We start from the raw sequence: 72,089 nt of genomic DNA on the forward strand, positions 1-72,089 counted from the left end.
CATGGGCCTCCATCATATACAGTCAATATTTACTGTGTATTCTTTGTGGTCATGCCTATAATAATCACTGGGATTAAAAAAATAATAATTACCTTGAAAGGAGGTAACTCTGCCTAGTAAGGTGACAAAAATGTAAATGAATAGTTGAATTAATGATTTCTTTAAAAAAGTATGTCCTGGGCGTATTATAAGATATTTCGTTCCTTTATGATGCATTAATTAATGGCTAAAATAAACTGAAGAGTCAACTGTGCAGAGGTAGCATTTATAGGAAAATGAAGTAGAAGTTTTCAGTAGAGCATTTTTTCATGACCTCAACCAAATTGTTTAGGAATATAACCTAAACATTTCTTCTAGACTGTTTCCACTAAGTTTGGGATCTTGAGCTTTTATAAATTTTTTCATATTATATAATGTAGTATATAATTTTTGTCTTCATATGATCACTTTTATTGGAAAGAATATTTGCCAGTTTCACTTTATTTTTGAGAAAGATACAATACAGATATTGAAAATTATGTTATAAATTGATAAAATAAATTACAAAATATGAGAGTTTCCTGTATGACAGGCATTGAGCTAACAGCTCCTAATGATTTATCTTAATTTAATCCTCAATTTTCAGAAAGAAACTTAAGGTTCAGAGATTGAATCAAAAAACAGTAGGGGTACAAGTCCAAACATTTATAATTCAGTAGCTTTCTTTATCATGATAGTGTACTGGTATGAATTTTGAGAATTTGCCTTCTCCATCTTTCCCAGTGTGAAAGGTGCATATATTAAAGTTTTCCTCACTTGGCACCTTCTTTATTCCTTTGATCATTAAATTTGCTTTTTGTTTCATCTTTGGAAGCAGAATAATATTTGCAATATTCCATGAATTTTGTAGAGTCACTTTATAATATTAGGATATCATTTTATCCTTTTATTTCAAATATGATAAGCATGTTTATTTCCCATAAAATAATTTATTTTGCTATAGGAATTAAAATTCTACAGGACTTTAAAAATTTTCTTGGTCAGTTTTTGTGCTAGTCGCTCTAGTACATTAAAACATGGAAATTGTCTAGGGATGTGTTGATATACTGACGGGTCAGAATATTCTAGATGGTTGTTAAGTATGATCTTCCATATGTGCTTTGTTTCTCAGTAATAGTGGTGGTAGTAGTACTAGTAGTAGTAGTACTAGTAGTAGTAGTAAATATTTCATAAAAACGGGATGTGTATGAATGCAGCCCTTATTTCATAAATTTAAGCATATTATTGCCTAGCTTTGAGTAGGAGACATAATAACTTCTAAACAAATGTTTATAATGCTTTTATCCTGAGGGATAAATTGAAACTACTTAGGTAGGATTAGAATAATATTGATGCTTGCATGAGAAATAAAGACGTAGGAACTCATGGCTAATTTTCATTGGCATTATTTACCACATGTGAAAATAAAATAGATTTGGCATGAGAAAATAAATATCTGTCAGTGTCCTAGTGTTTTTAGTATATTTGGATAGCTTACCATGATGAAAATTTACAAAACTGTCTTGCTCAGAAGGAAATGCCCTCCAATTTCTGGCACAGTTGGCCAGCCTGAGACGAATTAGATTATATTGGGAATCAAACTGAGAAATAAATAGAGTGAGACATGCTGCAAAAGGTAGTAATAAAGATGTAGAAGTAAAGATACATACTTTGAAAAGGTGACTTTGAATTATTCGGGTATAACTATACATAAAGAAACAAACATTTCTTTTCATCATATTATTAGCAAGCTATGTGATTTTCAGGTAAAATATATAGGTGTGTGTATATATATAAATAAATATATATGAACAAAAATATATGTATGTTTTATATGTATATACACACACACAAGCAAAAAGAGAGGAGGAGGAAATAGAGCTATATAGGTATAAAATTACTATATCTTACTGGAATTCGTATATATTATATGTAGATTTTGTAAATTAAGATGAATTCAGTAAGCCCTAGAGCATCACAAAATAGAATGGAAAAACAGCAAAAAATTAAAATGTAATGTTAGAAAAAATTCAGTTCTTACCAAAAAAAGCAACAAAGGAATAAAAGAGGCACAAAAGTCATGAGACAAATAGAGAACAAAATGTGAAATCAGGCAACCTACTTGCAACTATGTCAGTAATAACATTAAAAGTGAATGGATTAAACACCCAAACAAAAGACAGAGATTGTCAGACTGAGTGAAAACTAAAATCTAACTTTATGATCTTTATAGGAAACACAGTTTAGAGTCAAAGATACAAATAATTTGAAAGTAAGAGGATGGAAAATGTATCATGCATCAGAAAGTTATAACATTTATAAACACATGTGCACCTTAAAACAGGGTCCTAAAATACATGAAGCAAAAAAAAAGGCATGATTAAGGGGAAAAATGTAAAGTTCAACAATAATTTTTGGAGACAAATACCCTATTTTCAATAATGGATAGAACAACTAGGAAGATCAACAAGTAAACAGAAGGCTTGAGCAGCATCATACAAAAATAGACCTAACAGACATCTATAGGACACTCCACCCAACAACAGCATTATACACATTTTAAGGCCATTTAAAAAAGCCTCAATAAATTTAAAAAGATTTAAATCATACAAAGTGTGTTCTCTGATTATAATGGACTGAAATTGACAAAAAATGGAGAAATTCACAAATATGTGGAAATTAAATGAGACACTACTAATTAACCAATGGGGTTAGAAAATAAATCACAGAAGAAATAAATCATAAAAGAAATTTTAAAAAATACTCAAAAATTAGTAAAAATGAAGGCACATAATACCAAATCTATGAAGTATAGTAGAAGCAGTGCTCACAGGGAAATTTAGAGTTGTAAAGCTGTAAAGCTGTACATTTAAAAAAAAGAAAGATTTCAAATCAATAACCTAAACTTCTACCTTAAGATACTGGAAAAAAAGAGGAACAATTAATCTAAAGCAAGTAGAATGAAAGAAATAACAAGTATTAGAATGGAAGTTATTGAAACGAAGATAAAAACAATAGAGAAAATCAATAGAATGAAAAGATGGTTCTTAGAGAAACTTACTGACACAATTGATAAACCTTTAGCTAGATTGACCAAGAGAAGGGAGAGAGAGCAAGAGAGAAAATTCACATCACTAGAATCAAATGAAAGAGAAGTTATTACTACCAACTTTACAGAAACAAAAATAACTATAAAAGAATATTATGAATAGTTATATGCAAACAGATAAGTAAGACAGAATGAACAAATTCCTAAAAAGACAAATTACTGAAACACACACACATAGCTCTAGGCATATTATAGTCAAATATCTGAAAATAAGAGACAATGAGAAAATGTTGAAGGCTGGAAAGAACATTAGATACAGAGCGGCAATTATAAGTATATATATCCAACCTTTAATTAGAAATCATGCAAGTTAGAAGACATTTGAGTAACATCATTAAAGTGCTGAAATAAAAAATGTCCATATAGAAGTCTTTAGCCAACATAGATGTTCTTTAAGAGTGCATATATATTCTCAAACAAATCTGAGAAACTTATTGAAAGCAGTCATACATTACAAGAAATGCTCAGAAAATGAATGAGAGTAAGGATGGAATGTGACTGGCAGAGTGCTAATTTAATAACGTCTTTGAGAAGCTGACATATCAGAAGAGCCTTGCCTGGATAAGGTTAAGGAAGAGCTATGCAATGAAAGTGTTCAAGTAAAGAAGATAAACACCATTGAATGTCCTGAGTATGGGAAGTCTTCATGTTTTTTTTTAAGAAGAGCAATTGGCCATTATAAAATTTTAAAATAATCATAACAGATTGAGCATACCTGTTTAACTTTCTTCTGTCCTAAAATGTCAATAAACTTGATTTATTTTATTTTTTTTTTAATTATTTTTTGGGTGCATTGGGTCTTTGTTGCTGTACGCAGGCCTTCTCTAGTTGCAGCGAGCAGGGGCTACTCTTCATTGTGGTGTGCGGGCTTCTCTGGTTGCAGAGCATGGGCTCTAGGCGTGTGAGCTTCAGTAGTTGCAGCACATGGACTCAGTAGTTGCGGCTCGTGGTCTCAGTAGTTGTGGCACGCGGGCTCTAGGGCGCCCTGGCTTCAGTAGTTGTGGCACATGGGCTTAGTTACTCCGTGGCATGTTGGAACTTCCCAGACCAGGGCTCAAACCCGTTTCCCCTGCATTGGCAGGTGGATTCTTAACCACTGTACCACCAGGGAAGTCCTAGAATGTCAATAAACTTTAAAAAGACATTAAAATACTTATTAAAGGCATAAACCAAAATAAAAAGAGAATGTAAGAGGACGTTGCTAACAAAATTTTAGAAGTTGAAAAGCGTGGGAGTCAAGTAGTAACTGAATTAACAGATTGTTGAAACCTGAAACTTTCTCAGCCATGAGAAGTCAGAGAGTGGGCCAATACATGAAAGAAAATAAAACTAAAAATCTCTTTTAAAGTGGGATACATATGAGATAGTACTTAAAAGTGTAGGTTAAACATTTATATGTGAAATAGAGATAACCATAATTCTTTTCCTTACTAAGCCTAGTGAGATAATACTACTCCTGTCTCCAGAATATAAAACTGATGGTAGCTCCCTGAAAGGGTGAATCTGAGTCATCATGAATTGTGTAGAACAGAAAGAGGAAAGGTCAGACGTTTAAGGAAGATCTTGGACATGAAAGACAGTTAAAGGAAATGAATAACAAAACCTAATTCAGAAGGGTCATAGATAATGAAAAGAGAGGAAATCATAAATAAATATATAAGAATTGTTATATCTTCAAAACGATAAGTGAGTATATTATGTTTATGAAACAATAAAGGAATCTATGTACAAAGGTTCATAAACAAAAGAATGATTCTGATTAACACTGTGACAGTAACAATTGAGAAAGATTAAAATGTTAGAAGATAAGTTTGAGTAAATCTCTCAGAAAAATAACAAAATGATCAGTAAATTATAAATCCAGTGTCTGAATGAAAGTTTCAGAAATAAAGATGGAAAAAGGGATTGAAATTATGATAAATATAATACAGAAAGAATTCTGTAAGTGACTCATTTGTATCCTTTTTATATAAACTCATTTATTGAAATTCCCAGTAATCAGAATGGCATCAAGCATCTTAACATCAACTCTGTATGTTAAAAATTTATAAGGCAGCATTTTTTTGTTCAAACTATAATTCTCTGCCAGCCAAAATAATAATCAAGTATTAAGATAAAGATTTTATTAGAAATGCAAGATGTCAAAAATTTCTGTCTCAATTGCCCGTTCACAGAATGTTACTGAAATATAATCTCACTGAAATAATTATATCAACAAAAGGAAATACAGATGAACCAAGCAAGAAATAGGGGATAAAGAATAGAGAAGAATTAAAAGAATTCACAGGATGATGTTGAAGGGAAATTCCAGGATTACAGCTGTGCAGCAGGTCTAGAGGGCAAAATGGTGTTACATTGGTATTAACAAATACTGAATAGCTAGAAATAAATCTAATGAAATACATGCAAACCTCCTTGTAGAAAACTATAATATATTATTAAAAGAAATTGGAGACTATATTTTAAAAAGTCTTTTTTTAACCCTCTTGAATTTATGCAGTAATTTAATCTGAAGACTATTGTGATTAATTCATAAACATACATAATTTTAGATAAATACATCTTTTGGCCATTAGATGCAGAATCTATATTTATAGATTGTAAAACTGAATGTGATGGAAATACATAAATTTACTCCTTCCTCCAAAATATATATATATATTCCATGAGCACTCACTCAAAGTCCCAACAGGCTTTTTTGTTTATTTTTTATTTATGGAATTTGAAAATTTGACTGTAAAATTTGCATAGTCATATGAAAGGCCCAAAATGGATGAGATTCTCTGAAAAAAGAAAAATTAGAGAAATTGTTCAACTGCATATTAAAAATTATTAAAATGCTGCACACAAAATAATCAATATATCTCAACAGCATAGCTCTGAGCAAAGGAAGCCAGACCCCAAAATATATATTTTGCATGATTTCACTTATATAACGTTCTAAAATACATCTAAAACTGTAGTTTTTAGAGATGCATAATTTGGTGGTAAAATATTTAGAAAATAAGGAATGTATTACTGTAACAGCCAGATAGTACTTACCCTGGAGAAGGAGAAAAGGATTAGTAACAGAAATGGATCACATAGGCCATTGTCTCAGTGTTCTCTTGCATCCTAAGTGTTGGTCACACAAGTGATTGTTTGTGATTGTCATTGTTTTGTGTAATTTTCTGTATATATGTTATATTTTACAATTAAAGAAAAAATTCAGAGACTAAAAAGCTTTCTACAAAAATAATTGTAGAATAACACACTGTAATATTCAATTGTGAATAATAGTTAACTATTATAAAAATGTAGACACCCAAATACTGTTTTAGTCTAAACAATGGCATAGTATTTTGGATTTGATATAATAATTAGATGTTCATTAGGAGATATCAAACAGACATGGATATACAGGAGAAAGTTCATGGTTGGAGGTATATATTTGTGAGTTATTAGTGTGAAGATGTTATTTAAAGTCATGGAACTGAATGAATATGATAGGAGATAATATTGTTAGAGAATCCCAAAGGTTGTGACCTAATGGTACTCTCACCTCACATGTAAAAGTGAAAGAACAGATGTCAAAAGAAAATGAGAGGGATCAGACAATGAGGTGAGAACAACACCCCCTAGTGAATGGCATGCCAGGTGAGAGAGGTGTTTTAAGAACGGGGGTGTGATATAGTAAGTCAAATCAGAGACAGTACCAACTAGATTTGACATGATGGAAATCATTGGAGTATGCAGAAGAGTGACAGGTGATGGAGATTTTAGGGAGCTCATAGAGATACAGGAGATGCCACCGATTTTGAGGGTATACAGATTGATACAAGGATAGCAATTTGGGTGATGATGATTGGCCCGGGATCTTTGAAATTCTGTGAACTGAGGCAAACCAGAATATGAGGAATGATTTAATTGATGCTGAGAGTGTTTTAGGGAAAAGTGAGTAATCAGTTCTGATTATAGTTTTCAAGATTTATATTTGATAGGTGTTCAATACTGAGGCTGATGAAAGGAGGAGGGGAAAATGGCATGCTGGAAGGATATTTCCTATTAGCAGAGGGCACTGTTGTTCCTAGGTGAGGGGCATTGACTGGCTGTCACCCAGAGAAAGTCACAGGCTAGCATTACTTTGTGAAACTTTATTAACACCTAGAAAGAAAACCCTAACACCTGGAATGTGATCGTTTTTATTCAGTTGCCTAGAACAGCGGTCCCTAACATTTCTGGCACCAGGAACCAGGTTCGTGGAAGACAATTTTTCCATGGACCGGGGGAAGGGAAGTAGGATTTCGGGATGATTCAAGAGCATTACATTTATTGTACCTTTATTTCTATTATTATTACATTGTAATATATAATGAAATGATTATACAAGTCACCATAATGCAGAATCAGTGGGAGCCCTGAGCTTGTTTTCCTGCAACTATCCCATCTGGGGGTGATGGGAGACAGTGACACCCAAAATGTGTTGCTTATGTCCAGTCTACTCTGTAAGATGCAGCTTAATTGTCACTTGCCACTCACTGATAAGGTTTTGATATGAGTCTGCAAGCAATTGATTTATTGTGGTCTCTGTGCAGTCAGACTTATCTGCTAATGATAATCCGTATTTGCAGCCGCTCCCCAGGGCTGGCATTGCCGCCTCAGCTCCACCTCAGGTCATCAGGCATTAGATTCTCATAAGAAGCACGCAACCTAGATCCCTTGAATGTGCAGTTCACAGTAGGGTTTGCGCTCCTGTGAGAATCTGATGCCACCGCTGATCTGACGGGAGGTGGAGCTCAGGTGGTAATGCGAGCGTTGGGGAGCAGCTGTCAATACAGATGCAGTTTCGTTCGCTTGCTCGCCCGCCAGTCACCTCCTGCTGTGCCAGTTCCTGACAGGCCATGGACCGGTAGCGGTTTGCGGTCCGGGGGTCAGGGACCCCTGGCCTAGAGTAAAATGACCACTTTGATTTTTACTATAAAATGGTGCCTATAACTATCACATAGAATAGAGTATTCACAGTAGCCATTCTGGGGGAGATAACTCAAGAAATGCATGCCTGGTCACCTGGAGATCAGAGCAAAGGCAGATGAATTAAGTGTTTGTGACAACAGAGTAAGCATATTGCGCATGAGGGGAAATGATCACGCCAAAGACTCTAGAATGTCAAAGTCTGAGGGTAAAATCTTTCTCCTCTGCACAGGGTTCCCATGGTCCTGCCCGAATTGACCTTTTCAGTCTCATTTTTGATAATTTTATAGCTGATTACTCCCATTCTGATTGAAACATTCTTTAAACGTGTGATATATTCAAAACAGGGTTCAGTCAACTCAGCAGGTTTTGAAATCATTCTCTCACTTTACCATGAAATTGCAAATTTTTCTTGCAATTAATTCATTGTGTGTTAATTTACTGTTGATATCTCATAAGACAATTTTTTTCTTGTGATATCGTGCACTTGAATGACTCTTCACTGTTGCTCTATATGCTAACAGTACGGTACAAGCCTAGATCTCATTTATTTTGATATCCACAGCACATAGCATGGACCTGATGAAGATATTCATACAGTGACTTTGGAGTATTTATTAAAGCGGGTACTAGAGGGTATTTAACACTATTTCTCTCCTTGATCTTCAGCACATGATATGTGTCACATTGTTCCTTGGTACTTAGTGCAGGATTTAGAGACTCCCCAACTGGCCTGAATTTGAAACTCAAGGAGTATTTTTAGAATATTTTATAGTACATAAGTGTGTCTACTAATACCTTATTCATGTATTCAAATCAACGAGCACATCAAGGTCTATATCTGTACACATGTCTGTATTTATATAACTGTAATTTATTTTTCATCCTAAATACCTCACATTCTTCAGAATTCCTAAACAATGACAGAATATATTCCTAGTAATAAACAATTTCCTTTTTCCTTTTTTCCCAAATCTAGGCTTGGGATATTCAGTGGGAAGCCTTTTTTTCCCCAAGGTTTAACCTTATAATCGGCTGTTACTTCAATTCTCTGTGCTGCAAAGTTTATACAGTAGCATATTTAATTTAAACATTTTCCTGGATGGGCCCACCTTCTCTACTTTTAAATAAGATAGTTATCACCTATCTTTTTTTTAACTGAAGTATAGTTGATTTATAATATTGTGTTAGTTTTAGGTGTACAGCAAAGTGATTCAGTTATGTATTGATGTATATATATATTTTCAGATTATTTTCCATTATAGATTATTACAAGATACTGAATATAGTTCCCCCTGCTATACAGTAAGTCTTTGTTGCTTATCTATTTTATATATAGTAGTGTGTGTATGTTAATCCCAACCTCCTAATTTATCCCTCCCCCCTACCTTTCCCCTTTGTCTGTCCAAGTGTTTTTACTCAAATGGCATTACTTCATTCTTTTTTATGGCTGAGTAATGTTCCATCTTCTTTATCCATTCTTCTGTCAATGGACATTTAGGTTGCTTCCATGACTTGGCTATTGTCAATAGTGCTGTTATGAACATTTAAGTGCATGTATCTCTTTGAATTAGAGTTTTCATCTTTTCCCGATGTATGCTCAGAAGTGGGATTGCTGGGTCATATGATAGCTCTATATTTAGTTCTTTTAAGGAACCTCCATACTGTTCTCCATAGTGGCTGCACCATTTACGTTCCCACCAACAGTGTAGGGGGGTTCCCTTTTCTCCACACCCTCTTCAGCATTTATTATCTGTACACTTTTTGATAATGGCCATTCTGACCAGTGTGAGGTGGTACCTCATTGTAGTTTGGGTTTGCATTTCTCTAATAATTAGTGATTTTTTTTGATACTGAGCTGTATGAGCTGTTTGTATATTTTGGAAATTAATCCCTTGTCAGTTGAATCATTTGCAAATATTTTCTCCCATATAGTAAATATTGCTCCCATATTATAAATACTGCTGCTATGAACATCGGGGTGCATGTGTCTTTTCAAATTAGAGTTTTCATCTTTTGCAGATATATGCCCACCTCTGGCAAACCCGACCTAAGATTGAACTCCTTTTAAGATAGGTGATAACTGGTTTAGCAAAAAAACAACCTACAAAAAACCAAAAGCAAACAAACAAAAACACCAGATAACTGGTTATCTCCTATCTTAAGGGAATTCTATCTTATGTCAGGTTTGACAGAGGCAGATATGGGACAAGGATTGATGTGCAAGTGAGTTATTAAGAAGGTATCTATAGTACCAATGAATTGATAAAGAGTTGGGAGAAAAAGACAGGGGAGGGAGGGATAGTGGCCAAGCATGCATGTGACTTTAGGCAGAGTCCCACAGTTGATAGCCCGTGCCTCATCCCTCAAGGAAACTCAGATATGTAAGGATGCCTAAGAGCTGTTCCTTCCAGATCATGGCTGAGGTCTTTCTTGGTCTTGTACTTGTCTTTCACCTGTTAAGGACCTCCCGGAGTGGGGGTGGGCAAGGGAGAGTCCTAGGCACTCCTGCTCTCCAAGCATGAGCACGGTGGATCCATTAACCCTAAAACAGTCTTCAAAAGTGGTTTCAGATTGAGGAATTTGGAAGCAAAACACATGGAAAATGGGGAAAGTTCACAAAGGAACAAGACATGAGATCTGAGCAAAACTGGGCAGAGTGCCTGGAGTGTCCACTGAAACTTCCCTTGAACTTACTGCATCAGAGATCATTTTCTGATTCTACACATATTTATTGACTGTTTGCTATGTGTCTGGCATTAGACTGAATGCCGAGAACACGAGATAGTTAAGGACAAGTTCCTGTCACTGAACAATTTATAACTTGGTGGGGACAGGGAAGGAGAAGAATGTGTGCAGAATCACAATCAATGCTGTAACAGGTCATTTTTCAGGAGTTCTAGAAGCACAAATAAGGGGTACTAGTTGACCATGGGGTAGGGTCTTAGGGAAGACTTCTCTGAAGAAGTACCTCTTGTTCTGGATCTTGAAGTATGAACAGGATTATTCTAGTAGTTACATTCTTTTTCTCATTCTTTTACTGTCAAAATTTTTCCACACTCTAACAATTTAAAGTTCTGCTATGTGGTTTCCTGGAGCACAACTCTCCTAAAACCTACCACTCATAGGTTAATTGATAAACGACCCAATGATCTTTGCTCAGCTGTTTTTTTAAACATCAGTTTCTCTGTAGCATTTTATATATATATTTTTAACACTCCAGTCATCACAAAACTCTCTAGTTTTGCTGGTTCTGCCCTGCCCTGGCTTTCTTTGTGCCCACCTAATCTGCCTTTTGCCCAGATTGTTTGTTCTCTTTTATTTACTTCTTGTGTGTCATTTACTAAGGTTTAATCTCCTGCCCTCTGCTCTGCTTGCTGGTGTTTGGTTTTCCCCAGTGAGCAGTCTTTCCTTGTGCTTCAGGAGTCTTCACAATGATCAGGTCTAATTTTTTTTTAAGCTTAACTCTGTTCTTTCTCTGAAATCTTAGTTTAGTTCTACACACTACACTTTAAAGAAAGACACAGTCAAAGGACTAAAAGCACATCAAATGATGTTTAACCTAGAGAAGAGAAAGTTCAATGAGACATGAAAAGTGCCTGCAATTATAGAGGGGCATTTTGTGAAAGAAGGATTAAATTTATTTTTTGTTTCCACAGGGAACAGCTAGCACCATAGCCTAGCATTTTAAGGAGACACTTTTTTGAATCAGTATAAGAAGGACATTTATAAAAATTAGATTTGCAAAAGTACATTGAATTGATAGCAAAATAGGGAATTTTCCTGTCATTAAAGGATGTCAAACACGAGTTGAATGACAGTTTGTTAGGAGTGATGTTGAAAGGGATTGAAGCCTCAGGTGAGGATAGAGCCTGATAGGTGTTAAAGTCCGTTGCAACTTGGAGGTAATATCGTGCTATGATCCCCTTGGGTTTTCCATTGTTCTTTCAAGCCAAGCATATCTCAAATATAATTCATCACGTTCCTTTCTAAGCTGGCTTTCCGGACGACTTCCCATCTGCCAGTCGAACTGTCTTCCCACAGATCATCATACACGCTTGACACTTCAGCACCATCACTGGCTCATTTTTCTCTTTTGTTTCTCATTTCTAGCCAGTCTTCCAGTCCAGTCAGTTTTCCCTTGGTAAAATTTCTTCGATTCATCCTTTATTCTTCCCGCGGTAACTGTTGTGATCGAGCACCTTACCTAGAACTCTGGCAAGGATACAATTAATTTTATCTTACAGCATTTTTGGCTCCAGAGTCTCTGTCTCCACAATCTACTGTGTAGAACATCCCTCATGAACTTTAAAAACTTCATTTTCTGTAATAAATGAGGGATATAAATAACCACTATGCAAATAAAAGTAAACTCCTTTAAACTGATTTTAGACCATACCGAGTATCATTTCATCAACTTCCCCTTTAACCGATGTTCCATTATGTTAAGAGCATAAACCTGCCATTAAACAATGTTTGATTATTCCCTAAGATGAGCTGGCCTTTCTATTAAGAATTGCAAGAACACTTTATCTTGAATACATCTTTCTAATTCTTTCATCTCTGCTTTAGTTTCAATCCTTTTTGTACTTTATCTCTTTGTAAAAACAAATTTCGTTTCTATTTTTTCCCAGAAAGTAGCTCTCACTTCTGAATACTCTATATGTATACTTCATTTGGCACTTAATATATTAAATAACTTGATTTATATGCTTAATATATGCTAAAAAAACTAACCTCTTGAGAGCAATACTCTTGTACTAAGCACAGTGCCCAGTATTTCAAAACCATTTGTTTGAATATATATGTTACAGTTACAGATTTAGCATACTGTTTACATGGTTTTTAATTAATTTTAAGTGAATCAGGCACCAGCTTCTCCTTTATCATATCAGGTACAGCTGAGGCAATCAGGGAATATTGTTCACTGAAATATTCTGACTTGCAATTATTAGTGCTTTGTGGCTCCACATTTATATTAAAAATCCACACATAAATTAAATGAAAAAGTCATAATAGCTGACTTTGTCCCCTATTTTCATATTTGGCATAATATATTTGGTTATCTTTCGACACTATGAATAATAACATCAAAAATCCTACTGATGCAAGAGGAAAAGACGTTTACTTTCTGTTTTATTTTGTTTTATTTTGATAGTAGTAGGCTCCCTATCCTGATGGATCTTAAGCACATTCTGTAGCTGAAGGTCTTTGGGATGACCCTTACATAACTGGTGTGGGAAGCACACAGGTTGGTGTCATCACAGAGACCCACCAGCTAGGTCTCACTTGGCTCTTGCAAAGCACCACTAGCAATGCTCTGGAAGCACAGATCTCTTTTGAAGTCCTGGGCAATTTCCCCCATCACATGCTGGAAGGGATGCTTCCATCTGGTATTAAGGAGGTGTCACAGCACTAGGCTGTAAGAGATGCCTTCACTGCTTAGCAGAGGGTCACCTTTGCAAGCAGCTTTTGTATCTAGGCCCTTCCTGGTTACTTCAGCCTGTTGTCAATGACATATTTCTTCAGTTTTTTGCTTATTCCTTTCTCTTTCAGTTGCACATCAGCTAGTGAGGTACCTCAGACTCTGGGAGTCAAGAACAGTACAAAGGGTGAAGTAAATTGGGGACGTGGTGCTGCATGCAGATAAGCACCCTCCTCCCATCTGGCCTCCTGGGCTTCAGCTGCCCAGAGTAAACCTGACCAAAAATAATTACTTGACAGCAGCAGAATCAATACTCCCAATACTTATCTAACTGTTCTTCCTACCCAATTTTTAAATTTTTAATTAAGTGAATATTCTTTAAAAGATCAACACTTGGAAATGAAAAATTTCAAGAAATACTGTTTTTATGTAGACATGCTAAATTGTTCAGAGCTTCAGATTCTCCACCTTTAAATAGGCTTGATACGGGGCCATGTTTGTTACATTCTGTGGCCATAAATGTGCATTAAATTGAAGAGAAAATTTAGTACATGCTCAAGCAGATTGGTAATTTTCTTCTTTTTTTTTTTGCTTTTTTAAAATGTTTATAGAAGTTATCAGTTTAATCCTTGATTTTTGAAATAATTTTAAATCCAAGAAAATTATTTTCTTAAAAATAGGTTATTGCTCACATAGATCTATAGAAAAAGGATCTTGTTTATTGCAGTTGGATTGTAATAGTAAAGCTGAATTAATAGTGTGTTCTTCAGCTCTCGAGACTATCCTGTGAATAATTCATAGTATCCAATATACCTCCTTTTAATTTGGTATCACCAGGACATTTACTTTATGGACTGAATATGAAAGCAGCTTCTTCTTATCTGAGGATGAATTAACTATGAATGGGAAATGATCTTTTAAGTTAACTTTATGCTTTATTTTTTTCCTTTATCATTCATAAGGTAAGGAAATGACAAAGGATTATTTTATCCTTTTGGTCATCATTTTCTTTTTTCAAAAAAATAGAAATATATATTCTATGGATGATTGCTATATTGTGGAATGTAAGGACTCTATATCCGAACTAACCTTTACTTGTCTTTGGTCTTATCTTCTGTTAGTAATTTTACCCTCAAGAAAAACCTATGTCTGCAATCCAGGATATTTTTATTTCTTCATTTTCACCGTGGCTCTTAAATGCCCATGGTGTCCAAAGGGTTCCCCAAGAATGTGTAGTTAAAAAGCTACATTTCTTTTCTTCACAGATATTCTTTTAGCAAGTGTGAAGATAAGGAGCCTTAGGGGTTTTTTTCCTCCCTCTAAAAAAATACTCAAAGTTCTTCATTTGATTGTATAATTGTGAAGATGATTAACTTCACAGCAACAGCAGAACTTTAATCCCAGCACATGAATAGTACACTTTGATCTTATTTATGACTATAATACTCCACCCATTCATTTAAATATCATAGGAAAATCAGTCGACTCATGGGACCATATGAGTTTCCTTCTTGGCCTGATTATAATAGGTATGGTATGAATTTAATGAGTTTAAAATATTAAACATATTTTCTTTAAGTAAAGATTTATTCTTTTGTTCTCATGATACAAGTAGATTTTATAGTATTTTCTTCTGAAATATTTTTATCCATTAACTTTTTCATTAGGACTTTATCTTAGTATCTTTATAAATTATGAAAATCCGAAGAAAATATGTTTGTCATCAAACACAAATAATATTAAAATCAGTGTTCGCTGACAAACTACTTTTTATCCAACAGTTTAAATTCCAATACTTCCTATGGGCAAACTAAAAGGATCATTATGAGGTCAATATATTATTATTATTATTTTTTTTTAAACATCTTTATTGGAGTATAATTGCTTTACAATGGTAATATATTATTTTTTAAAGAAAAAAGAAAAGGTTACACTGGACAGTAGTTCTTGGGGATCTGGGACCAGTAAATGTTAGAAGAGGCCTACTTGAAAAAAATTTTCTTATGGAAATAAAAATTTTGGTATCTTCTGTCACTAATTTTAAAAAAGGATATAGCAAAATATTTTTCCAGAATTCTGTTCTTTTAATAGTTGAAGTAAGAGGCAATGTTGATATCTATTGGTTTAACCTAGGAAGAGTAAACAGAATTAAGTACTATCATCAAATGTAACACACAAGAAAAAATGACATTGAGGCAAATACCCCAAGAATAACTGGTGCAGAGAAAGGAGTAGGCATGTAGGAATCAATTGAAATTTGGAACCTGACTCCTGTTTGTCTGTAAGAATTTAGTGTCCTTGCTGAGACTCAATTTCACCACATGAAAATTGGTGATAATCATTAAGGATATCCGTGTGTGTGTGTGTGTGTGTGTGTGTGTGTGTGTGTGTGTGTGTTATATATGTGTATGTATGTAGCAGTGATCTTTTCCAGTATGCTATAAGGTGTTTCTCCCAAATCATAACCCATCTGCAAGATTTTTTAATAGACTAATTTTTAGAGCAATTTTGAAGTCACAGCAAAATCAAGTGGAAAGTGCAGAGTTCCCATGTACCCTTGTCCCATACTTGCACAATCTCCCCTACTATCAACATCTCATCCATTGAAGCATGTGACTGTGTCCAATATGCATTTAAGAACTTGTGAACTTTTATCTGTGGATCCTGAATTGGTAGGCTCTTTGGTTGAAACAAAGAATAAGATATAATCTTCTACAGCAGTGACACTTCTGGCTTATACTATGCATTGGTGACTTCTGTTTTAAAGAGCCTGTTGGTAACATTTAAATCAAATTAAAAACCAAAATCTTCTGTATTGCATTCGAGAAGATTTTACATACGAGGTATGTTGTCAGGCAATAAAATGTGTTTTGATTTCTTTAGCGTGGTGAAAATACAAAACTCTTGTTTCTGTAGCTGTTTTATTTCTGTTTTACTTCTGACTTATTGAGGCCATATTTGGTTGTCTAGTCACCTGGCTGTGGAATAGCTTATCACCTCTCGCCACCAGTAGGGGCTTTCTGCATGCTTCCAGGCATAAATAACACATGCAGGGCAACAAAGATGTTCCACAAAATAAAAATAACAACAGTAAAGAAAGATGGGCATGAAACCAAATGGATATTAAATCAAGTACCTGAAGTTCTTATTTATAAACAGAGCTCAGTATGTATTATTAGATTTGTTTTATAAAAACCATTTAAGCATTATAACACTTGGTTATTTAAATTTTCTTTTTCTTTTTGAGGGAGGGTACTTTGAAAAACTCAAACTGGTGTTTTCAAGCAGGAGAAAGAGTGTCTGATAAAATGTTCATCCTTAAGCTAATTGAAAATTAAGTCATAAGTCACTGTGAATTTACTCACAATGGATTTGTGAATTCTGAAATTAATTAAGGACCCCTATGTGTAGCACTGCTCTTGATACTAAAGGTGAGGTGTCTTATTAGTTCATCATTTAACAAATATGTTTTTACTATTTATTTTTTTAATGAAAGCTTCTTTATTTGTTGATTTATTTATTTTGGCTGTGTTGGGTCTTCGTTTCTGTGCGAGGGCTTTCTCTAGTTGCGGCGAGCGGGGGCCACTCTTCATCGCGGTGCGCGGGCCTCTCACTGTCGCGGCCTCTCTTGTTGCGGAGCACAGGCTCCAGATGCGCAGGCTCAGTAGTTGTGGCTCATGGGCCTAGTTGCTCCGCGGCATGTGGGATCTTCCCGGACCAGGGCTCGAACCCGCGTCCCTTGCATTGGCAGGCACATTCTCAACCACTGCGCCACCAGGGAAGCCCTTTAATATTTAATATATATGCCAGACACTGTGCTATGCACATGGTATTCATAGTGGACTTTAAAAACAAATTCTGTTCTAATGGAGCTTACGTTCCAGGGGCTGAAGGGAAACAGCAACTAAACATATAAACACATCAACAAGATAATTTCAGAGAGAGAGAGATGAATGCAATGAGGAGAATATAACAGAATGCTGAGATTGAGGGGGACAGGGAATGAGTTGGGGCTTGTTTATGTGGAGTGAATTGCAGAGAGTGGCCATCAGGGAAGATCCTGGGATGAGAGAGCTCCAGGCAAACAGAACAACTATAACAAAACCCTCAGGTGAGAACAAAACCGCACCGTTTGCGGAGCAGCAGAATGGCCTGCGTGCCTGGACAGCAGAGCAGGGAGGGCTGTTGTGGTAGGACGCGCCCTCTGAGAGATTGTCAGGGTCCAGGTTAAGGGCTATGGACTTCATGCCAAATACAGTGAGAAGACAGGGTTGACGTTTCACTTAGGCGAGAGGAAACATCTGATTTATGTTTTTAAATGGCCACCCTGGCTTCTGCAGATTTAATGGATTGTAAGGGAGAAGTCTGAAGAATAGACGCAGATGCTGAGCAGGAGACAACTGCAGCAATCCTTGGAGGGATCGCTGGGCCTTGGTCCTTCAAGGTGCCTTGGACCCTGGGTCACGGCAGTAGAAACGCAGAGGAGTGGGCATAATACACTTTGAAAATAGACGTGACAGAACTTGGTGATGATTTGGATTTGAGAAAGAATACAGAAAAATCAGGAAGCGCTTCCAGGATTTGGAAACTGAGAGAATACAGTTTCCATTTGGTGAGTTGGCAGTGGCCGTGGGAAGAGCAGATTTGGGTTTGGCAATCTAAAGTTCTGATGTGGACACGATAAATCGCATCTCTGTGGAGATTTCTAGTTGGAGGTTGGAGAAATGCATCTGGATTTCAATGAACAGGATATCATATTACAGTTTAGCTCAGGATTAAGAAGGCATTTTGTGAATTTATTTTTATAAATCTTTCTTTTTTAAAGTTTAACGTTGTTTCCCTCGTTTGGTATCAAAATATTATAGTCTTTGAAATAAAATGAGTTAAGGCAAAGTCTTCTACAACAGGTAAGTCATTAGAGCTTATCCATGTGTCGTAAATTCATTGTTAATGTATTATTAGAGCAAGGCAGACAAGAACACATTTACTGATGAAACACAAGACATTTTCTTAAGGAAAATAAAGAGTTGAAAGGAAATAAAATATTTGTAAGGGCAAGAAATTCTTTTGATACTGTTTGAATGGATCTTTTTTGAGCTGCCAAAGGGATTATTAAATAGCACCTCCAGTTTACAAGGAAGGTAAAATGTAGGTCCCACACATTGTCCAAAAAACTTTTACATTTGGGTGTTAGTGACTCATTGCTACTCTCTTGGCCAAACCTGTATTAAGAGAGATGTTTTCTCTCAAATGCAATTACTTTCTTAGAATCTTGTCAATTTTTAGGCTTTGAAGAACTCAGTTTATAATGTATGGATTTAGATTAGAAAGCCTGGGAAGGAAATAAAATTATATTTGTCACAGATTGTTTCTCTGAAAGAAAGCCCCCCCAAAAACCAAACAAATAAACAATTAAAAAAAATCAAAAAACATAGATTTGCAGCTTCTTTGAATATAAATTGTCTCCAGTTTAGAAAGTATAATCCTTAAGGGCAGTGACCCAATTCCATCAAAGACTACCCAAGTGTTACTATCAAACAAGTCAGGATGCTCAAATGTTATTTTGGTTTTCATTTTCAGGTCATAGAAAATTACCAATCCTCTGGAAACAGTAAGTCTTATCTTTATGACTTGCTTAATGTGCATTGGGCTTTCTTCCCACCCAGTGGAAATGTGCTTTGCTAGGCTTCTAAAAGAAGCCAGGTACAGAAAAACCAACCAAGGTTTGCCACCCTCAACTTGAGCCTGTAGGGAGGTGTCATAGATTTTCAGGTTATTGGAAATCAATGCTAATTGGAATTCTTTTCAAAGCAGCAAAAATATTACCTGGAGCAGCCTTGCAGACATATCTAGATTTAAGTTTAACAGTCCCACCACTGAACTAAATATTGTCTGGAGAGAGAGACGTTTGATCATGCTTATATTTCAAAGGAAGATTCCTACTCCTTGAATTTGTATCATATTTCTAAGAGTCTGTGAACCTAGAGAACTAATCATTCCTGGTTGATGGGACACAGAAAGCAATACGATTTGCTTTGCAGTAACATTCAGTTGATGTTTTCTGAATCAGTGATGCTCAAATAACAATGCCTATTCAAAAGATTACATGTGCATATTTGAAAGCAAAGTGGACCTGATTTCTACCATCACAAATGGTAGAAATCCTCAAAGTCTTTCCTGAAAATGCATATACTCCTGCACACATGCAGGCATGCACAGGCACTCAGGAACTGAAGCTTGCCTGGCAAATCATTCAGTTCCAAATTCATTAGTCCCCCCAAAAGCTGAATTCATTCTGAAGTCCAGGAATGTTAGAAGAAAGCAAAACCAAAAACTGCCTGCCCAACTTTAAAACGGGGTTTTGAAAATTAAGGATACATCAGTCAGTGGCTCATACCTTTAACCTTTCACTTCTGGAATAACTTTCTGGTACTGGGGATCACTGTGCCTGTTTCTAGCACAATGTATCATTTCTAAACATGTAAATTCCTTGGCTTCCAAGAAAGGAATCCTGGAGGAAATGAATCCTGATTAAATCTAAAGGCATTCTAGAGTTGTGTAATTACTATGAATTGTAAAATTATAGCTGTTTATGTTCCATTCTTTCCAAGTAAGAGAGTTAAAGTGTGTACTAATTCTTAGGCTTGTTCAGGTACTGCTGGGGTGATATATTTATGTTCCAGAATTACACTAAAAGCCATAAATGGCCAGGGAAATCACCAGAATGACTTCAAATATAACTTAATTGTGAACATGCTTATAGGAGAAACTAATGTGAGCAAATATATTTTTTATTACCATCCTAAGGTACGCTACAAAGGATTTTCTTAAAGTCTTATTTTATACACAGTGCTTACTTTTAAAAATTTAAGTCAATATTAGCCTATAAAATTTTAGAATGTTAATATGAAACTTTCTCGATATAGATATTGTGCTTCCTGACGGTGGTTCCTTAAAGGTTATGGAGGTGATGAGCACTGCATTGACCTCACTGCTTATGGTTAGAGGTTTTTACAGCCTCTAGCTCTGAGATGACAATATGGGTTATAGGTTCCTGTCCGTTAAGTATATCTATCCAAGAATATAAAAGAAACCTGTTTCTCATTTGTGTAATCATTTCCCATGTCTGGAACCATGTGCCATGTGGCGGACTGAAAGCTGGAACTTCTGGCTCCAACATTTTGGTCTGAGGACAATTAATGTGACTCTACCACTAATCTATCAACTACAAAGTTAAAGAAATTGTGAAATTGTGAAAAAGATTGTGAAAATCCTTTTAGTGTCGCTCCTGCTTCATCTGGCAAAGGCATGAACTTTCTGTAGCTCTTTGTACTCTAACTTCATGGGCTGCTAGGTGTCTGAATTAACAAGATGAAAAACCTTTGCTCTTAAGATCACTTCATTCCCCTTTCTGGGTTCTTATATTCATTCACAAATATTTAATAAGCCAGTTTTGTGTCATATTCTGAAGCTTTCATGGTTATCAAAAGCAGGCAGTATGACTGATTTCATGGAGCTTACCGTCCAGTGGAGAAATCAAATATTAATCAGTTGATCACTGAAATAAAGTTGAAAAGGCACTAGAGAGGACAGTACTATGAAAGCATATAATAGAACAAGCAGAAATCATCCAAGGCCAGGAAAAGCTTCCCTGAGAAAGTGATGGTTTAAACTGTGATGTGAGAGTAGGTAGGAATTAATATATTCAATGAAAATATAATAACAAAAGGAAAACATCATGTCTTGTGTGATGCTGATTTGTTTTCTTTTAAAAATTATTTGTATTAGAATAGTTTTAGATTCATAGGAAAGTTGTAAAGATAGTGCAGAGTTCTCAGATGCTCCACACCCCATTTCCTCTATTGTTAAGATATTACATCAGTGTGGTTCATTCCTCACAATTAATAAGCCTATATTGATACATTACTATAAACTAAATCCCATACTTTATTTGGATTTCATTAACATTCCCATAATGGTGATTCCTTGCCCAGATCCCTTCCAGGATATCAAATTGAATTTGGTCCCCATGTCTTCTTAGGCTGCTCTGGGCGCTGACAGTTAATCAGACTTTCCTTGTTTTTGATGACTTTGACAATTTTGAGGAGTACTGCTCAGGTGTTTTGTAGAAGGTCATTCTACTGGGGTTTATCTAAGGTTTGTATCATGTTTAGACGGGGGTTATGGGTTTTGGGGAGGAAGACCACAGAGGTGAAATGCCATCGTATCCTCATCACATCATATCAAGGGGCCGTGCTATCGACAATCCACGCGAATGTTCACTGATGATGTTCACCTTGATCACCTGGCAAAGGTAGGGTTTGCAAAGTGTCTCCACTGTAAATTTACTTTTCCTTTTTCATACTCCACTCTTAAGAAGCAGGTTACCAAGTACAACTTACACTCACAGGATTTGGAGATAAACTCCATTTCCTTGACCAGGGAGTAGCTACTTAAATTTTTTGGAACTCTTCTGTGTGGTAGATTTGTTTTAACAAATTTTAAAATTTGTTAAATTTTAAATGGCTCACAATTTAACCATAAAAACATTGACTGTGCCTCTATCTGTGCAGTGTGGTTTAAGGGGATTTTAAATACAGTATATTTGTCTGTACTTTTCTGTATTTCCAAAATTTGTACAATGAATGTGGTTTTATTATAAACAAATGTTATTTGAAATAAAAAAGAAACCGAGATGTGAAATAGTCTAGCATATTTAAATTTGGAATCTACACATATACAATTAGATTTTTCATTAAATTTTTGTATTTTGAAATATATGAAGAGTGTGTATAAATTACATTTACAGCTTAAAGAAATGAAATTTATAATAAACATCAGTGTACCCATCATCCAGGTTAAGATATAACAATATCTGAGAAGCTCCACATGCCCCTTTTGTGATTGTAGTTCTCTTTATTATAAATGGATTGTCATCCTGATATTTGTGTCCCTCAGCCCTTTGTTTTGTTTTATAGTTTTAACAAATATTTATGTATGCTTAGACAGTTTTCATAACAATATAAATGGAAAAGTACTTGTGTCTTTTGCACAATATTATATTTGAAAGATTCCACCATAGTGTTGTATATAATTGTAGTTCATTTTCACTGCTGTATAGTGTTCCAATATATGAATTTATCAATAGTATATTTATTGTCTCTAATATTGATGGCCATTTGAATGATTTTATGTTTATGAATATCATGAACAATGCTGCTACAAACATTCCTGTGTAATGTATCTTGGTGCCTGTGTGTAAGAATTTCCATAAGGTATATATCTAACAGTTAAATGGATAGATTACAAAAAGCTACATTACTAAAATATGCCAGATTATTTTCCAAATTTTTTGCCCAATTTGTATCTCTGCCAACAGTGTACGAGTTATGATTGTGCCATAGTCTTCCCAATTCTCAGTATTCTTAGAGTTTTAAAATATTGCCAATGTTTTGTGTGTGAAATGAAAAGTGGTTTTATTTAAAAGTGGTTTTAATTTTACCTGATTAGTATTCAAAAAGAGCATGTATTTTCTTTTCTTTTGGGCCCAGCCGCTCCGCGGCATGTGGGATCCTCCCAGACCGGGGCGCGAACCCGGTTCCCCTGCATCGGCAGGCGGACGCGCAACCACTGCGCCACCAGGGAAGCCCTATTTTCTTTTTTAATTGGCCATTTCTTTTCCCACATTTGTGAAACACTTATTTTCACACTGCTTATTTTTAATGCAGATTACCTTATTTCCACACTGCTTATTTCCACTGAAAACACTGCTTATTTTTAATGCAGATTGCCTTTATTCATATTGATTTGTTAGATTTCTCTGTATATTCTGAAATCTTTTCACTGGTAAGTATTACAAATATCTCCCAATTTTGGGTTTGTCTTTACATATTTGTTATTCTATTTATCATGACTTTTAATAAACAGAGGTTCTTCTATTTATCAAATATCCCTTTTATGGTTTACACTCTTTGTTTAATCCTTTAAAAAGAGATTATCCCAATTACATGATCCTAAAAATGTTCTCTATACTTTCTTCTAAAAGTTTATTTTTCTTTTATGTTTATCTTTTTGTTTCATGCAGAATTGATTTTTGTTCATGATATGAAATAAGGACTTTAAAAAATAAATTTGTTTATTTATTTATTTATTTATTTTTGGCTGCATTGGGTCTTCGTTGCTGCGCGTGGGCTTTCTCTAGTTGCGGCGAGTGGGGGCTACTCTTCCTTGCGGTGCGCGGGCTTCTCATTGCAGTGGCTTCTCTTGTTGCAGAGCATGGGCTCTACGTGCACGGGCTTCGGTAATTGTGGCTCACGGTCTCAGTAGTTGTGGCTAACGGGCTCTAGAGCTCAGGCTCAGTAGTTGTGGCGCATGGGCTTAGTTGCTCCACGGCTTGTGGGATCTTCCCGGACCAGGGCTGGAACCCGTGTCCCCTGCATTGGCAGGTGGATTCTTAACCACTACACCACCAGGGAAGCCCAGAAATAAGGATTTGTTTTAAACTTGTTTTCTGTATAGTTAATGCATTGTCCCAGCATTATTAAGTGGTCCGTAATTTATTCCCTATTCTTCAGTGTAAATTCTTTATATATTATTACTTCAAGTTTATTTAGGTCTATTTCTGGGCTTTCCGTGCTGTTCTCTGGTTATTTATCTCTGCCAAGGTCAGACAGATTTTCATCCGTTTGGCCTTATAATCAAGAAGAGGTTGTCTTGTATAATTAGAAATGGTTTCATTATTCTCAAACCTTAGCCTCCTGATATCCATGGTATTGTCAACTTTATATGTTCACAAAAACATCCCTCTTAATTGAAATTGCATTGATTTTTAAATCAATCTGAGTAGAACTAACATTTTTAATACATTGTAACTTCCTATTTATAAAATAGATGTACATGGATATATAATAATATAATATAAATAATATAAACAACAATAGTATATAATCATGTACATATTTGTATAGATCTCCTTTAATATAGTTAAAGTAATTTTATAGTACTTATTTAAAGGTCTTGATAACTTTTCGGAAACTTATTCCTGATAATTAATGTATATATATATGTATATAAGTATAAAATTTATAATTAGTAATAATATTATACAACATATATTAATTATATAATTTATTAATATATAATAATCAACAACATATATTATAGATAATATATAATACAATGCTGACAATATAAATATTAATTGTTATATATAACAATATATATATTTATATAGGCTTCTTTTAATATATTTTAAAGTAGTTTTATAGTACTTACATAATAGTCTTGATAACTTTTAGGAGACTTATTCCTGATACTTCATATTATGCACTAATATTGTGACTGGTAGGTATTTTTAATAACACTTTCTAACTGTGGGTGGTATATAAAGTGTAATTAAAATTTTATATTGATCTTTTATTTAGCAACAATGCTAAAACTCTTTGTAATCAAATAATCTTATGGATTATTTTTAATGTAAATAAGCTCATCAGCTGGGAAAGGTGGTGGTATTTTCCTTCCTTTCCAAATTTTGTACCTGATCTTTATTTTAGTTGTCACATTTCAATTGCTATGATGTCTAGTACAGTATTGAATAAACATTATTTTAGCTATCATTGTAATCTTGTTCTTGATTTTACATTGTTATTTTATATTATTAATATTTGATTATAATTATATATCAAATGTATATCAAAATAATATAATTATACCAAAGTACTGGTGGCTGCAGTTTCTTTCATGTTTGTTTTGTATATTAAATCAAGAAATGTCCTTTAGTGTAGCCAGAGTTAATCTGATTCAGATGGTAAGATATGTTCACATTAATTGTATTTGTTTTGTGAATATTTTTAAATATACTATTAGTGCTAAAAATAAATACTAATATAGGTATAAAAACTATATTTCCATATATATTGATTTAGTTCAATATTTAATCTAGATCAAACATACTAAGAATCTATGTTACATATATTGATTTCAAACTTTTCCTCTATGTAGAAGCTACACATTTAACTAAAATCTGTGTTACTCAATTACTCAGGATGTATTTGGTCCCTTGCAGATTCGTGTGTATGGTGGGTAGTAGGACAGAGAAGAAAATTATTTGGGCAGTGGATTCTGAAGAACATTAATATAGAGCCTAAGTGTCACTAATCTTACCCACATAGGTGTCTAGGAAACTATTTCCCTGTAACTCACACATGTGGCCATCACCAAGTTCCCAAAGAAATCAACAATATTTCACTAATATACATGAGGTTGCAGATTCCTTAGGTCCTTCGCTGGGGAAAGGTCACCCATTATTGTTTCCCTTTGAAGGAGAGAATGAAAAGAGATACAATACAAACTAGGCTCTTTCAGCCCTCCTCCTTCTGACCTTTATCCCTGCATCCTACTTTTTTTAAAAATGTCTTTTTGATCACTCAATGGAAATTGAATTTGGAAGAAAATGTTTCCCTATAAGTAACCATTGTTGACAGGAGTTCAAAGTGAAACCAGTGAAAGTGTTTTAAAAGGCGACATCCTATCCTATTGCCAGATTTTGCTTGGATTGTAAAATATTTTGCAAGTTGGATGCAGAACGATCTTGGAATTGACAATAGTATTTATCCTGCTTTCTTTCTGCTTTATGTAAAGAAAGTTATCTTGTTGTGTGTGCATGTACATGCATACATTTGAGTGTGTATGCATGTGTGCTTTCGCCTAGCTTTTCCTTTCCTGGGGAGTGAACAGCCCTGGTAACCGCCACTGTTACTTTGTCTCTGTAGCTCCTCAATTTCTGTTGAATCACTTTCCAATCATGTCCAGAGAGGATTGTGATATTGAAATAATAGTATTATGTAAGAATTCCCTGGCCACATTACCTACTCATGCTTATGTGAATTAAAATTACATTTTAAATAGCTGAATGTACAGAGTGCACAGAATAGCTAAGAGTAGGCAAAGAAACATATTTTTTTCAAATTCAGCTATTGTATTGAGTTGTAAGATAAAGAATTAGGTGTATTTAAACAGTTTTTTCAATAAATGGCTAGTGTTTATATATGTATGCCCCCTCCATATTCTTTCCCATTCATTCAAGAAAAAACAAGATCAAGACAGAACAAAACAAAAAGAGGTTGTTCTAATATTCCAAAAATATATTCTTTGAGATGTTTGTACCGCATCTATTCTGAGGAAGAACAATGAACAAAATACTTTGTTGATCCATTCTATTCCAGTAGATTGGAACTAAAAGTAGGACAGAGTTTTGCTGAAATTCAGATTTATTTTGAGGCTAAGTCTATTTCTTTGTAAGGATAAAAATAAAGTAAATCACCATAATTAAATGATTTTAATAATGAATTTTATGTTCTTTTTTGTGTCTGGGACATCCGTCTCTCTCTTTTATGGCTTAAATTCTTTCCCATTCTCATGAACCAACTTCTGCCCCATCACTTCTACAAAAACACCTCAATCAATCACCTAATAATGACCTTATTTTCTTTAAAAATCCAGTGGCTTTCTTTCAGTGTGTGTCTACTATCTTAAAGCTCTTGGAGCCTAGCATTCCTAACTTTTTAAAAACTTAGTAGACATTTTTAAAACAGTTTTAGTTTTATAGAAAAATTGAGCAGAAAGTACTGAGAATTCTCACATGCCCCCTCCTCCCTCCCATACATTTTCCCCTATTATTATTATCTTACATTAGAGTGATATGTTTGTTCAATCAATATTTTTTAAAGTTGAAAAGTATTTTTATTGCAGATAGTTTCATATACAATGTTAGTGTTATTGATTTCCATGCCCTCCCATGATGGAGCCACATTCCTATCTCATAAAAACATTCAAGTTACACTGTAGACGTTTTCATGTTTCTCTCTTTTTTAGCACCTGGGGGTTTGCTTTCGCTAGATTTTCTATTTTGACCCACGCTTCTTCTCATTCTTTCATTTTTAGCTTCTCTGTCAGTTTCTCTGCTTTAAACTGCTGGGTGCAGTCATCAAATAGTTTTTGGTTCATCTCCATGAAGAGTTTCAGCATGTTGTATTGATATATCAAGACATGTCTTGTCTTGTTCCAGTGGGTCTTTCAGTTGTGGTACAAGGATGGAAGCATGATGGGCAGAATCTTTGCTGCATTGTCACTGATTAGACTCATGATGTACTCGTTATTCCAGTAATATAACACTTGCTCTGCCACCTGGAAGTGGGGGCTGGAGACACACTTGGCTAAACGCTCCATGATCTTCACAAACTCTTGACAGTTCAATGACATCTAGAATCTCTTCTAATTCATTTAAGAACATTACTTCTTTTAGACTGTGAGTCTTTGGCCAGTGCTTGAGAAGTGCCATCACCACTGGTTCAGTGAGGGTGCTGTCCTTTTCTAAAAACTGAACTACACAGTTTGCCAGCTGAGGATGGTAAATGATCAGAAACTTCACTTTTTCCAAAGGTAATAACACCTTCAGTAAGAAAATCTTGTGCTCTTCTTTCAGTGGTAAGGCAAATCCTTTTTTAAATATTTTATTGAAGTATAGTTGATTTACAATGTTGTGTTAATTTCTGCTGTACAGCAAAGAGATTGTTATACACACACACACACATATATTCTTTTTCATATTCTTTTCCATCATGGTTTATCACAGGATAATGAATATAGCTTCCTGTGCTATACAGTAGGACCTTGTTGTTTGTCCATCCTATTTATACTAGTTTGTATCTGCTAATCTCAAATTCCCAATCCTTCCTTACCCCACCCTCCATGCCCCTTGGCAACCACAAGTCGTCCTCTATGTCTGCGAGTTGTTTCTGTTTAATAGATATGTCATTTGTGTTGTATTTTAGATTCCATGTATAAGTGATATTATGTGGTATTTGTCTTTCTCTTTCTGACTTACTTTGCTTAGTATGATAATCTCTAGGTCTACCCATGTTGATGCAAATGGCATTATTTCATTCTTTTTCATGGCTGAGTAATATTCCATTGTATATATGTACCACATCTTCTTTATCCATTCATCTGTTGATGGACATTTAGGTTGTTCCATGTCTTGGCTATTGTAAATAGTGCTGCTATGAACATAGGGGTGCATGTAACTTTTTGAATTATAGTTTTGTCTGGGTCTATGCCCAGGATTGGGATTGCTGGATTATATGGTAACTATTTTTAGTTTTACAAGGAGCCTCCATACTGTTCTCCATAGTGGCTGCACCAATTTACAGTCTCATCAACAGTGTAAGAGGGTTCCCTTTTCTACACACCTTCTCCAACATTTATTACTTGTAGACTTTTTAATGGTGGCCATTCTGACTGGTATGAGATGGTACCTCATTGTAGTTTGAGTTTGTGTTTCTCTAATAATTAGTGATGATGAGCATCTTGTCATGTGCCTATTGGCCATCTGTTTGTCTTCTTTGGAGGAATATGTATTTAGGTATTCTGCACATTTTTCAATTGGGTTGTTTGTTTCTTTTTGTTATTGAGTGGTATGAGCTTTTATATAATTTGAAAATTAAGCCTTTGTCAGTTTCATCATTTGCAAATATTTTCTCCCAGTTCATATGTTGTCTTTTCATTTTATTTTTTTTTCTTGCTGTGCAAAATCTTATGTTCAATATTGATGAACCAATATTAAAACATTATTATTAACTAAAGTCTGTGGTTTACTCTTTGTGTTCTACAGTTCTATGGGTTTTGCTGTATATATTGTCATGTTTCTACCATTATAGTATTATACAGAATAGTTTGCCTAAAATATCCCTTCTATTCCACCTATTCCTCCCTGCCCACTGTCTCTGATAACCACCATTTACTCTCTGTTGCTATGAGTTTGACTTTTTTATATTCCACATGTAAGTAAGATCATGCAGTATTTGTCTTTCTGTGTCTGGCTTATTTTACTTAGCATAATGTCCTCAATCTCCATTCATGTTATTGCAAATGGCAGGATTTCCTTCTTTTTAAGACTGAATAATATTCCATTATAGGTATATACGTGTGTGTGTGTGTGTGTGTGTGTGTGTGTGTGTGTGTGTGTGTGTATACACATACCACCCATTTTCTTTATTCATTCATCTGTCAAGGGACACTTAGGTTATTTCCACATCTTGGGTACTGTGAATAATGTTGCAATGAATATGTGAATGCACATATTTCTTTGAGTCAGTGATTTTATTTTTCCTTTGAATATACACTGAGAAGTAGTATTGCTGAATCATATGGTAGTTATAGTTTTAATTTTTTGAGGAACTTCCATACAGTTTGCCATAATGGCTGTACCAGTTTATAATCCCACCAGCAGTATATAAGGCTTCCCTTTTCTCCTCATCCTCAGCATTTGCTATCTTTGACATTTTGATAATATCCATCCCAAGAGATGTGAGGTGATATCTCATTGTGGTTATAATTTGCATTTCCCTGATGATTAGTGATAATGAGCATCTTTTTATATACCTGTTGGCCACCTGTATGCCCTCTTTAGAAAATTGTCTATTCAGGTCCTTTGCTCATTTTGTAATTGGGTTATTTGTTCTTTTGCCATTGAGTGTTATGAGTTCCTTTTATATTTTGGATATTAACCTCTTATTGTACACACAGTTTGTAAATATTTTCTCTCGTTCCTTTGGTTTCCTTTTCATTTTGTTGATTGTTTCCTGTGCAAAAACTTCTAGGTTTGATATAGTCCTGCTTCTGATATATTTCTGCTTCTGTTGCATGTGCTTTTATTGTCATTCAAAACAATTACTGCCAAGAACAATGTCAAGGAGATCTTGCCTCTGTTTTTTCTTCTAGGAGTTTTACAGTTTCAGGTCTTAGGCTTATATCGTTAATCCATTTTGACTTGATTTTTTTATATGTTACCCTTCTTTTCTTTGCTCGAAATATAAGCCTTCTACCCTTTATGGATATTTTGGCAACAACTGTATTCTGTAAATTTCCCACTTGTATTTGTGGCCCTGGTTTCTATTCATTTAATACAAATTCAGTCATAATTTTTGTACATTTGTAACATTGACAATAAAATTAGGTTTAAATTAACATTGAGCCAGCTGTGTTTTCACAAGGCACCACAGTGGCTGAAAGCTAATGTGTTTTCTTTTATTTCTTTTTCTGTATTAGGTAAAATGTTTTTGTGAGAAAGTGCTTTTGAGTTCGTGGGTGTTTATACTACTTTCTATTGCTCAACACACTTGTTTTAATCCTCTAGTTGTGGTCTAAATGATATAATATGCCAGCCCACTGGGCACAACTAGACTTGAAAAAAAAGTTTCATGTAGGTGTGGCTCATATGAGCCTTTACTGCTGGACCTTTACAAAATCATCCCAGAATATCTGCTTAGTTAGTGAAGATAATTTGTCCTAGCATCTCAAAATTTGAAAAGTTATCAGGAAGAAGAACATAGTGCATGAAAGTCATAATAATTTTGCCACCTGAAAGATACAGGTTAGAGGTAAACTTTATGATTTTAATAAGAACATGCAAGTTGTCCCATTTTTTTTTTTTCATAGAGCAATCTCCAGCTTTCTACATTTAATTACACTTGGCTTTGGAAGACCTCACAGAACTTCCGAAATGCTGTGCATCACACCTCTGTGGAACTTGAGGAAATGATTTTATTTTCCCTTTCTAGTTTTATTCCATTGGGGTAATAAAATAAAGACTTTAAATTTTAGATTTATGACTGCCTCTTTAAGCAGTGCTGGGACTTCTGTTAATGGTCTGACTTACTAGATTGAAAACTTTATAAAGGGCTATATTTTTAAAATGCATGATTGTAAGACTGTGCAGTACAGTTATGCACACATGAAAGACAAATGCAGAGCTAACAAGGACATCTGTGAAATGCATACTCCTAGAAACACCAATCCTCACAATATGGGCAGAATTCTTTATTTTCCTCTAAACAGAGTTGGATCACTGTTTTATAATCCTTATGGATAGCTGGCTTGTCTTAATTATCTTCTCAGTCCTGAAACATGTATTTCTCATATAGCAGGTATTCCATTTAATAACTACTGAAATAAATTTTATATAAATAGAATTTTCTCCAAATACAAGAAGACTTAGAAAAAATGGGAGAAATTATGCTCTTCCACAAAATATTTATGTAAAAGGAAACATTTGAAGGAAAATATACTCAGTCCATTATCATGAAATGTAGAAATACAAAGTTGGAATGTTAAATTATTGCAAGGATTTGGAAGTAAGTCTGACATATTTTGTTTTAATTACATGCCTCAATACTCACCACATAAGACCTCCCACTGTGTTGATCACATGATAGTCAACATTATTATCAAATATTTTTTATTGCTAGGCAAAATATGAAATAGAATCTTGAAATTATCTAAATAATTTAGTGCACATAGACTCTAAATTCAAATATGTCAGGCCAATCTAAATAATTTAGTGCACATAGATTCTAAATTCAAACATGTCAGGCCAAATAATACACTTTTGACATTTTATTCATTAAAGTATTTCTCAGTCTCAGCTGTACTCAATGATGAAATTAGCATAAATCATCACTTCTGACTTTTGTCTCAAGCCTTTTGAGAAAAGTAATTGAATAAAAAGGGAAATTGTTTTGCTAGATTCAAGTAAGTAATGTAAAAGATTATTCTGATTCTCATATATTTTCAGATGCTTATGAGAGCATGCAATGAAATAATAGATGTAAGATGCTTAGTCCTACACTGATGCAAGGCAAATATGCAATATTTGTTTGAAAACATGATTGTTGTCAGTTTTAAGTGGAGCTATCCTTCCTTTAGAATTAGAATTCTAAATCATTCCATTAAAAATTAGAGACAATGCATTGGAACACACATCAACTCCAACCTGTCTTTATAAAAACATCTCTATACTTGCCTTTTGATCTGCTGGAAAGGGTTTTGTGATATACTGTATATTGATTATCCATAAAACATGTTCAATATATTAATTTCCTTTCCTTCTTTTAATAAAGAGGTTATTTTCTGCAGTTGATTTTAAATTTTAAATAGACCAGTAAATGTAAATTTAGTTAGGATTTCATCTTTGCATAGAGAAGACTAGTCTTAAAATCTTCACAACTTAAAGTATTTTACATTTGTATAGGTTCCAACCAAGATATGTTGCTTTATTATCAGTAATTTCAGCTTGAGATCTCATAAATTCATAATTTCAGTTGGTAGTGTCTAAGAAATATTTGTATTTTTTGTTAGTTTCAACTGATGATAGACTATAACAGAAATTAATAACATCACCAGAACTATGTACAAATATCAAAAATATTATTTAGATATAAGAGAAATTATAGATACAGTCATGCTGCCAGATCATGTCACACAAATGCAAGGTAACAGTCAGCATATATATGTGAGGACATCCTTACAGCAGTAATTCCATGTGTCTATGAATGAAATCACTGCACACAAATATTCACATCAAAGGTAGTGTTTTACTTTTGTAGCTGAGATATGTTAGTGCTGTTTCGTTTGGTGTGCTTTTCTATCTTACCTACCTGTATTATGATTTGGGGGGAGGGAGGACGAGATATAAAAGTTTACACTTATTGTGTTATATGATGACATCTTGTTCTAAATGTGCAGCTCTTCCTCTCCCTCTAACCCTTATGTTTGAAATGCATTGTTGAAAACAGCATTTTTTCCTTCTCTTGCCTAAGAGGCTTGGGGAGTAAAAACATGCAATTCCAAGTAAAGGATTAGGAGAGAAATGACGTATTTTTGAGCTGAAGGGTATCATTTACTGAGACACTGCTGAGATTGCAGCAGTTCAACACCACCATGTCAACCAAAAAAAAAAAAAAAAGTTTCAGATACTGTAAAGGAATCAGCCTTTAAAGGAAAGATGAGCAATATCAGAAAAAATTCTGAAAAATGATATAACTATTCTGGTTGATAGTACAAATTGTGAATAAATCATATGCTGCAAGGGAAACCTGAAAATAGGTTAGTATCTAGGAGGTTGGATGCTGAATTCCTAGAGAAAAAAAAGGTGATAAACATTTTGTCCCTTGCATTTCCTACAGCAGTAAAAGGAACTAATCTGTTGAAATTGTTGACTTCTATTGGACTCTAATAGGAATATGTTGTTTTCTGAAGGCTAGATTACTTATCTATGTTTTAGAAATGTATTCTCTCTGGGTTTAGCCCATGTCTTCTCTTTTTTTAATCCCCAAATGATTGTACAGCAGTGTCAAGCATGTCCACAGATTTGTTGGGTGACACTCAAACCAAAACTTGCTCTCAGTTAATGATTGAAGTTATTAATTACTAATTAATTTTGAATTTCCAATATTGATATTTTCAACTTTCTAAATTATCATATAACCAAAGGTATGAATTTCAACTCAGAAAGTTTGGAGAAAGAGTATAGAAAATTGATATTTTCCCTATTCAGGAAGGAGTAGGGGATAAGCAAGAGTCTCACAGGAAAGTGAGATGAAAATGCTGGAATAATTTCTATATCCAACAATTAGTAAACACAGAATTCCATAATTTTATTTTTAATTTGATTAATTCCTATTATTTCATAGATGTCAGTACTTGTATCTACACCCATGTATGAAAACTCAAATCCAGATGATGAACTTCCCACAGCATCTGCATAAGCATATTTTGTTGATTTCCCTCTCTTCTCCCCACACTTAGACTCGAAACTCTTTGATGCTTCCTCTTTACCCCGTTCTTAAGCATTTGACACAGCCACCAAATGTCAATAGCCCATGTGTATATTTTGAATAAAATGAAAACAAGAGCTGAAAATGTTCCCATGACTGCCACAGCTCATTATGACAGAGGTGTGAAGATGTACCTTTTTGACATAAATAGATGAAAGTTGAGTATGTGCCAGAGCTTGGTTTGAAGCCATACCTTCTTTCATTATTTCTTATTCTGGCATAGGAAACTCCAAAAATTAAGCTTCTATAACATGTCCTAAACTATTATCCTTCTCAAACTATTCCAAAAATTTGAAGAGGAAGGAACACTTCAGAACTCCTTCTATGAGGCCAGCATCACCCTGATACCAAAACCAGACAAAAATATCACAGAAAGAAAGATTACAGGCCAATATCACTGGTGAACATAGATGCAAAAATCCTCAACAAAATATTAGCAAATCAAGTCTAACAGTACATCGAAAGAATCAACATGATCAAGTGGATTTAACCCAGGGATACAAGCATGGTTCAATACCTGCAAATCAATCAGTGTGGTACATCACATTAACAAATTGAAGAATAAAAAATGTATGATCATCTCAGTAGATGCAGAAAAAGCTTTTAACAAAATTCAACATCCATTTATGATAGAAACTCTCCAGAATGTGGGTATAGAGGGAATATACCTCAACATAATAAAGACCACTTATAACAAACCCACAGGTAACGTCATACTCAATGGTGAAAACCTGAAAGTATCTCCTCTAAGATCAGGAACAAGACAAGGATGCCCACTCTTGCCCATCTTATTCAGTATAGTATTGGAAGTCCTAGCCACAGCAACCAGAGAAGAAAAAGAAATAAAAAGGAATCCAAATTAGAAAGGAAAAAGTAAAACTGTCACTGTTTGCAGATGACATGCTATACATAGAAAATCCTAAGACAGCATCAGGAAAATACTACAGATCATCAATGAATTCAGTGGTTTCAGGATACAAAATTAGTATACAGAAATCTGTTGAATTTCAATACACTAAAAACAAACTCTCAGAAAGAGAAATTAAAGAAGCAATCTCATTTATAATCACACCAAAAAGAATAAAATGCCTAGGAATAAACCTACCTAAGGAGGTAAAATACCTGTACTCTGAAAACCATAAGATGCTAATGAAAGAAATTGAAGATGACATAAACTGATAGAAAGATATACCTTGTTCATGGTTTGAAAGAATTGATATTGTTAAAATGACTGTACTACCCAAGGCAATCTACAGATTCAATGCAATCCCTTTCAAAATACCAGTGACATTTTTCACAGAACTAGAACAAATAATTTTAAAAGTTATACAATTTTAAAAGTTGTATAAACTAACACAACATTGTAAAGCAACTATACTCCAATAAAAATTAATAAAAAATTTGTATAGAAACACAAAAAAACCTGAATAGCCAAAACAGTCTTAAGAAAGAACAAAGCTGGAGGTATCACACTACTTACTTTCAAATGATTTAGCAAGATGATTGATAAATTAATGCCTGGCTGGCTGGCTGGCTGGATGGATGGATGGAATGAGAGAGCAAATATGGAAACATGCGTTTAATTGTTGAATCTAGTGGTAGGTACTTAGATTATTGTATAATTCTTTCCAATTTTTGGCATGCTGGAAAACTTTCAAAATTGTAAAGCAAATACTAAAGGAAAACACAAAAAATGCTTTATACTGGCCTTATTAGTAGCAAATCCAAGACAGGGATTTTTGAGCAAGTGATATATATAAGGGAGTGCTCTCATGCAAAATCTTTGAGAGAGTGAAGGAAAAATATATAGATTGATGCTAACAAACTTAAAGGTTAATGATTTTAAAGTGGCTATTTGTTTTTCCCATAAGAGAGTATAGGTAATGAATTAATAAAATAAAAACTAAAATTTTCTGATGAAACGATGATTTTTATACTTCCAGTTTTTGCTTGTGAGTAATCATTCTATTCAAGAAATTGTAATTCTTCAAACTGATCTCCCCCTTTTAAAGTGTTATTATATCCAAATAAGATTGGCATTAAATGTTGGCTGGAACACTCAAAGCTCACATATAGAAAAAACAGGATCATTTGCCTGTTTGTAAAGCATCATATAGCACACACAAATCATACAATTCAGAACTGCATGAAGTATGCCACTGTTTGAGTATAACATGACATTTTTCGAGTTGGGATTATTAGATCATCTAGTAATAGTGGTTCTTGAAAATTGAGGGTCTCAGAGGTTAAATGAATTGCATAAAACCAGTCATTAGTCGTTAAGTCAGAGTTCAAATTCTGACTTTTGGACTGAAGTTCTCATCTAAATCTACTCTGCCACCCTTCATTCCCAAGTAGTTTGGATCTGGCTGGACCCTGAATTAATAAAATTCTCATTAGATCTTTCCCCCTCCCAGCTGCGAGAAATTAATTTGAGCTACTGGAATTGGCAGGGACAAATCTCTTTCCTCCCTATAAAAAGAAGATCAAATTGATATTACATTTCTGGACTTGAAATAAATCTAATAGTATAATAATAATCAGATTGAAAACAAATAAATGTTGTATTTAAATGATTGAATTTCACTAAGTTAGAAAGCTAAAACATAATCATTGCCAAATAAATCCTACAGCTTCCCTAAGAATCTTGGATATTTAGATACATATTAACTGTTCAGCTGGAGAGAATGTTCTTTTTTCTTCACCCATATGAATGAACTATTCAAGTTATTATCTGATAAGGTTACTTTTAAAAATCACTATACTTCTGAAGTGGTACACTTAATATTGAAAACCTGGAAAATTATTATTTGCAAAAAAATATAAAAGCTAAGTACATTTGCTGTGATTTAGGAAATACTGTTAACTATTCCTGAATAAACTTCTTCTATAAATATGTTTTTATTTTTTGTTTGCTTATTTGTTTACAGGTTGAATAAAATAAAGTTACACATGACACAAATCTGTTTATTTTGATAGCTGAATCACAACTTAACCACTTCTAAAATTATATTAACCAATGCTTGGCTATTAAGGATGCTGTTTATTTCACAAAGTGTAGGTTTAATTCACTATCAACAAGGTTGGTTCATTCATGTATGGCATTACATAAGAGTCTAGGTTCTTTGTTAAAAAACATAAATGGGACTTACTGCCTTCTCCATTTTAGAAAATGCAACTATTTTCAACCTTCCTTTTTGAATACTTGTTATCTTTATATTGTATTTATGTTATCAGTAGGGAAGACGTAGATAAACATTTGGCTTTGGGATAGAATGGAAGGGGTAACAGGTGGTTCTAAAGGTTTTCTCTAGACTCAGGGATACCATAAGCTTTCAGTCTTGGTTCATTCACCTTGTAATGTGAATCCAAGAGATTATTAGGAGCACACCTATATACCAGATTCAAGATTAGTGAAACTCCAGTTAAGGAATACACACCTGACATTGTACCTGGTGGTCATGCTTGTGTATTAAGTCCTGAGAACCAGCACTGATGAGACCCAGATACCTAAAGGGTGGAGAGTTGTCTGTATTTTGCAGACTGTGTTAAGGGCCCATCGTGGACACCTGTGGGGCTACATGACTAAACAGGTTTAAACACTAAAGGGATTCCAGAGCCCTGTGTTGAAATTGTAAACACACACTCAACCCCATTTCTCATGTCCAGGCACATCCCAAATTCCGATTGACTTGAGCATCAGAAAATGGGCTCAGGTTTCAGAAGACTCCTGTTGTGACATTTCAGGATGTGCCATGATGTTTTCTGTCTTCCATCCTGTCTTTTCAATAGCTGTCTTTGGTGCTGAGTACAGCCTATTGTGCCTTATCAATGCAATTATAAATCTGAATCCAGACCATACTACTAAATCAAGCAGAGTTGGTGTTCAGGAGGGCTAAGATTATTTTTCCCTATACATTTCCCTATACATTAGAATTTTTTTCCCCTATACTGATATTTTCTTACCTTAATGAACATTCTAATCATACTATGACTCCATGTTGGATAAGCACCACTTACTCCCTTCCTCAAAACATACACATAAAATCACATACATGTATGCCCATGCTCTGGAGACATGCTGTAACTTGGAGTGACTACAAAAATAATGTACCTTGAACCACATTCAAATGTGTTTATTCATCAGTGCTATTGGAAAGAACAGTGGCTTTAAAATTTTAACAGTCCTTACAATCAGCGGAAGTGTTTTTTCAGCGACATGGCCGCATCCTACCAATTCTTATTCTTTATGGGTGAGGACAGTGAGGTGCTTTTCTAACAAGCACTTTCTGTGATTCTTATGAAGAACCTCAACATGCATGAAGTTGCTTTCTTGTGTTTAGTTTTCTGGTTTACTCTTTTTATGTGGAACACCTTAAGGATTTAGGGGGGAAAAAAAGAACAAGAGATGATTTCCATGTACATTCTTAATGTGACATAAGATGGCTTTTATAGATGTGAATTCAATACTCCTCTTTTAATCTTGGGATGAAATGTGGCTGTAAACTGTGGTATATAAAGATAAATACATGTACTAGAAATCTGTATAACTTTGGAAAGAAGAGCTAAGCTTCCTTTCTCATGGGAAATATTAAGGCTGTATTATCCTGTAAAATGGATAGGAAAGCGATCCCAATGATAAGGTATGCTTGCTCTCAAAAGGCGCAGCAAGATCCTCAGCATAACATAACTGCGCAGAGACCCACAAACTGAGTCGGAGCAGGCCGCTGCAGTGGGCGTATCGATACCATCCTAGAAATAAATAACAGTGGCCATTCTACTCTAGAATCTACTATCATGACTAAAATTATAAACAAACAATATTTAATCCAAATATTATTTAAAACTTAGAGGGAATCTTTTTCCTAAATTGTATATTTACAATGGGCAAAGTAATTCAGAATGGCTGAATATGAAGGACAAATATATTCAAATAGCATAACAAATTAATATTGTGTTTTTGAAATAGATTGTGGTTAACTCTTGCCTTCTTGTATAAGAGTGTTGATTTGATCATTTGCATTTAGAATCTTTTTGCATCATATCTGTATATCTCCATCTGAGAGTAAAGACATGTAGAGTAAGGAGGGTTGTTGGGAGGGAAAAGAACAATTGGTTGCCTAAAGAAAGGAAAAAGAGACTATCTAAATTCTTGGTCAAACATAAAGAGTACTCTATCCCCGACTATAGAAAATATTTGTGTTCATTTTTGAAGTTAAAATATCCCACCTTTTCTGCATACAGTAATATATTATTTTCTATAAAATCTGTTGACTTACAGGAAATTCCTGAATACTCACAATTGGGAATCACTAGGGAGAAAGATGTGTAGTCAGTGGCTATAATTTATTGAAAAATATATATCAATACACACACACACACTCCATATACATCCAACCCTCCAAACCACCCTGAGGAGCAAGCATTATTAATCTTCATTTTATAGATGAGAAATTCAGGGCTCAGCATACTTAAGTAACTTGCTTGTGGTTACACAGCTAATAAATGCTAGTACTGAGTTAACAGAAAAACAGGTCTGCATGGTCCCACACTTATTCTTTTTTTTCCCCATATTTGTCATTTTATTTTACTTTATTTTTAATTTTCATTGAAATATAGTTGTGTTAGTTTAGGTGTACAGAAAAGTGATTCAGTTATACATATATAAATATATATGTATTCTTTTTTTATATTCTCTTTCATTATAGGCTATTACAAGATACTGAGTAGAGTTCCCATGCTATACAGTAGGTCCTTTGTGGTTATCTATTTTATGTATAGTAGTGTGTATATTTTAATCTCAAACTCCTAATTTATCTCCCCCCTCCCCACTACCCACTTTGGTAACCATAAGTTTGTTTTCTATGTCTGTGAGTCTATTTCTATTTTGTAAATAAGTTAATTTGTGTCATAAGTGTTATCATATGATATTTGCCTTTCTCTGTCTGGCTTACTTCATACTTATTCTTCACTATTATGTGCTGTTCCCAGAGACAGAAACAGATGCCAAGAGGTAGAAACAGAGGATCTGAGTCTCATTGTTGACCAAGAAATCCAAAAAACAATCCCAGACAGACATAGAACCATATTACTGTTGAGGACCCAAATGATACCTTAAAATAAGACCCCTGTAAGTGGGATAACTTTAGTGAGTTTCTCTTCTTTGGGAAAAAAAATAAGTAAATAAAATAATTAAAATGGGGCATGCAAGTGGGAAAAAAAAACTTTTTCCATCAATGCCTTTCCATCAAAGACACATGTAAACAAATAATTTCAATGCCATACTTCACATAGCAGAAATCAGTATTTTGGGAAGAGGAAAAATAGAAAGGAAACAGAGAAGAGGAAAAATAGAAAGGCTGCATGTGACTGTCAAAGAATATTTTGAAAGGAGGTACCATTTCAGGTGGGTATACAAGTAAAGGTAGGAATTTGTTATTTGTAGGAAGGGGGAAGTCATTTTCTTGCTAATGCAAGAAAAATGATGTGCTCTATTGATATAATTAAGTACAAACGTTGTGCGTAATTTGAGGACTCCTTCACCTTTACAAATCATTTAAGTGACCCTACATTTCTAGGGGCTTCCATAACTTCTGAACCATGAAACCTGAGTGATTAACAGTTTGAAAGAATTAGTTTACATTTCCAAAGCAAGACAGTGGTTTTTATTTTCATTTGTCAACTTCCTCTATTAAAATGGACCCCAGCCTTTCAGAGATCACTTCATGGTTTTGCCCTTTTTCCTGCTGATCCATGTTGCCTCATACTGAATTTAAGGAGACTCAAGGTAGGTTAATTAAATTTGCTGAAGCTCTTTGCAAAGCCACATTGGGGGCAATTTAATTTTTTTTTTCTGTTTAGCTGGTTGAGAAAAGAAATTCAGGCACAACTGTATAAAATACTGTTTTAATTAGATCCAAAGAGAAATGTAGCCTTGGATTCTTATTAAAGTTCCTTAATTATGAAAATTAATTTTAAAAGACATAGTAACTTTGTTTTACAAAAGTGAACATGTTTGTGAAGTTACTTTGCACTGTCCATAAGAAAAAAGGTAATGAGTCAAATTTTGTTCCTTTCATTATTTTTGTCAGTAAACAAAGTCTCAAATCAAGACAGGGTAATTTTCAGGAACTCCTGAAAAAAAAAAATCAGACATAAATTCATATCTCAAAGTGCTAAAATTTTCCATAGCAAGAAAGGGGAGCCACCCACTATGTATCCAAATGAATTTCTGAAGAAATACTTGAGCATATTTAATATATATAGTTTGGTCTCTCTTTTCTAAAATGTATTTATTTTTAATAAAGTAAAAATCTCAGTAAAAAAATCAACAATAAATAAATTCAGTGCTAAATATTATAAACATCTCTCACATCTCTTCAGATGTCTAAGTAAATTATCATTGAAATTGTCTTTTCTCAATGAGATTGGTGAATGATTTCTGTGCTTTGGCCTGTGATACTCCTGTATGCACCATAGCCAGCTTAATTGTTTGAACAAAGTCAGTAACTTTGTCTTTGGTTTAAACATCCAATGTAATGCAGTATACAATCAGTATATAATACAGTATTATATACAGCTTGTATACATTCTGTATTATATACAGTATACAATCAGTATATTACAGAACTAGAAACACATTCAAATAGAGATGAGAGAGGGATAGATTTCGGAAAAATGTTTACACACTTACTTATACTAACATATTCTCTCTCTGCTCTCTCTTTCACAGACATACATACATTACAAATACATACATACCCTACTCTGTTTTCACTTTGCATACTCCAATTTGCATTGTGTGAATAGTGCTACAGTTTGAAGATTAGTTATACTTATTAAATTCACTGGATAGATATATAGATAGAAGTATAGATATAAATATAGATAAAGATGTAGACATAGATGTAGATGTATACATAAATATTGATTTCTTTGATTAGCTACTTGAATTTATCCATATAGATATAGTTTGAGATAATGAATTTCTATATTATTTCTCAGATATGAATTTTCCATACTTTCCAATAATTTTGTCCACTGTTTACTATTTATGGTTAAAATAAAATCTTGTCAAAATAAAGCATAAATAAAATATATTTCATTTCAAATTTCTATTAATTTTTGAAAATCAAGATTTGGCGTATAATTTAACAGACTACTTGGTGGAAAGAACATAGGCTTTGGAGCCATATCTAGACTGAATATATGCTTCTTCACTTAGAGCCCATGTAATGTAGAGAAAGTTGCTTAACAACTCTGGGATACAACATCCATATCTGTAAAAAAGAGGATAACTCATACTTATCTCACACTCTATAAATATGTTATTGTTTGACTCAGAACCACTATTCTCATGTTCTTATGTTTAATGCTTATGTTGAATATAAACATTTATAATTGTAGACATATATATATTTTTCTATCTACCTCTCAAATTCTTTTTCAATTCATTCAATGCTAAATTTCATTAGTGAATGATGAAACCATCATATTAAAACAGAGAGAAATATAAAAACACTGAGCTGAACTGTATGAGTTTTAAGTATTATTTTGATGTTTATATTTGTTTTACTGTTGGGGAGTGGGAAATTAATGAATATAGTCTGAGGAGAGATTGATAGCACATCATGGTAACACATATTTAAGTTTCTACCTCATCTTGTTTTCAGTATTAAAAAGGAGCAATGACCAAAAACAATTTCTTAAAGTGGTTTTCTTAATTGTTCACTGTTCATCATATCTATAAAATCTCCTCTAGGATTGAATTTATTACTTTGCCTTTGTGGATTAAATTTGCTTTGCTATATCTCCAATATTTCATCTTGTCTTTTAAACAGTTTGCTATCAAATTGTGGCCTAAGCTCACAGGGCATTATCTTCATGAGGAGAGTTCACCTCTGTAACACTGGAAAGTTTTGGAACTGAACTCAGGCAGGATGAGAAAGAGGCTTCAGGATTATGTATTAAATTCTAACGTATTTTCACAAAATAACTTGCCAAGTGTTCATAATTAGGATATCCTCTCATTGTTATTGGCTACATTATAAGAGACTATCTGGTATCAAGCTCAATGAAAACAATCATAACAATTTCTTTTCTGAAGTATATATATAGGTTAAAAATAATTTATTTTTTCTTATACATTAAAGTTGCATAAATCACTTAATCCAAGAGTTCCTTTCACACATTTTATGCAATTTTCTTATACTCAGACTTTTCCACTCATGTCAAGTTAAAGTTTCAAGTTGAACATATACACTGTTGACCTGAAACAAATAGACTGCCAGTTATTTCTCCAGCAAAGATGGGTTTATTTGGGATTAGCAGAGAGTCGCAATTCAGGGTCTGCAACCAGGGTGAACCACTTGTGTGTCCCTGCAGGGGAAGGGAAGGAGGTCATTTTACAGAGGGGAAAAGGAAGTTGGAGGGCTATGGTAAACAGAGTCCATTGCTTTTCATTGGCTGAATCCTTGCCAGGAAAGAAGGGTAGTCTTTCTTCATGTTGGGCTTGGCTGTTGTCACAGGACATGAGAGTTCCCCTTTCTGGTCTCCCAACACCGTTTAATTGAGGTTTCTGTGTATTAATTTTTACAATACTTTCCATACGCCAAAAGACAATGTCTATCTAAGTAATAGTTTTCTAAGAAATAAGAATAAACATCTTAAGCTAAGCTGGAAAAGTAATTAAAATTGAAACCAACACAAACTTTTTTCTCATTCTAAGATATTTCTGCTCAAAACTAGGCATGTCATTTTAAGGCAAAGCTATGTTGATATATATACAGAATATTTTGAACAATAGTTTGTAGTCATTTTGCCAGAATGGCAGTAATGCCATTGATCTAGTGAAAGAATTTTGTCTCATTTTTATAAATTCTTATCATTTATTTGCTTAATGTAGTGATAATCTGATGATATGAATATAGCCAATTAAAAGTCATCTTTTTTTTTAGATTTACCTTCATAAAAAGTGAAGAATATGTTTTGACATTTGTAAAAACTTCACTAGTATTTTGTGAGTGAAGCTAGCAAGAGGCAGAATTCTTTTTTGCTGAGTTATAATTGCATATAAAATAAATATAAATATGAAAAAGTAAGAGAATTCCAGAAATGCTGGAACTCTTGGAATATTCTTGGGTGTAAGCTTGTACAAACAATGCTGCTGTGTTTGAGGGGGTAAGGATTGCTTTAAAACCATTCCTTATTCAATTCCAGAAAGAAATATCTAGGGGAGTATATATGTTTTCACTTAATCTCCTTATGCTAAGTGCGTAAGAGAAGAAATAGTCAGTGTGGGCTGTTATGTGCTCAACACTCACAATGAATTAGTTTAAGATGCATTTTGAACTTTAAGAAATAAAAACGATAGCTACAACTCTATAGTAATATACTTTTTAACCATTTAAGTGGCATGCATTTTCAGTGCTAAACAGAAGGCCATAAAAATCAACACTAGTGTATTATTTATGCTTAGATATTAATTACTTGGGGATAGAAAATGTCATTATTTTTATACCAGCTAACCGAAGTGGAAAAATGAGTTAATTCTCACAAGCAGAAATCACATTTGCTTCAATTATGTGGATACTTTGGATGAATAAAACTTTTATGTTATAATTACTACATCTTTCAACTTTACTTCATGTCTTGTCACAACTTTAATATGTCAGTTCCAGTTCTACCAATGCTAGGGAATTTTTTTTTTCCTTAGCACAGTATGTTGTACTTTGCCAAGTATGTTCTAAAATTAAGTATGGAAATCTTAGGTATCAAAAGGCATTGGAAGAAATAGGATAACAGTTTCAAAGTTATCACAAGAAGGTGTAAATCGTGGTGACATATACAAATAAGCATCTTAAAGATAGTCTTTTTAAAATGGACTCTTTTAAAGGTCCTTGTTTAAAGTATCTAATGCAACCAGATCGAATTTTGGAAGTAAGCATCATCAGTTACTTGGTAGAACATGTGGTTTAAAGATTTCTTACACAAGGCACAATATTGCACAGCTTTACAAGGGCATAAATATAATTTAACACACAGTGATCTAAACTTTAACTTGATTTATGACTGCTGACAGCATCTAAGCACAAGAAATAAAGGCAACAAACTTTCCTCAGTCGTTGGAATGCTTAGTGTTAATTTTGTTTGCATGTAATTGTGTTTTTTTACCTTGTACCATAAAGAAGGTTTTCCTCCATTATTTTCGGTTTTCTCTGTATCACATTTCAAGGGCATTAGTATTTGAGGCACATTTTTGCTAATCCCCTTTTCCATGCTTGGCCCTATCTAGGACAAAGGACACATTTTCTCCCAAATCGTGGGAAACTAGTTTACATTGATGTCCAAGTGCTCTTGTATAAGATAAACGAGTTAGCATTAACTGTTCTATTTTTACTTATAACTTTAAAAATTGAGAGACTGGTTAAAAACAAAATTGTTATAAATGACTGTGATTTGGAGGAGAAAAATATATATATTAGAATATTCAGTATTCATTCAATAAGTATGCCTCAATTAATGACTGCATTACACAATAAATGTTAGTATATCAATCAGGTCACCAAAGAGAATTGCATTATTAACATTCATTAACTTTGTAACAGATAACTTAATTGTACAAATAACCCAAAGCTATGTAATTAGATGTGATTATATTCACATTTCTTTATGACAAAATGAACTTATAGTTCAAGTAACTGGTGCAAGTAAAAAGGAAAATGTGAAATGAGGTTATAAATCAACTATTAAATACTTATTCTCCTTTGCTACTGACTAGGTACAAAAGGATGTTTTACTTCTCTGTGTTTTAATAGCAATTTTCTATTAAGTAATTTTGTAAAATTGAGCCCAATAATAGTCCCTCTTTTCACATTATAGTCAAAATGTTCCCTCTTTTCTCATTATTTGGGAAAGGCAGGACTGTTTTCTTGTTGCTTTAATTATGTTTATATTATGTGTATATTCATGGGCTAAAATAAGGAAAATTTAAACATTAGTATGTACTGCCTTTTTTTCAATCGTTATTATAAATCTTCATTTCTTGCAGGGAGGGAGGAGTAGTCATTTATGGGTTAATAACTCCATCCTTGGACAAAGAGATGTTGAGAATGCCAGCATCTGATAAAGACTGATGAAAGCTTAACTCTTGGTTTCAGGTGAAGTACTTGTGCTCATCTAGTATTTATATCTGTACTTCAACATTCTGGAACAGGACATCCATATCAAAAAATAAAAAAAGTTTACTGGAAATACAATAATTAGTACACTCCTTTTTATATTTAGTGTGGCAGATAATTTTCTTTCCACTCAAAATTATGCACAATTTAGAATTTTCTATGCTTTAGGTTGAATAAAGAACTAGTTTGACAAATAAATTGAAATCATATGAATATCTTAACCCCGATTTATTAACTATGGTACAATTGGAAGTAATGACTAAAACTCTCTGACTCCTAAATCATTGAATGAGAGAAGCAAAATTTAGTAGTACAATCTATTCTAACATCATTTATTTTTGTGTTGTCCCCCATTACCTGTCTTTTTGTAATCCACAGCGTTGCTTGACATAGGTGAACTCACTCTCTTTCCAATATTTATTTGAGTATATTTTAAATTTCAAATCCACCTGGAGAGTCAGCCCAACTTTTATGACTGTCTCCCTTCCAGCAAGATCTCCCAGGTTCACCTTATTAAGAAGAGATAACGTGTACCGCAGGTCTCCAATATGCCTGGCCCTAGGCTACCATTCATCAGTTCTGCTTGTCTTTAAACACAGTTTTCCATATTTTTGGTTTTTCCATGTCATACTTATTAATTTTTCAACAAAGAGGTGAATGTTTGGAATGGCTACCAAGATATGTTTGTTTTAACACTCCATGGTAGTTCTAGAGACAAAAATTCCAAGGTTTGAAATCTAATTTTAGCCCTAATATTAGATAAGCAGTCTTAGGGTACTTTACTATTGTAACAGCCCTAAAAACATTTTATTTTAGAATTTTAAATTTTTTAATGAAAAATGATATATGTATGCAGAAAAATGCACATACTATAAGTATACAAATTAAATTTTTGCAAAATGAACACACCAGTGCAACCAGATAGAAATAAGAATTAAATCATTACCAACATCCAGAAGTCCCCTTCCATTCACTACTGACTCAAGGAGAGCTATTTTCCTGACTTCCAGCGGCATAAATATTTTTTACATACTTTTACTCCATGCTGTGTGATGCTCATCTAAATTTTTTCATGAAGTTGTAATCTTTCATTCTCTTTGTTAAATAGTATGTCATTTTGTGAGTAAACCACGATTTCTGTAGCACTGTATTTATCCAGTTTTCAGATATTATGAATTATACATTTATAAGCATATACATTTCTCTTGGGTACATACCTAGGAATGGAATTGTGTCATATGGTATTCATATATTTAGTTGTTTTTTAAAAATAGCTTTACAGTATTCCAAAGAGTGTGAGCATTGTATGGAAGTTCTTGTTACTCCAGATGTGTGTCAACACTTAGTATTTTCTGTCCTCTGACAAATGAAGTTGAGCACCTTTTCATTTTAGTGTCCCCTGAAATTTGAATTAATTGATCTGCCAGATCAACTTAGAGGGCTTGTCCTGGCTGCTTGTTTTTGGAAAACTTATTTCCTAAGATATTTGAAGCATTCTAACTCACTTCAAAAACTATTAAAATCCTACTGTTAATGTTGATTGTATCCATATCCAAAGATTTTGGCAAAGTTTAGTCTTTGTAGACATTTAGATAAGAGATTTTCTACTGAAACAATTCTTTTGGTGACATTAGAAGATCAATTATAATGTAAAACAGGGTCCACAGATTCTACAGGTCATCCTTGCTGGGCCTGGGTCATGTTCTGTGACTGGGCAAACAGATACTCTGGAGCTAGAGAGTTAGATGAGGGCTCTCATGGTATCTGAAAACTCATGGAAAGTTATATGAGGGTGGTAATGGGGAACTTAAGAAACGAATAATGCAATTGCAGATTGAAAATGACACTTCAAAAGTTTTTTTTCAATAAATAAAGAATAACTGAGTATTTCAATGTCAAGCGTTACTTGAATCATCTTTCATTATGTCTACTGATACTCGATAGAGTAACAGCAATGACTCAAGATCAACCAAATGCATATTCAATGGATGTACATACAGAATCAAAATTATAAAAAGCTATTGCTTTGATAATAGCAAATATCAAATGAAGATCTCTATTCACTGATAATAGAGATATTCATTTATAATATCTCTATTATCAATGAATATTCATTGATAATAAAAGTATAATCTGTGTTTTAAGTGTATTTTTTTCTTTTGTGCACTTGAATGGCAATTAAGGACTACCATTTGGCAGGTAAAAAGAAGCAGGGCTACTTGTTTTCATGAATTGCATAATCATTCTTTCTCTTCTGAATTCCACATTTTAGTACATGCAAGGAGAATGAAACAAACAAACACAGAAACTTTTCTTTCAGAATTGATTTAGTAAAATCTTGAAAGGTAGAGTAAAGATGGTGGCCTAGGAAGACGTGGAGTTAGCATCTCCCCACAACTAGGGTTCCTGGCGGCTGCTGGTGGGGAACTCTGACACCCAAGGAGATGGGAGGAACCCCAAAGTGAACCGGTAGGATGTAGGGGGACTGAGCGGGGAGGAGAAGTGGAGGCCAGACAAGATTGGTGCCCCTGAGGCCAGGGAGATCAGGAGAGGCAGGCGGGAGGGACTCTCCAGGAAAAGCGGGAGAGGAGCAGAGGGTGATTGCCTGGCCCACTCAGTCTGGGGAGCCTGCTGAGCTCCCAAGCCAGTACCCCCCCCTCCAAAGCCCCATCCAGGCCACGTGGGTCCTGGGTGCATAGGAGGGAGGCTGGGAGATCAGGAGAGGCAAGTTGGAGGGGCCCTCTGGGAGGAGCACAAGAGGAGTGGAGGGCGATTGCCCCGCCCACTCAGGCCCAGGGAACCTGCTGGGCTCCCAGACTGATCCCTTGTCCTCCAAAGCCCCCTCCAGGCCCTGTAGGTCCTTGGGGGCATAGGAGGGAGGCTGGGGAGATCAGGAGAGGCAGGTGGGAGGGGCCCTCCCAAACTGGAGGAGCAGGAGAGAAGAGGAGGGCGTTTACCCTGCCCACTCGAGCCCAGGAAGCCTGCTGGGCCCCCAGGTGAGGTCCCCTGCCCTCTGAGACCAGGGGTGGGGGGCACACCTGGGTCCCTTCTGTTCCTTGAGCCTAAGCCCCACCGCCCACAGCTCCCAGGGCCTTTTCCAGCCCTGCAGGGTCCTAAGAATTGGCCCCGCCCACTGCTCAAACCTCACCCTTGCTTAGTCCCCGACCTCCACAGCCAAGGCCTTTTCCCCACGTTTTTTTTTTTTTTTCTTCTTTTCCGTCCTCCTCTTTTTTACTATTGTGGTACTGATGTACATTCCAGTTGATTCATCTATATTTTAATTTTTATATTCTTCCTAATATATCTGTTAGTTTCCTAGTCTAATTTTATTTTTACTTTGTTCTGCTTTTTTAAATTTTTTGCCACCCCAGGCAGCTTGTGGGATCTTGGTTCATGAGCCCGGGGTCGGGCCGAAGCTCCAGAGGTGGGAGCTCTGAGTCCAAACAATCGGACAAACAGAGAACCTCAGACCCCAGAGAACATTCATCAGCGTGAAGTCTCAGAGTTCCTCATCTCAGCACCAAGACCCAGCTCTACCCAATAGCCTACAAACTCCAGTGTTGGAAGCTTCAGGCCAAACAACTACCAGTAAGACAGGAACACAATGCCACTCTTAAAAACAATTAAAAAAAAATGAGACGACAAAAAAATATGTCCCAGATGAAGGAGCAAGGCAAAAACCTACAAGACCAAATAAATGAAGAGGAAATAGGCAATCTACAGGAAAAAGAATTCAGAGTAATGATAGTAAAGATGATCCAGAATTTTGGAAATAAAATGGAGGCACGGATTGAGAAAATACAAGAAATGTTTAACAAAGATCTAGAAGAACTAAAGAACAAACAGAGATGAGCAACACAATAACTGAAATGAAAAATACACTAGAAGGAATGAATAACAGAATAACGGAGGCAGAAGAACGAATAAGTGAGCTGGAAGACAAAGTGGTGGAAATAACTGCCGAGGAGCAGAATAAAGAAAAAAGAATGAAAAGAATTGAAGACAATCTCAGAGACCTCTGGGACAACACTAAACACACCAACATTCGAATTATAGGAGTCCCAGAAGAAGAAGAGAAAACGAAAGGGTCTGAGAAAATATTTGAAGAGATTATAGTTGAAAACTTCCCTAACATGGGAAATGAAATAGTCACCCAAGTCCAGGAAGCACAGAGTCCCATACAGAATAAACCCTAGAAAAAACACACCAAGACACATATTAATCAAACTAACAAAAATTAAATTCAAAGAAAAAAAGATTAAAAGCAGCAAGGGAAAAACGAAAAATACCATACACAGGAATCCCAATAAGGTTATCAGCTGATTTTTCAGCAGAAACTCTGTAGGCCAGAAGAGAGTGGCAGAATATACTTAAAGTAATGAAAGAGGAAAACCTACAACCAAGATTACTCTACCCAGCAAGGATCTCATTCAGATTCAATGGAGAAGTCAAAAGCTTTTCAGACAAGCAAAAGCTAAGAGAATTCAGCACACCAAACCAGCTTTACAACAAATGCTAAGGAAACTTCTCTAAGCAGGAAACACAAGAGAAGAAAAAGACCCACAAAAACAAACCCAAAACAATTAAGAAAATGGTAATAGGGACATACATATTGATAATAACCTTGAATGTAAATGGATTAAATGCCCCAAACAAAAGACACAGACTGGCTGAATGTATACAAAAACAAGACCCATATATATTCTGTCTACAAGAGACCCACTTCAGACTTAGGGACACATACAGACTGAAAGTGAGGGGATGGAAAAAGATATTCCATGCAAATGGAAAACAAAAGAAAGCTGGAGTACCAATACTCATATCAGATAAAATAGACTTAAAATAAAGACTGTTACAAGAAATAAGGGGGGGACACTACATAATGATAAAAAGATGAATCTAAGAAGATAGAACAATTATAAATGTTTATGCACCCAACATAGGAGCACCTCAATACATAAGGCAAATGCTAACAACCATGAAAGGGAAAATTGACAATAACACAATAATAGTAACACCTCACTTATACCAATGGCCGAAGCTTTAAATAACACAATAGACCAGATAGATTTAATTGATATTTATAGGACATTCCATTGAAAAACAGCAGAATACACTTTCTTCTCGAGTGCACATGGAACATTCTCCAGGATAGATCACATTTTTGGTCACAAATCAAGACTTGGAAAATTTAAGAAAATTGAAATTGTATCAAATATCTTTTCTGACCATAACGCTATGAGATTGGAAATCAATTACAGGAAAAAAATGTAAATAACACAAATGTATGGAGGCTAAACAGTGCACTACTAAATAACCAAGAGATCACTGAAGAAATCAAAGAAGAAATCAAAAAATACATAGAAACAAATGACAACGAAAACATGACAACCCAAAACCTATGGAATGCAGCAAAAGCAGTTCTAAGAAGGAAGTTTATAGCAATACAATCTCACCTCAAGAAACAAGAAAAATCATATAATCTAACCCTACACTTAAAACAACTAGAAAAAGAAGAGGAAGGAAAACTCAGTCAGTAGAAGGAAAGAAATCATAAAAATCAGAGCAGAAATAAATGAAATAGAAATGAAGGAAAACAATAGTAAAGATCAATAAGACTAAAAGCTGGTTCTTTGAGAAGATAAACAAAATTGATAAACCCTCAGCCAGGCTCGTCAAGAAAAATAGGAAGAGGATGCAAATCAATAAAATTAGAAATGAAAAAGGAGAAATCACACAGAAATACAAAGGAGTATAAGAGACTACTACCAACAACTATATGCCAATAAAATGGACAACCATGAAGAAATGGACAAATTCTTGGAAAGGTACAATTTTCCAAGACTGAACCAGGAAGAATTAGAAAATATAAACAGACCTATCATAAATAATGAAATTGAAATTGTAATTAAAAACCTTCCAACAAACAAAAGTCCAGGACCAGATGGCTGCACAGACGAATTCTATCAAACATTTAGAGAAGAGCTAACACTGATCCTTCTCAAACTCTTCCAAAAAATTGCAAATTCATTCTACAAAGCCACCATCACCCTAATTCCAAAACCAGAAAAAGATATCACAACAAAAGAAAATTATAGACCAATATCGCTGATGAATTTAGATGCAAAAGTCTTGAACAAAATACTAGCAAACAGAATCCAATAGCACATTAAAAGGATCATACACCATGATCAAGTGGGATTTTTTCCAGGGATGCAAGGATTCTTCAAAATATAAAAATCAATCAATATGATACACCACATTAACAAATTAAGGAGCAAAAACCATATGATCATCCCAATAGATGCAGAAAAAGCATTTGACAAAATTCAACACCCATTTATGGTAAAAACTCTCCAGAATATGGGCATAGAGGGAGCCTACCTCAACATAATGAAGCCCATATATGACTAACGCACAGCAAGCATCATACTCAATGGTGAAAAACTGAAAGCATTTCCACTAAGGTCAGGAACAAGACAAGGATGTCCACTCTCACCACTCTTATTCAACATAGTTTTAAAGTCCTAGCCACAGCAGTCAGAGAAGAAAAAGAAATAAAAGGAATACAAATTGGAAAAGAAGAAGTAAAACTGTCACTGTTTGCAGATGACCTGATACTATACATAAAAAATCCTAAAGATGTCACCAGAAACCTACTAGAATTCTTAATCAATGAATTTGGTAAGGTTGCAGGATACAAAATTAATGCACAGAAATCTCTTGCATTCCTATACACCAACAACGAAAAATGAGAAAGGGAAATTAAGGAAACAATTCCATTTACCATTGCAACAAAAAGAATAAAATACCTAGGAATAAACCTGCCTAAGGAGGTGAAAGACTTGTACTCAGAAAACTATAAAACACTGATCAAAAAAAATCAAAGATGACATAAACAGATGGAAAAATATACCATGTTCTTAGATTGGAAGAATCAATATTGTGAAAATGACTATACTGCCTAAAGCAATCTACAGATTCAGTGCAATCCCTATCTAACTACCAATGGCATTCTTTACAGAATTAAAACAAAAAATTGTACAATTCATATGGAAATACAAAAGACCCCGAATAGCCAAAGTAATCTTGAGAAAGAAAAACGGAGTTGGAGGAATTGGCTCCCTGACTTCAAACTATACCACAAAGCTACAGTAATCAAGACAGTATGGTACTGGTACAAAAACGGAAATATAGATCAGTGGTACAGGATAGGATGCTCAGAGGTAAACTCACACACATATGGACACCTAATTTATGACAAAGGAGGCAAGAACATACAATGGAGAAAAGACAGCCTCTTCAATAAGTGGTGCTGGGAAAACTGGACAGCTACATGTAAAAGAATGAAATTAGGCCACTACCTAACATCATACACAAAAATAAACTCCAAATGGATTAAAGACTTAAATGTAAGACCAGACACTATAAAACTCTTAGAGGAAAACACAGGAAAAATACTCTTTGACATAAACCACAGCAAGATCTTTTTTGACCCACCTCCTAGAGTAACAGAAATAAAAACAAAAATAAACAAATGGGACTTAATTAAATTTAAAAGCTTTTGCACAGCAAAGGAAACCATAAACGAGAAAAAAAGACAGCCCACAGAATGGGAGAAAATATTTGCAAATGAAATAGCAAAGGATTAATCTCCAGAATATACAGACAGCTCATGGAACTTGGTATCAAAAAACAAACAATCCAGTTAAAAAATGGGCAGAAGACCTAAATAGACATTTCACCAAGGAAGACATACAAATGGCCAAGAGGCACGTGAAAAAATGCTCAACATCACTGATTATTAGAGAAATGCAAATCAAAACTATAATGAGGTATCACCTCACACCAGTCAGAATGGCCATTATCAAAACATCTAGAAACAATAAATGCTGGAAAGGGTGTGGTGAGAAGGGGACCCTCCTGCACTGTTGGTGGGAATGTAAATTGATACAACCACTATAGAAAACAGTATGGAGGTTCCTTAACAAACTATACATAGAACTACCATATGACCCAGCAATCCCACTATTGGGCATATACCCTGAGAAAACCATAATTCAAAAAGAGTCATATACCACAATGTTCATTGCAGCTCTATTTACAATAGCCAGGACATGGAAGCAACCTAAATGTCCATCAACAGAGGAATGGATAAAGAAGCTGTGACACATATATACAATGGAATATTACTCAGCCATAAAAAGAAATGAAATTGAGTTATTTGTAGTGAGATGGATGGACCTAGAGTCTGTCATACAGAGTGAAGTAAGTCAGAATGAGAAAAACAAATACCGTATGCTAACGCATATATATGGAATCGAAAAAAAAATGATACTGATGAACCTAGTTGCAGGGCAGGAATAAAGAGGTAGACATAGAAAATGGACTTGAGGACATGGGGTGGGAGGGCAAAGCTGGGGTGAAGTGAGAGTAGCATCGACATATATACACTACTGAATGTAAACTAGTTGGCTGCTGGGAAGTGGCAGCATAGCACAGGGAGATCGGCTCAGTGCTTTGCGATGACCTAGAGGTGTCGGATAGGAAGGAGGGAAGGGAGGCTCAAGAGGGAGGGGATATGGGGACACGTACATGCATATGGCTGGTTCGCTTTGTTGTGCAACAGAAAGTAAAACAGTATTGTGAAGCAATTATACTCCAATAAAGATCTATTTTAAAAAATCTTGTTATTTGGATGCTTCAGAATGGAGAAATGGTATGAGTAGTCCATTAATTTCATAGTGATTATATTTGTTTCATTTTGGGGTTTTCTGCTTCTAGTTTGTGTTTGTTGAGGACAACAAATAACCCACCAGTTTTTCATTATGTTAAGCCCCTGGGAAAGGAAAACCATTATTGCTTCTTTTTTTCTATTTCTTAATTTCCAAATTACTTTTTTTGCATTAATGGGAAATAGAGCTCAACTATATTCTGGATGAGTTTTATCATAACATACAATTTCATCTCGACCCATAACAAAAGAAACATGCACTGAGAGCTAAGTTACAGAATATAGCAGGGCTACTTATAGTGGCTTTTAAAAATACCTCTTCCATCATTCATATTTCTACAACCATTATCTTATCTCGGTTCCTCGTTAATTTTCATATTGTTTTAATAGAACACTTTACTACCTCAAACCTTTCCAGTTTCTCCAGCTACTAATCTGTTTGCTGCTTTGCTTCCAAATGGTTGTAGTGTTTTGTTGATTTAGTTTGCAGCATTTGAGTCTGAGAGATGTATCATAAGTATGTGCGTGAACAAGTTTATGTGCGTGAGCAAGTTAATCCTACTTTCCATGCACACTTTGTGGTTGCTTTATTAGAAGTAGTTTGGGGATGTTGGCATTTGTGGGGCTTGCTTTTTTATAGAAAGTATAAAAATCACCAGAATCAACCCCATTGGTTTTGACTAATTTCCCTTCACACAAGCTCCTGCTGCCCAATCTGACTATGAGTTTTGCCACTTCTTCCAGAAGTATGACTTCTTCTCTGTTTAGGAGCAATTCTTTCATACAAGGAGTAGTATTTTTTCAGGAGTAGTAGAAAGGGATTCATTCTAACTTGCTTTTGTTACTGAAAGCCCACCTGTGACGATTGAGGACAGGGACGGAGGAAAACAGCACCCTCTCTTTGTCCCACCATTCCCCACTTGCTTACCAATAGTTGACACTATCTATATGCACCATCCTGACCCTGTCAAACTATCATATTGGCTCATATGAGTCAGCAGCACAGGTTTGGCTTCCTGAAAAACAGCTCTGAACATGTTAGCGACCTCAGAAAACTTCAAGATTTATCTCGATTTCTCAGTCTGCTTTCAAGAATACTCCCTGTTTAAAGTCCATTTCAATCTCACCTGCAGTTATTCCTTCTCTCATGCTAAGCTCCAGCCAGATAAACCCTCTCGCCATCTCTTGAGGATCCTTTCTGTTTCTGCATCTCCAAGTCTTTGCTCTAATCTGATTTTGGCTTTAAGTATCTTTCCCTCACCATCTTCACTTATCCAAATTCTATGTCTCTTTCAACTTCAGAGGAACTGACATCTTCCTGTTCAAGTGTGTGTTGGTCTCCCCAGCTTCAAAGATTATCTTCTTTCAATTTGTTGAGCATATTTTTTTCCCACCCCACCATACTTTCTGTGTTCTCATAGAAGATTTGGATACACAAGTCTTGACCACAAGCACATTCCTTCCATTATTTCTAACAGCCTAGTTTCTTGCATGTTGTGGAATTCAACAAATATCACAGTATATTGTTTAAGATCTTCTTTTTTCACATTATGCTGTCTCTGAAATATGGATCATTATTTTTCAATCAATGACATCTTGCAGTCACAGTGGCTAAGGAATAAGTGTGAGCCAGTTGTCCTTGCTTATGCATGCAAGAACTCCATCAAAGCTGGTCATGTTTTCATCACTTCAATCAAGTTGTGTGCATTGTTGTCACTTTAAGTGTTGATTTTAATTGCCATTTAAATCTTCCAAAGGTTACAAATTGCTTTAGCACTGAAACAAGAAGTTATTGTGTTCAAAGAAAGGGAAAGAAAGAGAGCAGTGGGGCATCACATTGGTAATAGCGAAACAAATATTCTTCACGGGGGATAATGACAGCTATTCCATATTGTCCTGCAAAGCTACCTCCAGCTGCTTTATGGCAACTGAGAAAGGAGAATACCCACGAGCAGATAATGTTTAGCTATCGATACACATGGGAAATGATAACCAGTCCCATGCTAGGGAATCAAACTGAATAGAGTTAAAAATTACAAAATTCCTTTGAATAGATGAAAGAAACCTTAATGTAGTGAAAGGATTGTGTAACCAATTAATTTATTACATGGGCTTATTGTTAACGTATGCCAGATTTGAATTCACAAGGTTTTTTTTCTTAATTAGTGATTCATAAAGTAATGGCATATCTTATAATTGATGGCTTATTAAAATCAAAGGTGAAGGAATGTGTGCTAAAAGATTGAATGAAAACATGCAAGGATAAATGGTAAAATCTCATCTTGGTACTATAATTCTGAAATTATGTCCAGGACATAATTTGGGCTATACTTTCTCTGATTAGATAAAAGATAGGAAAATCAACATTTATTCGTACTAAATAACTCTTTTTCCCCACAAAGAAATCAAACTATTCTTTTTGAAATGTAGTTTGTTCAGTAACACACACACACACCCTCTGTGTGTGTACATATACATGAAATATGATTGTGGGTATATTTTGTCAATAATTGATTGTGCTGTTACTTTACAACATGAGATAGAGATGAGCCATTTTTTTCCCTTAATGTGAACATTTAGAAATCAGGAGATGTTCCTCTGTAGATGATGTACCTATTTTCATAGTGGCCCAATACATATAAAACATACTGCCCAAACTCCCCAATTCAATGCACTCTACCTGATAACTACAAAACATGCTGGTAACTCTATCACAACTAAAATACTCTTCCTGAAGAGACGAATGATAGAAAATGAAATTTACAAGTACATGCCTAGTTGACATATTTATAATAAAAATACATTTGTCGAGGGGTATCTTTGTTTAAAAAGTTGAACTAGACTTAGTTTTCCCCTAAAGCTGCAGCCCTATTGAGAGTTGCTTGAATGTTTTTCCACTCCCACTTGAATTTTAGAGATGTAACATTCTCCTTTCCCCCTGTTTAGTGCTAACATTTATGTTTTCCCTCTGAGCTTAGTACTAACTCCAAACTTGTGGGGAGGGACGAATCATGTATCACTTTACACATACAACCAAAACCAAAATCGTTTTAAAAGATCACTCTTGAGGTAACCTCTTTACAATTCATTAAAATTATTTTAGTGACTGAGGTAAGAAAGAAAATGCTAAAATGTGAAGAGTTTCAAAAAAGAAAAGCACAGTTAAATTCTCTGCATTTGAAATTTAAGAGAAATTTCAGGTAGGAGGCAGAGAGACGAAAGAGAAAAGAGAGATTGACAGGACACTTGGTTTGTGCCTTAAGGACATTTAACAACAGAGGCGTCTAATAAAAAGTTGGTTATGCTTCTACAGAACTTCCCTCTCCCTATCAGTGTTCACTCTTCCTTCCCCAGGCTCCCTTCTTCCTCCCTTCCCTTAAGCCACTCTCCATCTCAGCTACCTCAGTGATCCCCAGGAAATGCCATTTTCTACAGAGAAAGCTGAAGGGTTGTGTGTGTTTGGAAATGGAGGAACGTGGCTTGGATTCATATCTGGGTCTAAGGTGAAGAACTTTACATACGAGAGAACAGACAATCCATAAGCTAAACTGATTGCGTAGCAGTAGAAGAAAAGCTCCAGAATTCATCATGAGAATGTAAGCCTGTCTGCAGAAATCTTAGGGTAGGCACTGAACTTCTATTTGGTGTAGGATTCGAATGGTTCATGATGGTTGAGGTTAATAGATTGGAACTGAACTTACTTGAGTGTTAAAGGCAAAGAAAGAAAGCTCAAAAGACATCTTGGTTATATTTGCATGACAGGTGCAAAAAATCAGGCTGAACTGGCATAGCTATACCACCGATTTGTCTTTGCCTATATCAATCACCTTAGACAGAAGATTATCCGTGTAGAGATCAATTAAGCCAATCACATAAACTGACCAAAATTCTCATTACTTCTTTTGATAACTTGCAGTACAAGATGGGTATTTTTCGGGGCTTCCCTGGTGGCGCATTGGTTGCGCGTCCGCCTGCCGATGCAGGGGAACTGGGTTCGCGCCCCGGTCTGGGAGGATCCCTACATGCCGCGGAGCGGCTGGGCCCGTGAGCCATGGCCGCTGGGCCTGCGCGTCCGGAGCCTGTGCTCAGCGACACGAGAGGCCACGGCAGAGGGAGGCCCGCGTACCGCAAAAAAAAAAAAAAAAAAAAAGATGGGTATTTTTCAATAACTGAAAAAAGCTAAAATTATAACTCTTTGTCTGTTTCTGAAAATTTTGACCCCAACTATCTCTGCCTTGCTTTTAGCTGGCTTGGGTGGTACCTGATTTAGGATAATAAGTATGCAATTGTCACGTTAAAATTAGATACCAATTAAATCCAAACCTTCCCCATTTCTAATCATGAATTCTCTTCTCTGTTTTCAATCCTGTCACTTCCTGCTTTGCTCAAAACTTCACATATTTAAGGAATAAAATTTATTTTATAATTTTTCTGTAGTCTTGATTTTTAAGTATAGGGAAGAGAAAAAAATGTTACTTGGCCCTAATCAAGCATATGTCAATGTAAATGCATTTTTAGGGCACAGTGAAAAACATCCAATGAGATTCACATATTAAAATGAATGAATTCTCTCCAAGGTGGTAGTTTATTCAAAATATCTTAATTGACTTAAGATTGACTGACAGGATGGAGGAGCATCTGCTTGCTGGTGACTGAGGTTAATTTTAGAGTTCCATTATTCATGTAATCTCTCAGCATCATCATAAAACTTTGTCATAATTCTTGTGTTTGACTTCATATATGAAATTAGTGTCCTTGTTGGTAGTGAAGCACAGATGATACATTTTCTATTGTCCCCATAGTCCTCTGACTAATTTAGACTTAATATGCAGTGACTTATTTCCTAGTTTTTGAAAAATTGAATTAATTGCACGATTGGCCTTTTTCAGAATTCAGTGCTATTTTAAGTAACTTCTTTCTGATTTTAATACCAAATTCTTATTCAAAATTTAAAAAGACCACTATTTAAAGGAAACTATTAATGTTATTTGGAATGAAATTTAATGCCATAGGTTTCCTTAAGGAGCCAATTTACGTATTCTGGTTTCTATTAATACTATGCAGTCAGACTTAAATATGCTTGCATATTTCTTTCCAAAAATAATTCTGACTCCTGCCAAGCGGCCATAAGTTAACCTATTATCATTTACTCGTGTGTGTTTATTATACGTATATATGTATATATAGTGTGTGTGTGTTTATTATATGTATGTATGTATGTGTACTCTGCAGTCATCCCTGTAAGCATGCTGAGGTTCTATGTTTTTTCATTTTTTCTTCCATGGGTAAGTTAGGATAATTATAGCTTTGTCAAAGGGAGAATCGTATGAGAACTAGCAATACAGTGACCACAGTACGTAAATACGGTGTGTGTGTTGGCATTTTATATCAGACCAGACTTTGAACTGAGCTATTCCTCCCAGGGAAACAAAAAAGCATAAAATAGTTTTTCCTTCTTTGGAGGACATAACAGGTAATTACTTAAATTAGCAGCAAATGCAATATTTTAATAGCTCTGATGTATCTTCTTCATGATACCTTATCAGCATGTTGTTGCAATTTAGCCTTGAAAAATAAGTAGTAATGAAACTCATGATTGGAAAGAGACAAGGTGTTTTTTTTTTTGTTTTTTTTTTTTTTGCGGTACGCGGGCTTCTCACTGTTGTGGCCTCTCCCGTTGCGGAGCACAGGCTCTGGACGCGCAGGCTCAGCGGCCATGGCTCACAGGCCCAGCCGCTCCGCTGCATGTGGGATCCTCCCGGACCGGGGCACGAACCCGTGTCCCCTGCATCGGCAGGCGGACTCCCAACCACTGTGCCACCAGGGAAGCCCCAGAGACAGGTATTATTAAGAAGATATTGAAATGGGGTATGTCATTATAACCAGGTAACGTTACTGTGATGTGACTATAAGAGTAAAAAAAATAACAGTCTGGAAACTAAATACATACTAAGAAAACCCCTCTGTGTTAGCATGTTGATATAAAAGGTGACAATGTACATGTTTGCATATATAGTGCTAGAAAAAATAAGATAAAAACATAATACTTAGAAATAGTGCATTTAGTTTCCCTTTTAAAAATTAATTAATTAATTAATTAATTACTTTATTTTTGTTGTGTTGGGTCTTTGTTGCTGCACGCGGGCTTTCTTTCATTGCATCGAGGTGGGGCTACTCTTCGTTGCGGTGGGCCGGCTTCTCACTTCAGTGGCTTCTCTTGTTGCAGTGCACGGGCTCTAGGCGCGCAGGCTTCAGTAATTGTGGCTCGTGGGCTCTAGAGCACAGGTTCTGTAGTTGTGAGCACCGGCTTAGTTGCTCCGCGGCATGTGGGATCCCCCCGGACCGGGGCTCGAACCCATGTCCCCTGCATTGGCAGGCGGACTCCCAACCACTGCGGCACCAGGGAAGCCCCTAGTTTCCCTTTTAAATTTGAAAAATTGTCATCATTTTGATATAATTTGACAGAGAGTTTTGTTTTAACTGCTCTTTAGTTTGTCTTCTTTAAATAATTACTATAATGGAGAAATATTATAAAGTGTATACACAAAAAATAAGATAATAAAGCCAATAAGGTAAAAATCATAATATTCTCATTTCTAATGTGTTTTATGTATGCAGATTGGGTATACAGAATCTAAGATATATAAAGGAATATTGGCTCTTAGCATAACATGTAAAATATTTTATAGTAGTTTCACTTACACATGTAGACATCTTTAAAAAATAATTATTTAATAACTCTTTTGATTGATCTTAACCAAGAAACCAGGATTACCTCTTTTAAATATGTAAATATCCCCCTAAAAATATATGAATAAATTAATTAATTACCTTTAATAAAGATATTTCAGTATGTTTATTACAATTTGGAAACTTTTAAATGTATGGTACTCTAACTTATTAATAAATTAATCTTTCTGATCATTTTAATATTTCTTGAATAGCAATAATATATATTTCAATGTTATAAATTATATCTAGGTTTTAGATAATATACAAAACAGAAATCAGAAAATTGACATTTTCAGTAATATACATTGATAGAGAATGTTTTCATTGTTATTAAAGAAAAAGGAAAAACATTTTCATTAATTCAAGCATATTAATGAGAGATTAAATTTATTTCTATAATGCTGTCAACAGTTACTAGGTTTTTAACATGTTTTTACTGAGGTGAAATACATATAACATAAAATTTAACATTCTACTGTGTACAATTCAATGGCATTTGTTATTTTCACAATACTGTGCAACTACCTCCTCTATCTGATTTCAAAACATTTTATTATCCCCAAAGGAAATCCTACACCCATTAAGAAGTTTTACCCCATTCCTCCCTCCCCATAGCAGACTGACAACTACCAATCTGTCTTCTGTCTCTATGGATTTACCAGTTATGAATATTTCATATAGTACTTTGGTGGTTCCTCAAAAAGTTAAATATAGAGTCACCATATGACTCAGTAATTCCACTCCTAGTATATATTGAAAACAGATAGTCAAGCAAATACTTGCATAGACATGTTCATAGCAGCACTTTTTACAGCAACTAAAAGGTGGAAACAACCTAAATGTTCATCAGTGATTGAATGTATAAACCAATTGTGGGATGTACATACAATGGAATATTATTCTGCCTTAAAGAGGAATGAAATACTGATATATGCCACAACATAGATGAAACACTGAAAATATTATGAAAACACCATGCCACTTGAAAGAATCTACTACAAAAGCTCACATATCACATAGCTTTAAAAAAAAAACTATGGTAAGAATAGTTAACATGAGATCCAACAACACATTTTTAAGTGTACAATACAGTATTATTAATTATAGGCATAGTGTTGTACAGCACATTTCTAGAACTTAATCATATTGTGTAACTGAAGGTGTCAAAATATATCAAACTGTACATGTTAAATAAGTGTTATTTATTGTATGTCAATTATACAGATATGTGTGTAAGCATATATATATTTGTATGTCATTATTGGCATATAATAATCAACAAATATGCATTACACAAGGGGAAAAATAAAAACAAGATTCTCATGAAAATATAAACTGAATATGTGTCAAAGATTTTATTCAATTTATTAATTAATGAGGAAATTATTAAGATGTTAAAACAGATTCAAAATGCATTTGAGGAGCTGAATATTTATAAACAATTAATAAATGTTAAGTTTGCTGAGTCAGATTCAAAACTGGTTAATGTTCTGCACAGTCATAACTGTAAAATGTGGATATTTAGAGACAAAAATATTTGCATTTCCACTAGACAAAAATTTGTAAATTCACATTAGCCTTTACAGAGCTATGAAGTAGCCTAGTCAACAGTAAGTGAATCAGAGACACAGCCCAGAACAGCACCTAAAGAACCTCCAGTAATCTTTTGTCTATTTCCAAGTTTCTCGTAATTTTTCTACAAATAGATTTCTCTCTGTCTAATGTTTATATTGTAAAATGCTTCAATTCATAATTTGAAGCATTTGCTATAAACAAAAAAATAGAATTTTGAATAGGTTCAACAGAATTCTCAACAGTTGTTATTGTGTTTTTCTAAAATGTTGTCTAGTTCATTTCTCAGGGAATAATACATTTGCCCTTAAGGCATAAAACAAGAAAAATATGTTAATAGTCTTGATCAAAAACCCTAAGGTATAATGTAGATACATTGATAGGACCTATTAAATAATACCTTGTTTATTTATATTTAGATGAAATAATTCTTTGCTTTTACTTTCTTATATTATAAATCTTTAATTATGTTCATTTGCTTTCTGCTAATCACCTAAAGTTTAAAAATTAGCTCATTTCCCATCCAATATATATGTCAGCTACATTTTTCAGTATCAATGTAATACAGTCTATATCCTGCTGAAACTCATTTAGTATAACTGTGTATGCTTCACTTGTCTAGAATTCATCTGTGTATAACATTTCAAAGAAAATAGTTATGTGGTAAATTACTTTTTATCCTCAGATGAAATCAGTTTTTATAATAAGTAAAAATTTCATTTCCTCCAATTGTCATATGCTTTATTACTTCAAAAAATACAATTATGCATGAATGAAGAGGGAATTTAAATTAATTTGTGTATTAAAGTTAAGTCAAAGTCTTGACCTCACACTATCTTTGAATACTTCCTGAAGTTCCACAATATGTTCATTCACTTAACAAATATTTACTTATGTAATGTGAGCTACGTGCCAGGCATTGTTCTAGGCTGAGAACATAAAAGACCAAAGCTCCTTAGAAACTACATTCCAGTGCATGGAGACATATCATATACCAATAAACTAGTAATTAAACAGTATATCAGATGGTCCTAAGTATAAAAAGAGGAAAGTGGGGAAAAGTGGGGAAATATTAGGGATGCAGATTAGATAGTTGTAATTTTATTTATATATTTATTTATTCATTTTAATCTGAAATAATTTTATTAATTTTTAAATTTGTCTTTTAATTGAAGTAGAGTTGATTTACAATACTATATTAGTTTCAGGTATACAACATAATGATTAATATTTTTATAGATTATACCTCATTTAAATTTATTATAAACTAATGGCTATATTTCCCTGTCCTGTACAATATATCCTAGTAGCTTATTTATTTTATGCATAGTCGTTTGTACCTATTAATCCCCTACTTCTCTCTTAGCCCTTCCACCTTTCCACCTCCCCACTGATGACCACTAGTTTGTTCTCTACATCTGTGAGTCTCTTTCTGTTTTGTTATATTCATTTATGTCTTTAAAAATTGTACATATAAGTGATAACATACAGTATTTGTCCTTCTCTGTCTGACTTATTTTACTAAGCATAATACCCTCTAGATCCATCCATATTGTTGCAAATAGCAGAATTTCTTTCTTTTATGGCTGAGTAATATTCTTTATTCATTTATCCGTTGATTAACACACTTGGGTTGCTTCCATATCTTGGCTGTTGTAAATAATGCTGCTGTGAACATTGGAACATTGGGTCCATGAATCTTTTCAAATTAGTGTTTTCATTTTCTTCAGCATACACTCAGGAGTGGAATTGCTGGATCATATGGTAGCTCTATTTTTAGGTTGTCAAGGTAGGTATCACTGAGGAAGTATGTTATTGTGATTTATAATAAGAAGTATATAGTTGGTCTTCCTCCCCATTTCTGACACAGAGCTCCTAAAATACTTAGCATTTCCTAAGGGCTGAGAGCCATAAAGGTGTTCTTTGTAATGTTAATGAGTTGACTTTTGGAACTCCTCTAAGGATGGGGGCTGGTTGCCAGTGGAGCCAATCATATGATTAGAGGGATGGAATTTTCAGTCTCAACCCCTGGCCTCCAAGGAAGGGAAAGGGGCTAGAGATGCAATTCAATAACCAATGGCTAGTGAATTAATCACTCATGCCTATGTAATGAAGCCTTCATAAATACCCAAAAGGATAGATTCAGAGAGCTTCCCGGTTGGTGAAAATGTGGAAATTGGGGAGAGTGGCATGCTAAGAGAGAGTATGAAAGCCCTGTGCCCTTTCTCCATACCTTGCCCTATGTATCTCTTCCATCTCCCTGTTCCGGAGTTATATCCTTTTACAATAAACCAGTGATCTAGTAAGTAAAATGTTTCTGTGTGTTCTGTGAGCTTTTCTAGCAAATTAATTGAACCTAAGGAGGGGGTCATTGGAACCTCCCATCTGTAGCCAGTTGGTAAGAAGCACGGGTGACAACCTTGATTTGGTGACTGGTGTCTGAAGTGAGGAGTCAGTCCTGTGAGACTAGACCTGTAACCTGTGGAATCTGATGCTATAGCTGGTAGATGGCGTTGGAACTGAGTTGAATTGTAGAACCCCAGCAGGTGTCCAGAGAATTGCTGGACTTGTGAGGGAACCCCTGACCCCCCCCACACACACATTGGAATTGGGTGTTCCTATCCCTTTAGTAGGTGAACTTTCATTTAGTTAAAAGACCCTATGGGGCTTCCCTGGTGGCGCAGTGGTTGCGCGTCCGCCTGCCGATGCAGGGGAACCGGGTTCGCGCCCCGGTCTGGGAGGATCCCACGTGCCGCGGAGCGGCTGGGCCCGTGAGCCATGGCCGCTGGACCTGCGCGTCCGGAGCCTGTGCTCCGCAACGGGAGAGGCCACGGCAGAGGGAGGCCCGCATACCACAAAAAAAAAAAAAAAAAAAAAAAAAAAAGACCCTAAGTAAGTAAAGGAATGGGAAAAGTGTAAAAGCAAGAGCTAGTTCAAAAACCATGAGTTAGGAACAGGCCTTGATGACTATGAGTGGATAAATCAAGCCTTTGTCAATAAATGATTAGTTTTCATATCTTTAAAGACAGGGAATAATCGTTGAATTTTTGTTAACTAACTCATCAGCAATAAGAAAATTCAAGAAAAGAGGGTTTGGATTTTATCCTATAAAATATTGTATCCTTCTAGCCAGGAGCAATGCCAGACTTAACCATAACAGATGTCAAAAGCAATCTCACACTCAACTTGTTAAACAATTCCTGGAATGACACTAATTTGGCTTTGGAAGAGGAAGGTCTAATTCTGACTCATGCTGCTGGTGATCACTACTTTTCTCCAGTCTGAAAAAGAACTCCAGGAGAACATCCAAGGATAGACAGGGTTCATACTCTTTCTGTATAAAGTGCATCAAGTTTCCTTGGTGTGATGGCTGTAGGTGTTGTATGCATAAACACAGGACACGGCGTCTGTGGCGTGTACTTTATTTTTGAAAACATAATCTGTAAAGCACTCATGTAAGTAAGTTTCAGACCAAATGAATGAGGGTTAGAGATCATATAGCCAGCGCATCTTTGGTCATGTTATCTAGCACTGCTCTTCCTGACACACTATGAAAACTTCATTAACATTTTTGAATAAACGAATGAAATAAAGTCCAGATTTAGAATTTGTCAACTTTCTTCACAGATTGTCTCTATTCTCTTTCACTCTTGTGTTTATTATTTCCTTTCATCTAATTTATTTGTGCTTAATTGATGTTTGTTTGTAAATAATTCTTCATTTACTTGATATAAGCATTTAGAGGAAAACATTTCCCTTTTAAGGATTGTTTTAGTTGCATCCCAAATTTTACTTTTGTTGTGATGAGACAACATACTCTAAATGAATGCAGGCTTTTTAAGTGTGTTGAGATTTGTTTAATAGCTTAGCATATGGCCTGTCTTAGTGAATGCTCTGTGGGTTCTTGCATCGTCATGCATTCTCCGTGTGGTGTAATGCTTTAAAAATGTCAGTTTGGGGCTTCCCTGGTGGCGCAGTGGTTGAGAATCCGCCTGCCGATGCAGGGGACGCGGGTTCGTGCCCCGGTCCGGGAAGATCCCACATGCTGCAGAGCAGCTGGGCCCGAGAGCCATGGCCGCTGAGCCTGCGCGTCTGGAGCCTGTGCTCCGCAACGGGAGAGGCCACAACAGTGAGAGGCCCGCGTACCACAAAAAAAAAAAAATAAATAAATAAATAAAAATAAAAAATAAAAATAAAAATGTCAGTTTGGTCAAATCAAATGGAATTGTTATTCTACTACTTCCTTACTGACATTTTTATCCATGTGTTCCCTCAATTACTAATAGGTGGCTGTTAAATCTGAAAGTATGATTGAAGATTTGCCTATGTCTCCCTATAGTTTTGTCAATTTTCATTTCATGTATATTGAAGCTTTGTTATTATGGGCATACACATTTAAGATTTTTATATTTTCTTGATGAATTTTCTTGACACTTTTGTGATTAGAATTAAGATTTTTCTTCTCTTTTAATGCTCCTTGCCTTGAAGTCTCTGTCTTTCATTAATATAACCATACCATTTCTTAAAAAAATTTTACTGGAGTATAGTTGATTTACAACGTTGTGTTGGTTTCTGCTGCACAGCAAAATGAATCAGTTATACATATACATATCCACTCTTTTTTAGATTCTTTTCCCATATAGGTTATTACAGAGTATTAAGTAGAGTTCCCTGTGCTATACAGTAGGTTCTTATTATTTATCTATTTTATATATAGTTGTGTGTATATGTCAATCCCACTCTCTCAATTTATCCCTCCCCCATCTTCCCGCTGGTAACCATAAGATTGTTTTCTACCTCTGTGACTCTATTTCTGTTTTGTAAATAAGTTCATTTGTACCATTTTTATAGATTCCTCATATACACAATATCATATGATATTTGTCTTTCTCTGTATGACTTACTTCACTCAGTATGACAATCTCTAGGTCCAACCATGTTGCTGCAAATAGCATTACTTTGTTCTTTTTTATGGCTGAGTAATATTACATTGTATATATGTACCACAACTTTATCCATTCCCCTGTTGATGGACATTTAGGTTGCTTCCATGTCTTAGCTGTTGTAAATAGTGCTGCAATGAACATTGGGGTGCATGTATTGATATCTTTTTGAATTATGGTTTTCTTCAGGTATATGCCCAGAAATGGGATTGCTGGATCATGTGGTAGCCTATTTTTAGTTTTTTAAGGAACCTTCATACTGTTCTCCATAGTGGCTGTACCAATTTACGTTCCCACCAACAGTGTAGAAGGGTTCCCTTTTCTCCACATCCTCTCCAGGGTGTTTGTAGATTTTTTGATGATGGCCATTCTGACCAGTGTGAGGTGATACCTCATTGTAGTTTTGATTTGCATTTCTCTAATAATTAGTGATGTTGAACATCTTTTCATGTGCTTTTTGGTCATCTGTATGTCTTCTTTGGAGAAATATTTATTTAGATCTTCTTCCCATTTTTTGATTGAGTTGTTTGTTTTTTTGTTATTGAGCTGCATGAGCTATTTGTATATTTTGGAGATTAATGCATTGTCAGTAGCTTTGTTTGCAAATATTTTCTCCCATTCTGTGGGTTGTCTTTTTGTTTTATTTGTGGTTTCCTTTGCTGTGCAAAAGCTTTTAAGTTTAATTAGGTCTCATTTGTTTATTTTTGTTTTTATTTTCATTGCTCTAGGAGGTGGATCAAAAAAGATCTTGCTTCGATTTATGTCAGAGAGTGTCCTGCTTCTGTTTTCTGCTAAGAGTTTTGTAGTATCCAGCCTTACATTTAGGTCTTTAATCCATTTTAAATTTATTTTGGGTATGGTGTTAGGGAGTGTTCTAATTTCTTTATTTAACATCTAACTTTCCATTTTTCTCCAGCACCACTTATTGAAGAGACTGTCTTTTCTCCATTGTATATTCTTGCCTCCTTTGTCATAGATTAGGTGACCATAAACCATTGGGTTTATCTCTGGACTTTCTATCTTGTTCCGTTGATCTATATTTCTGTTTTTGTGCCCATACCATACTGTTTTGATGACTGTAGCTTTGTAGTATAGTCTGAAGTCAGGGAGCCTGATTCCTCCAGCTCTGTTTTTTTTTCTCAAGATTGCTTTGGCTATTTGCAGTCTTTTGTGTTTCCATGCAAATTGTAAAATTTTTTTGTTCTAATTCTGTGAAAAATGCCATTGGTAATTTGATAGGGATTGCATTGAATCTGTAGATTGCTTTGGGTAGTATAGTCATTTTGATAGTATTGATTCTTCCAATTCAAGATCATGGTATATCTCTCCATCTGTTTGTGTCATCTTTGATTTCTTTCATCAGTATCTTATAGTTTTCCGAGTACAGGTCTTTTGCCTCCTTATGTAGGTTTATTCCTAGGTATTTTATTCTTTTTGATGTGATGGTAAATGGGATTGTTTTCTTAATTTCTCTTTCTGATCTTTTGTTGTTAGGGTATAGGAATGCAACAGATTTCTGTTTATTCATTTTGTATCCTGCACCTTTACCAAATTCATTGATGAGCTCTGGTAGTAGTTTTCTACCATACCAGTTTTCTTGTACTCAGTGTTTATTATGCGTTTTCCCATTTTTTTACTTTCAACCCATCTGTGTCATTATATTTAAAATAAGTCTCTTATGAACAAAATGTTGTTGGTTCTTGCTTCTTTATGTTGTCTGAAAAGCTTTATCTTTAATTAGATATTTTGTTGATTCACATTTGATATATTAGTTAATATTGCAGGTTTATAGCTATCATTTGGCTCTTTCTTTTCTTTTTCTCCACTGTCCCATAGTCCTTCCATTTTCTCTTTCTTTTGGGTTAATTATATATAAACATTTTTTTCTTTAGTGTTCTACTTTACATATTCCACTGGTTTATATGCTACACCTATTTGTATGTTTTAAAGGTTGTACTAAAGATTAAAATATTAATCATCAACTCATCTCTATCTTGATTAATTTTAAGGTACTTCACGTAAAATATAATAACCTTACTACAGTGTAATTTTATTTATCTCCCTCCTGTCTTTTGTGTTATTTTCATACATTTTACTTCTACATTTATAGCAATCCCAAGCCACTTATTTTTGTGCTTCTATTGTCTTTTGAAAATATAGTAACCAATTGAAAATAATCTTCTAAATTTATCAGCATATTTAACTTTACAATATCTTCATTTCTTTCTGAGACCTTTTATATAGTTTTTTTTTTAACTTCTTTATTGGAGTATAATTGCTTCACAACGGTGTGTTAGTTCCTGCTGTATAGCAAGTGAATCAGCTATACATAAATATATATCCCCAAATCTCCTCCCTGTTGCATCTCCCTCCCACCCTCCCTATCCCACCCATCTAGGTGGACACAAAGCACCTAGCTGATCTCCCTGTGCTATGTGGCTACTTCCCACTAGGTATCTGTTTTACATTTGGTAGTGTATATATGTCCATGCCCGTCTGTCGCTTCGTTTAGGTCCATCCACCTTACTACAAATAACTCAATTTCCTTTCTTTTTATGGCTGAGTTTGTATAGTTTTACTTTAGCCTGAATGGCCAATAACTACATTTCTTGATCTCTTGGCAGTGAACCTGTTTGGCTATTGCTTTTCTGAATGTGTGCTTATTTCATCTTATTTTCAGTACGTTATAGCTGTTCCATTTTTTTTCTGGTTTCCATTATTTCTGATAATATGTTAGCTGACACTTTTATTATTAGTCCTTTTCATATAATAGCTCCCACTACTGGGATGCTTTCCATATATTTATATTTACTTTAATTAGAATTTTTGAATGTGCTGTCCTTAAGCTTATTTTATCTTATATGGTTTTGTTAAACTCTTGGAACTATATGTTGCTTTTAAACAACTTTGAAATAATTTTAGCCAATATTTCTTCAAATATTTGTCTGTCCCTGCCCCACTTTCAGCTCATTTTCTCTAATGCATAGGTAAGTTAGACTGTCTTATACGCTTACAGATTATTGAAGTTTTATTTTTTCTCAGTTGTTTTTTTCCTTGGGGAGGGTTGTTTGCTTGAAGAATTGCTCTCTAGTTTTCTGATCTTTTATTCTGCATTGACTAATCAGTTGACTGTTCCATGCAATGTAATTTTTGATTACAGATATTTTACTTTTATATCTAATATTTGCAACTACTTCTGTTTTCCATAGTTCTCTTGATATTCCCCATTTCTTCTTTTATTATGTCCATCATTTTCTGTAGTTTTTAGGATATATTTTTGATGGTTATTTAAAATCTTTGTCTTCTGATATAAGAATCATCTCTTGTTCTCTATTTGCATTGTTTGTTTCACATCTGATTATCTTTTTATCACATAATGGAGATTGTAGATGTTACCTTGCAAAGAACCTGGATATTTTGTCTTCCTCTGAAGAGCGTTGATTTCTCTTCTAGCAGGAATTGCCTTACTGACTGATCACCTTGATAATGTAGAAGCTTAGTTTTATGCTTGGGTCAGCTGGCATATTTCAGTTTTTTCAAATTACCAGTGTGTGAAGTGATCGTTAATCCTAAGGCATGGCTCTTTGATGATTTTGATAGAAATCCCAAGGTATTTATCCAGCCCCTCAATTATTTAGACTTGAACTTCAAATTGTAACTTTTATAGAATGGAGAAGCTGTTGAAATCTCTGATCAGTCTTTTTAACCTCTATCTATTACTTTTCTCAGAACTTCTTGGATTCATGTCCTTCATA

The 72,089-nt window shown here is 34.7% G+C and overlaps 1 pseudogene; it reads right to left on the reverse strand.

Moving 5' to 3' along the window:
- Positions 1-27,353: 27,353 nt before the first annotated feature.
- On the reverse strand, positions 27,354-56,269 carry LOC102990683 (serine/threonine-protein phosphatase 2A 56 kDa regulatory subunit gamma isoform-like; annotated as a pseudogene).
- Positions 56,270-72,089: the final 15,820 nt, after the last annotated feature.

Source organism: Physeter macrocephalus, chromosome 19, assembly GCF_002837175.3.
Source record: "Physeter macrocephalus isolate SW-GA chromosome 19, ASM283717v5, whole genome shotgun sequence".
NCBI classification, from domain to species: Eukaryota; Metazoa; Chordata; class Mammalia; order Artiodactyla; family Physeteridae; genus Physeter; species Physeter macrocephalus.